At 29.3% G+C, this 69850-nt stretch overlaps 9 protein-coding genes across 9 annotated transcripts in view; 4 read left to right on the top strand and 5 right to left on the bottom strand.

The window, feature by feature from the left end:
- Positions 1-1749, bottom strand: part of LOC101205098 (probable bifunctional methylthioribulose-1-phosphate dehydratase/enolase-phosphatase E1 1) — a 7254-nt gene extending 5505 nt beyond the window's left edge. The window contains exons 1-2 of the mRNA XM_004141172.3: positions 1144-1749; positions 534-670 (exon numbers count right to left, since the gene is read on the bottom strand). Coding sequence (XP_004141220.1) covers positions 534-670; positions 1144-1369 — 363 coding nt within the window. The 5' untranslated portion in view covers positions 1370-1749. The remainder of the gene's footprint in view (positions 1-533; positions 671-1143) is intronic.
- Positions 1750-3691: 1942 nt separating this feature from the next.
- Positions 3692-11838, top strand: LOC101204848. The gene is made up of 12 exons (XM_004141171.3): positions 3692-4020; positions 4496-4560; positions 5051-5149; positions 5303-5435; positions 5833-5892; positions 6417-6476; positions 7933-8055; positions 8759-8830; positions 9317-9454; positions 9660-9815; positions 10152-10256; positions 11388-11838. Exons 1-12 carry the CDS (start codon positions 3796-3798, stop codon positions 11418-11420), a joined length of 1269 nt encoding a protein of 422 aa, XP_004141219.1. The 5' UTR covers positions 3692-3795; the 3' UTR covers positions 11421-11838.
- Positions 11839-15520: 3682 nt separating this feature from the next.
- LOC101218690 (early nodulin-like protein 2) lies at positions 15521-17410 on the bottom strand. Its single transcript, XM_004141310.3, has 2 exons — positions 17119-17410; positions 15521-17026 (listed from the first exon to the last, which is right to left on the bottom strand). Exons 1-2 carry the CDS (start codon positions 17291-17293, stop codon positions 15639-15641), a joined length of 1563 nt encoding a protein of 520 aa, XP_004141358.3. The 5' UTR covers positions 17294-17410; the 3' UTR covers positions 15521-15638.
- Positions 17411-29682: 12272 nt separating this feature from the next.
- Positions 29683-32471, bottom strand: LOC101203764 (protein DETOXIFICATION 19). Its single transcript, XM_004151401.3, has 7 exons — positions 31679-32471; positions 31049-31593; positions 30844-30930; positions 30630-30686; positions 30296-30534; positions 30076-30194; positions 29683-29983 (listed from the first exon to the last, which is right to left on the bottom strand). Exons 1-7 carry the CDS (start codon positions 31943-31945, stop codon positions 29852-29854), a joined length of 1446 nt encoding a protein of 481 aa, XP_004151449.1. The 5' UTR covers positions 31946-32471; the 3' UTR covers positions 29683-29851.
- Positions 32472-37871: 5400 nt separating this feature from the next.
- Positions 37872-38468, bottom strand: LOC105435295. The gene has a single exon (XM_011655765.2). It carries the CDS (start codon positions 38299-38301, stop codon positions 38140-38142), a length of 162 nt encoding a protein of 53 aa, XP_011654067.1. The 5' UTR covers positions 38302-38468; the 3' UTR covers positions 37872-38139.
- A 2920-nt stretch (positions 38469-41388) lies between these two features.
- On the top strand, positions 41389-43547 carry LOC101215612. The gene is made up of 3 exons (XM_004146011.3): positions 41389-41602; positions 42289-42496; positions 43284-43547. Exons 1-3 carry the CDS (start codon positions 41468-41470, stop codon positions 43298-43300), a joined length of 360 nt encoding a protein of 119 aa, XP_004146059.1. The 5' UTR covers positions 41389-41467; the 3' UTR covers positions 43301-43547.
- A 5542-nt stretch (positions 43548-49089) lies between these two features.
- On the top strand, positions 49090-50246 carry LOC101215375 (squamosa promoter-binding protein 1). Its single transcript, XM_004146010.3, has 2 exons — positions 49090-49723; positions 49833-50246. The coding sequence occupies exons 1-2, from the start codon at positions 49359-49361 to the stop codon at positions 50074-50076; spliced, it is 609 nt and encodes a 202-aa protein (XP_004146058.1). The 5' UTR covers positions 49090-49358; the 3' UTR covers positions 50077-50246.
- Positions 50247-50396: 150 nt separating this feature from the next.
- Positions 50397-53071, bottom strand: LOC101215129 (probable protein phosphatase 2C 39). Its single transcript, XM_004146009.3, has 5 exons — positions 52748-53071; positions 51576-51824; positions 51185-51461; positions 50929-51083; positions 50397-50775 (listed from the first exon to the last, which is right to left on the bottom strand). The coding sequence occupies exons 1-5, from the start codon at positions 52778-52780 to the stop codon at positions 50638-50640; spliced, it is 852 nt and encodes a 283-aa protein (XP_004146057.1). The 5' UTR covers positions 52781-53071; the 3' UTR covers positions 50397-50637.
- A 13540-nt stretch (positions 53072-66611) lies between these two features.
- Positions 66612-69850, top strand: part of AGA1 (probable galactinol--sucrose galactosyltransferase 1) — a 5142-nt gene continuing 1903 nt past the window's right edge. Inside the window, exons 1-8 of the mRNA XM_031884280.1 lie at positions 66612-67081; positions 67191-67441; positions 67712-67802; positions 68984-69032; positions 69201-69292; positions 69382-69489; positions 69572-69706; positions 69793-69850. The exon at positions 69793-69850 is cut by the window's right edge and continues 353 nt beyond it. Coding sequence (XP_031740140.1) covers positions 66657-67081; positions 67191-67441; positions 67712-67802; positions 68984-69032; positions 69201-69292; positions 69382-69489; positions 69572-69706; positions 69793-69850 — 1209 coding nt within the window. The 5' untranslated portion in view covers positions 66612-66656. The remainder of the gene's footprint in view (positions 67082-67190; positions 67442-67711; positions 67803-68983; positions 69033-69200; positions 69293-69381; positions 69490-69571; positions 69707-69792) is intronic.

The raw sequence follows: 69850 nt of genomic DNA, 5'->3' as shown, positions 1-69850 counted from the left end.
ACCAAGGTATTTAGCTTCATGCAATAATATTTTTTAGGAAAATTTTGGTGATGAAAGTAAGAAAAGGAAAAAAGGCCATAGCCAGGTTGCATTCTTTTTGGAAGAGGAAAAAAAGAGAAAGAAACAGACACCGAATTGTAAACTGTAAACGTAATCCAGCTTATGAAGATAAGACATTTTATCATCTTCATTATAGTGGAAATTCTAGCCCAAAAGGTTCAGTTCTCTGCCAGCCTAGTATGCTATCAATGCAAAAATTGCAATCGTTTTGCAATTACCGACTGATGCTATGCCAGATTATCTTTCCGTCCTTTAACTAGAGACCCAAAAAAACATTTCTTTGCACCCACTGATTAAGAATCTTTGACATTGTCTCCTACATATTATTATATTGTAAATACATGAAAAATAGATATACACACAAGACTTCGCAGCTCTCAGAAGTTTAATCGAATTGACAGAAAATGTTAGTAATATGTCGTCTGATTACATGAATGAAATGAACAAGAATTCAAAGATTGTGAAATCAAAACCTTCATAAAAAGAGGACCACAGTCCGAACATTTTGGAGGCTTGTGTGGGTATGGCTTCACAGTAGGAGAAGATATGACAGAACCATCCGGAGATAACACATACATGTCCTCCGGTACCATTCGCTCCTTCTGAACGCCTATTAATGAGTGATAAATTGTTATGAGAAGAGAACCATCCCAGATAACCAATATATGCAAAAAAAAAAAAAAAACATATAATTTCAGAGTCTAGAAGAGACATTATCACGAAGAATTCGACACAAAATCATGGTTTATCAAGGAAAAGAGCTAGATTATGATGGGGTATATGACAGAAAATACACAATAAGCATCTTTGAAACTGAGACTAACAGAACCATCCACCAGAAAGTCAGATACCCTAGTGCATAAAACATGGGCAAATAAGGAAGCCATGCTAGAACACAAAATACCTCTACACAAATAGTCTAAGCTCGAGCAATTTAGCTTAAAGAGCAACTAATGAATGCAGCTTAGAGCACATAAATTGCAAACCAGGGATTAAACCAAACAAACAAATGGGGTAACCAAAAAAACACTACGAATCAGAAAATCAGAAGGAAAAAGAGGAAGAGGGATGCATGTAACAAACCAGAAGGAGACATGACGACGAGCTGATTCTGCTTGGGAATAGCATCATCATGGACCTTGATGGTGATACTACCGCCAGTTCCAGAGACCCATCCAAGCCCATAAAAATGGCGGCACAGCTCTGCAAGTAAAGTCTTAGTTTCATGGACCCCCTTACTTTCTAAGAAATCAGGGGATATCTTAGCCCTCTTGTCTCCGTTCACACCCACATCTGATGCCGTTGCCATGGGGAGCTATTTCTATGTTGAAACGGAGAAGCTCACCGAAAAATGGGTGGTTTAGCTTGAAATGAAAAAGTGTTTTAACTTTAACAGATGAAAAATTAGAAGCGAATCGTGAGTGGAATTGTTTATTCCTCTTTGTTAACTCAGTGTATAGAGAAGGCAATCAGAGCACTGCGCTTAAAGGTGAAGCAGCCATAGTTTTGACCCTTTTGCTGACAGAAAGAAAGATTACATTTTTTGAATTGGGATTATTTGCATGTTTTGTTCTACTTTTTCTTCGGTTTCATTCGTTGCACTGCAGTCAATTCTTTGATTCTTGGCGATTTGTGGGTTCACCGAATTCTATTTGGACGGCTCAATGGTCCAAACACTTAAACTGGGTAACACCATGGAAATTATAGAATTCTTTGGTCCAAAGTTTTCTCATTTCTTCTCATCCCTTTATATAAAGCACAAGATTTCAAAAATGTTAAGAAATACCCTCACATCTTTCATATAACACCTTTCTTTCTTTCAGATGGGATTAAAGTTATCACATCGATCGAGTTCCAAAATTCTTTGAAAATTTTGAAAGGTTTTTCAATCACCAACATTTTGTATAAATAACGAAACTCAGCTCCCCTCGACTATATGCTATATTGCTATATATATATATATATGTAAAACTGAAATGATATCAATGTCATAAAGTAAAATTGCATCTAACCTTGTTTCTTACCTTTTTCTATCAAATTATTCTTACAATGTGGCATTTTCCTTGCCATATTATTTGATGGTTTTTTAAAAAGAGCTTATGGCATCTTTTACATATCCTTAATCCTTGAAAAATAATAAGATATGTAAGCATAACATATGAAGTCAATCACATGTCACCAATATAGGAATTCAAATAAATTTATCTCATGTGTTCTTTTGTTGAATTGGAAGAGGGAGGGAAAAAATAATGATCAAGTCCTTTGTGAATCTGTATTGATTTTCTATCATATGCTTTTATTTTCATTTAAATTGAACCTTAAATCTAAAAATATATTGCAAACTTTAACTTCTTTTTACCTTTTTTGCTTTTCAATTTCTAATTCACCACTTGTGATAAACGAAAAACACACTATATAATAATTTTGATAATCTTAATAGTTTCAACAAAGTAACTTTTGCACAAATTAAGTTGGATCAATACTTAAATTAAACTGTGGAATAACTTTTCTAAAATCTATAAATTTCAACAATAGTTCACATTAATAGCCATCGTCCTCCAATTTCTTTAATTATTTATACATGTATGTTATTTGAATTGAATTTGGGAGATTTTTTAGAGCAACCTCATTGATTAAATTGGCAATCCAAATGACTTAAATAGAATTTTCGAGATAAATTTTGATATGAATTGAATTGAGTTGTTAGATCAATTATTAATTTATTTTAAGTATATTTTTATTGACTATAAATATTTAAATTTGTCTTTTAACACAAATTAACAACTAAAATTTCATAAAACTCATATGTTTAATATCAAATCCAACTTCATATTACTAACTTAATAACGTGTATGAATTATAATATTTATAAGTTACGATAAATATATGAGACTTTTACAAAAAAAAAAAAAAGTAACAAAAAAAATTGTGATAATAGAACTTATGTCATCATATTTTCTAAATTTGCAAAAGTAGTAATGTTAGAAGTAATGGCTTTCTGATAATTTAATGATTACCGTTTGATAGCTCTATAATTATTATTTGATAGCCATATAATATCATTCATTTTTTAAAATTAATTTTTGTCGTTTGATGTAATTTTTCTATTATAACTTAACAATATTATAAATTCGAGTTGGATTAGGTGAATGTGAAATTTAAATATGTACCCTCAATTTAACCAAATTAAAAAAATAAAAGAATGAAAAAATCAACGAAATCCAACTCCTACAATTTGGGTTAGATAGTTGGGATGATTTGAAAAAATAATTGAGTATAACTAAATGGTTATCATTATTTTTTTAATGGTATCTTGAACTAAAACTAATTAAACGATTAAAGAATAAAAATTACCCTCTAAATTTCTCTTTTATTTTAAAAGTACCTATACGCATTTAAATTTAAAACTATACTAATGAACTTTCCACTTAAAATGATAGAATGATTCAAATTTTTGTTTTAGACTATCACTTGGGGTATTCTATTTTAGGTCTGGAATTTAGTTAGAATTCTAAATAATTGAATTCCCAAACATGATTAAAAGTTGAATAATTAATTTTGAAAATATATATACAAAACAAAAAAGTTGACATTTTGATGAAATGAACTACTGTTGGTGGTGATGAAAGAGAAGAAAGGGGTCTCATAAAACCCAATTCTTGGATAACCCCATCATCCTTTTTTTTCTTTTTTCTTTTCACATCAATCCCACCTCTATCCCTTCTCTCTGCTTCCATGTCTAGCGGAACAGTCCGTCTGGTGAAGAAATTGAAGAAATTCGCTGACTTTCACTACAAGGTTTTCACTAGACGATATGGGCAGCAAGTCATTGACATCCTCGACCTTCCTCTTAAGGTGGTTTTATCCCCTTTCACCCTTGTTTTCGACATTGCCGGCTCAGCCCCTCGTGGCTTTGGTGTCCCCGAGCTAATTTCCAAGCTCTCATATGCTTCAATCTTTGTAAGTTTTTTTCTCTTTTTTTTTTCTTTCTTTTAATTCCAAACTTTGTTTTCTTCCAATATCACTAATTAGCTCAGAACTAGACGAAATTCCAAGGCTTCAGTGTGTTTGAGAGAGTGCGAATTCTGGGAGTGGGAGGTTTTGCTTATCTTATAACAAGATTGTGTAAGTTAGTTGTATCTTTTTAGATGATTTGTAACTGACTTCTTTGATGCACTGTGTTGTTGGTTAGATTGGTCATCTGGATTTGCATTGTACTGTTAACGTGTCAAATGGATACTGAGATAAATTGTGACTGGCCCAATTGTCTTGTTAATTTTTTTTTTTTTTTTTTTTTTATCTTGTTGAAGGGTCTGCTGTTCTTTACTGCCATTCTTTTTGTTTTTAAAATTTTTGGAAGTTCACTCGGGGTCTATAAACTTTGAGGTGCTATTAACTTTTTAAATGTTGTTGTCTCTAACTCTGGTTATTGCAGGCTATTGCTACATTTGGGACTTATGATATTGCGCTAGACCTAGGAAGGAAAGTTATATGTCAAAGGTGCCTCCTGTTACCATCTTGAATCTCGTTTATGGTGAATCTTAGGGATAACTATTTTGTTTCACTTCAAAAATCAAATGAACAGACTATTTAGTGTAAACTGTAGAGTATCTACGTAACATGATGTGCACAAGATCCAATTTTCTTTTTGGTAATTATTCAATCTAACATTTTTTTGGTTGCAATTATTCCAAAAGCTTGAAATCTTAGAATTTTGTTTTTCTGTTCTCTGCTTTCGTTCAGTTCAGACCTCTGTAGGGCCTCCTCTTGTACTTCCGTTTGTTAGTTTTTCATAAAATACTAAATAAATAAATTAGAAAGCTTGCTTCGTAGATTCGTAGCTTGTTTTTATAAACATGTTGGTTAGACAATGATTAGTTTCCAAAGTAGATGTACTACTGGGGTTATATTTCTACATTTTGTGTTTGTTTGCACTCGTACTTTTTTGTTCCATGTCTTATCATTCTTAGATAGTTTGGTCTTTTTGCAGGCAGTGTCAAACCTGCAATGGATGGCAAGCCATGCGGTGTACTAAGTGCAGAGGGTCAGGGATGGTGAACTACCAAGTGAAGAACTATGTGTTGAGAAGGTAACCCACTTCCTATTCATTTTGGTGTTGATTGGAATCACTTCAATTATTTTTCACAAAAGGAGTTATTGCCAACTCAAGTACCTCAAATGTATAGCTTAATCTTTCTATTCCAATATGTCAATTCAATTCATAACTTGAATCTTCCTGCAGTGGAGAGAAGCCAACACCAGAAAGTATTGCAGATGCCATTGTAGAGAATCGGGCTGAGTTGATTCACCTTCCTTCCAGTTTGGATCTTCATACACCATTGCCATCCAAAGATTGCCCAACATGTGATGGAACAGTGAGGACAATATCTCCATATTCCAATCATCACACGCTAGACATTCAAAATAGTATATAAACTAAAAAATCCAGTTGTAGTCCTATAACCTAATTAGCATCTTGTTATCGGTTTTTGGATCCTTCAGAATCTTGCTGCTTGCAGATGAGTCAATGACTATAAGATGCATACCCTTTTTGCTTTATATGTGGGTAGTTATTCAAATAATTTATTGCAATGTAACTAAGGGGGTGGGGGGCTCAACCATATCACAACCTATTGGTTCTTACACAAACAATACCTCATTTGCTATTATTACTGTTTTTTTTGTCTATGATACTAAAGATATTAAAGAAAAGGAAGTGACTGTTGGACTTACACTTGCAAACTCAGAATTCAATCTGTGTATATGTTGCAGGGAGTGATGTGCTGCCCTGAATGCAAGAATAAATTGCCACTGAGAATCTCAGCAGACGATGTAAGTTTCACGAAATTTTTAATTCATGAATGTACATCATACTTTATTATTTTGAAACTTCAGCTACCTTCAATGTCTTAATGAGGCTGCATGAATCTTTGAACCTTTAACTTGTAGACTGCCTAGTCTCTTGTAGCCAGAGCTGAAAGGACATAGAAGGGCATGTTTGATGAATGTAGGATTGCGTTGAAAACATTCTATTTGTTGAGCTAATCTATCTTTTGCTAGTTCTGAGGGGACATGACATTTGGATTCAAAAGCTATTGACATTTGTACTCCAAAAAGAATTATAAAATAAATGAAAAATGGGGTATTTACCTTTTTTTTGTTAAAATAAGATTCTGTTTACTAAAAACTTAGAACTGAGGATATAGTTGTACAACCTATAGAACAAAATACAAATTCGTCAGCCTAAGGCTGGTTGTTCTTTAATGCTAAGAACTGCTATGGTGTAAAAGCATATGTTTATCCTTTTGTCTATTTAAATTAGACGGAGTACTTAGTCTGTTATTACTTTTATGCAGATCATGGAACCACCTTGGAAAGCGTATAATGTTATGAAAAAGATGGAATATCCATATGAGGTTATTCTGCCCTTCTTCACCCCTCTATGGTTATGATTTCTATGCCAGAGTAGTTACTAACAAGAGAGCCAGTCATTTTCTACGTTAAACTAGATTTTCATGAGCACACCACATTTGTATAATTGAATCACTAGAAAGTAAATTACATTAGAGTAATTGCAGTAGGAAACACTTTTAGGCTTAATAATTAAATTTACAACAACATTTTTAAAGAATTGCAAATATAGCAAAATTTATCAGCGATAGACTCAATCGAAACCATATTAGCATTATGGCTTTTCATTTATAAACTTTTATTAGTGATATGATCTATAGTTGGTAGATTTTGAGAGTTGGTTTTAAATTTTGCTATATTTGTAATTTCTTTTTCATTGTGCTATATTTGCTAATACTTTTAGCCAATTTGCTATACTTACAACTGCCCCACTAGGCTCTTTTGTAATTATGAGCTTGCTTTATTTTTTTGGATTGGAGTCCCTTTCTGTAGGTACTAGGTAAGGTTGGACCCTTTTTGTGGAGACTTGTTCTTTTGTATGCTCTTGTATATTCAATGAAAGAGGGGGAACCCACATCTAGGCCCATAGGTGTTAATATAATTTACACAAGAACATTTATTTTCAGTAGGAGTAGTTAAACTACCATGAAATTCATATTTAACTTCAGTCCATTTGTGAGCTCGAAGTCTCGTTAAGTAAATCATAACCAACTATTAAATCACTAATCAATCCAAAAGTTTAAGCTAGCTGAAGTATGACAAATTTAAAACACTCCAACACTCCCTCTCATTTGTGGCTTGAAAATTTGCCAAAGGGCCAACAAGTTAAATTCAATATTAATTGGGTAAGAATAACTTTACAGAAAATTGAACATAGGTCTTTCTGCTTTGATACCATGTTAAATCACTAATCAACCCAAAAGCTAAAGCCGATGGGCTATGACACTCTTAACACCAAACTCAACAATCACTGCAGAATAAAAAATTAAATTTATAAAAAATATGTCAATTCATAAACTTTCCATTGCACACTTGGGAAGCGGTTCATGACATTGGATGTTAATAATTTATCATTCTCAAGTGCAAACTTCCATCTCATGTAGTTTATTACTACTACTACTTGTTAATTTTTTATAAGAAACAAAAGGATTGTAACAAGGAACTTTTCCAGAACTGATATGATACTTAATTTATATGAAATCCAATTTCTATCGTTCATTGTTCCTTAGGATTGGAGTTTTTTTTGATGTTAGTACTGGGCTCCTGTTTTTTGTTGGCCCTTGTACTCTTTCATTTTTAATGCAAGTTCAATTTCCTACCGAAAAAGAAAAAGGAAAAAATAACCTCTTGTTCGGAACAATTTGTTCTTGAGGTGTGTAAATATCTTCGTCATATAAAGAAGATTTAGATGTGTGAATCTTTGTCATATTTTATGTTTTGATTGAGCCTTTTGTATCTCAGCATTTAGCTCATAGTATGAAGGACCCCAGCATTGCCGCATTTTGGTTACTTACTTTCCCTCAAATTGTTGGTGGATTCAACTTTGATGAAGATGTCAAGCAAAAGATTTGGTGGCAGTACAAGGTCGGAACCAAATGCTTCCTGTTCTGTCAATTACTTTGAATAATTTTTTTTGTTGGTATTGTCTTTTATTTTTCATAAAAATTATTAACCTGTGCATATTGACATTATGTAGTAACAGAAGCATTTTTGCATTATTAATTATTAGAAATGCTCAAAGGAAACTTCCTACCAATATTTAATTTTCAGTGTTTTACTTCTATGAAGTGTTTATGTCTCTCTCTATTTGTTTTAGCAAATTGTTTTATTTGACTTGATTATATGGGTTACACGGTAACTACTTTTATTAAATTCGTGTGAGTCACATGGGCTTAGTTCTGTTACCTTGTTATAGTTTAAGAGAGAACAGACATTTTCTTCCTCTTGAGCAAGAGCAAGACCAGATTAGTTCTGAAGAAAAAATAAATTTGACATTTTATCCTCTGAACATTGTTGTTAACTCAATGTAGTTTTTCGTTAATTTTTAACTCACATTCACAATCAGACTTTTTGTAACCCATGTAAGGTTTACTTGGAACGTGGTAGAAGATTTACAATTCAGTTATATGCAACATTTTCATGTTGGAACCGTTTTCTGTTTATTTTTACTTGTGTCATTTTTTTGTTGAACACGTTTTATTCAAGGTTGACTTTTTCAATTTGGTAGCATGTTTTAAAATTACTAATATCACCTGGATAGTTGTTAATGTTTGTGGGTTGCATTTAGGAATCCATGCGATATGATCAACTCAGAGATGCTGTTGCTGAGCGGAAACCTGGATGGGAGTACTTACAAAAAGTATGAAAAATTTACTTTTAGCAAATGTGATTTCTTCAATTAATTATATGTGCCGGAAGTTGGATCAATATTTTTGCTTCTAAATTTCAGGGGATCGGCTGCTACCCTTTTGACCTTTATTATCCTGTCTTACGAGCATCAGATTATTATTGTTGTTCTAAGAAATCTCAAATCTTGAGCATAAATATTTTTTGCTAAAATAATCTTAAATCTTCTCTTCCTTGCCAAAAGGGACGAATGTATGCTACCTGTTTTTTGTCTTCATTTATCATTACATATTGTAGGGTAAGCAGGGATCCATAGAGCTAGTTGAGTGCATGTAACTGGCTGACAAAAACAAATACTGTCTCCTCCTTTTCCTGTCTTACATGTTATGAACTTATGATTGTACTTTTCCTCGCCGAAAAGATGATTCATATTTAATTTATTGTTTTTAATAAAACAATAATAACGATAATTTTTTTTGTTGATATATGCAATTCATAGGCCTTAATTTCCCTAGACCCTGTTCGAGCCAGGGATGATCCTGTGGTCGTGAAAAACATTCCTTACTTTAAGGCCAAGAAAGCACTTGAGGCAGAAGTGATAAAGCTTGATCCTCCACCACGGCCGCAAAATTGGGGTGTATGTCTGAACTTCCTCCATTTTTAGCATAGTTTAAGATCATTGAATCATTAGCAGTTGCAATTTAGTTGGTTGGATGAATAAGTAATGTATTTTAAAAATAGAACACAGAGCCTACCTAGGCAACGTAAATTTTTAGGATAAGAAGATGCTCTGTCTATTGGCTATGGCTTTTGCTAATATTCTGACTCTGGTTCATTGGCAGGAGTTGGACCTTCCACTCAATTCATCTTCTTGGAGTCAGGATGATCTTAAAGACCCAGGAAAATTTAATGAAATGACTGTACTTCTAAATGCCCAAAGAGAAATTGCTGATAAAATCTTGGATGCACAGTGGGAAACAAAATGGCGGCAGGAAAAGGTTATTCACTTCTAAACCTCTGTGTTTTCCCTTTATGAAATGAGTAACTGGTACTCTAAGCACCAATTTCTTGGGCTGACTCTTCTTCTGAACTTAATCATCAAGTAATGCTTCATTTATATATCTATATGAGCATTTGGGAAGGAACATAAGAAAGACATAATGGATAAACTTTCTTGTAAGTGATAACTAATTCATATGCACATGTTTTATAACGTAGCTTATTTCTCTAATTATTACCCTTTCTTTGCATTGTTAGACTGACAACCTTCTGTACTTCTTGCTTTAAACCGTCAATATACTTTGGATTTACTATCGTTATAAATTTATTGTCAGTTGAATGAGTTGTTGGAGGAAAAGCTGCGGCCTTACGTTACAAGTGCAAACAGTCATGTCCTTACAGCGCCAATTGTGTTGAAGTCAAAGGACCCGGAACAGAAGGTTTTACCCTTTCTTTTTCAACCATTACATTTTACCTCTATTTGATTTTATTGGATTAGCAAATGACACAAAGTCCCTCTACCGCTCCCTTTAGTACTTCAAATATTCTATTCACTTGAAGTACTGGAGAACATAAGTTGCCCTTATTAGCATTTGTATATTCTTTCAATGCTAGTTAGTTCCCACCACATTTTTCATTCAACTTGGCAATTAATCATTGGTTCCCACTACAATGATAACACCTAGGCCAGTTTCGTTGGAGAGTTATTCCAAATAGGCACTTACTTTTGCTGAGATGAGCTGTTCAAATAGTGTTTATCTTGTTCTTTATTAAACTTTAGTAATACCTGTGACTTGCATGAACTTCCCAACTTTGTCGCAACCGTTTAGGCTCCACTTTGTTGGGTATGGTAACTGTTTGGTTTTTGATTTTTGAAACTTAACTCATGCTACTTCCATCTATTTTTTAATATTTTTTATGCTTTGTTTTTTAAATTCGGCTAAGAACTCAAGTGTTTTAGATAGAAATGATAAAAACCTTGGTAAAGAAGTTGTAAGAAAACAAACGTTATTTTCAAAAACCAAATGGTTATCAAACGGGAGCTTATTGGGCTCTTTCATTTTGGTTGCTTCCATCTGGACCTCCCATTGCTAAAGTGTATTAGAGAAAGAGAGTGCAGGAGAACTCGGCTTAGTGTGGGCTATAAGTTGTAAATGTGCTTCCATGATGCAGATTTGTAGTGGAGCATGTTATAGTGCGAGTGTGTGCTGAATTGTTTTTGGTCTTGTACTGAATAGATAGTTGGGAGGGTTAGGGGAGCTCTTGAATCTCCCTCAGCTTGTACCTTCCATGTTAATGAAAAGTTTAGTTCCTTTTAAGAACTCATAGTTCCAATAACTAAATCCGAGACAATCTCTCAAATATTTGAATTGATTGCTAATCTCTCAAATATGTGAATTGATTGCTTTAATTTGAGTTGGTTTGCAATTACACCATTCTTTTTACTTCTAACTGTATGGAGCTGCTGCTGTTGTTCTCTTTGATGCACTGTGCACACAGACACTATAAAATAACAGATTTATCTCCTCACAGCAGGAGGATTTCATTTGACATGTTGAAAATTGTTTCAGAGAAACCGACGGCGATGGTTTTGGTTCTTTTGACACCATCAAAGAGCATCTTGGGCATTCTAAGCTAGTTCTGAAACACAAGATCCTTGGTGACATTCCTTCATATGGTACCTTGCCTCTTTTCTTCGAGTTATACTTTGTTATTTAAAGCTGCTGCAAACTGCACTTGGCACTTGCCGTACTGTGTCAATGTCCCTGCCACAGCCCCCACCCGGAAAATAAGAAATGAAGATGCAAGAAAGTTAGAAGAGAAGAAACTGGTGCTTAGGATTGCCCATTAGAACCTCTCCTTTTTGATCACTTTAAGTACTGTATTTGTCAAATTCTTGCTGTTCTATGAGTACTTTCAATATGCTATATGGCTAAATCATATTTCATTGTCAAAATGGATTAATCCCTTTCTACTTGGCATCACCCAAATTTTAAAAATATAGCAAAATATTATAATCTATTTGTGATAGACCAAGATAAACACAAATAGTAGTATATCACAATCCATTATAGATAGTTTGTTAAATTTTGCTATATTTTGTAAATGATTTAATTCATTGTGTTATATTAAAAAGCAATCCATTTTTTCCTTCTTCCAATAGAAATGACAATATCAGAGCATATCATGATCTAAATTTAAATTTAAAATAGGGCTGTTTTTAAAGTAGTAATCATTTTTGCTAGTGAAATGGTTCTTTTCTCTTCCTCACCAATAGCTGATATTTTTATAGTATAAATTAGCCCTTGAATGTCATCTTTTGTTCAAAAATACTTTTATTTTGTGTAACCGAGCAGAGGGTGATGAATCTAATTATGTTATCGTTTGAGTTTGGATTTGAATTATGATTACCATTGTTATTACACTCTTAAAGCTTCATTTTGACCACATTAACCATAACAAAAATGATAAATTTGATAAAATTCACTGTTTTAATTAAACTCAATCAAACACAATTTCCAATTGTATCTGTAATTGCAGTTGATCTATCAATAAAACTTCATTTTATTACACTATTTTCTATTACAAATTGATAAAAATGATCTTAACGTAATGTAGGATCTCATTTTTCCTTTTTAGTTCAAGGAGTATACATTTACACTTAAAATATTTAGGATATACACATTATGTATGCATGTTAGTCTCAATTAATTGATATATGATTAGATTGGGTCACACCATAAAGTTCGTACTTACAATCACTTGCAATATGTAGAATATAATAATTCATTCCCTTATATTCAAATATGACAAAGCATAACGCAAACAAAAGTTTAGTTCAACTGACATTCGTATGTATTCGAGAATTAAGAAAAAAAATCTCGAATTTAAATTCTCCACTCCTAATATGTTCTTAAAAAAAAAAAAATAAGTCTTATGCTTCAACTATCGTGTTATCAATGCATTTTTACCAAATCCTTTATTATTGTAATATTCTGAAAGAAATAAAGATTACAATACAACTTTCATCTTTATGATTGTATTAATACCATATCCACAAATTTTACTTAATTTGGCAAATGTGGTGATGTTTTCTATTTGGATATATATATATATATATATATATATATATATATATATATATATATATATATATATATATATATATATATATATATATATATATATATATATAATAGTTAGCTATTATATATGGTCATTGTGCATTTTAATTAAAAAGCAAAATATAAAAGATCTCTCAAACTTAAAAAGGGAAAGTTAAGTTCCTACACTTAAATGAATTTAATTCTTAACAAAATTTTCACGATAGATATTAAATTGTTACAAAATCTAGAGTTTAATAACTACATGCCTACATATTAAATTTAGATACAGAACAAAATTAAAATACCAATACTAAAAGTTTACACACTAATAATATTTTCCTAGAGCGTCTTAATTAAGGGTTAAATTGTAAATTTATCAAAAAAAATATTTATAAATATAATAAAATTTTACTTTTTATATAGATGGATCGAGATAGACTCAACTAGACATCTATCAATCTAGTGGTTAAATACCTATATATATATCTATTTGTAAACATTTCTATAGTTTTGTTATTTAAAATAATTTATAAAATTTTATCCAACTATAAAATCCATTTAATTTTTAAAACTATAGAGATTGAATTTTAATTTTCATATGATAATAATTTTTACATGCATGCAAACATATTTTTTTACAATTGAATAACGTTCATAAATATTCACTTAACAAAGTCAACAAAAGTTTAATGTAATAAAATTTTAGGAAATTTGTATTTGTTGACAAATTAGTTTAGCTATTTTGAAAAATGTCTTTTAAGGCATGTGATTTTGTAAATATAACAAAAATAATCAAATCTATACTTTTATATATATGTTTGTCATGTGTGATGAATAACATTGAGTAGCTAACATAATAGATGTTATTTTTCTATTTTATTATTTTCACGAGCCTTGTACAAATTCTTAAATGGTAGACTGGAGAAGTTAGAGTTAGCGGAGGTGAAGTCATCACTACGACGTTTGTTTGAATGAGATTCATGGAGTCCGTGATTAATAAGAGTGTTATTTTAAAAAATAGTAACAAAATCTGTCAAACTTTTTATTATATATTAATTTTTTTTGGTTATGAATTGTAAATAGTTTTTTTATATCGGTAATAATAATTATTTTTAAAGAATATTAATATTAAAGACAATACCAACTCAAATGCTTGAAGAATTTGATTTTGGTTTTGATTTATTTTTGATTTTATGATATTTTATGCTTCATTCTCAATTCTAAAGAATCTTTACAAAGTTTAGATTTTTCTATTACACAAAATTAAAGAGAAGTATTCAGTCTATTTTTTCATTCTTGAAAATTCTCCACAAATTCTTCTAAATAGCAAAAAAAATCTATCAAACTATACGATATTGAATATTGTATAGTTAGTGTTATATCTATCAAACTATGTTTAAATTGTTTTTTTTTTTTTTCCTTCTATTTTGCTTCAATAAAAATTACTAACTATATGCATTACTTAATTACGTATCCAATAGTTACTTAATTAAAATATTTGTTCAAATATATCCAATTGGAACAGGTAGCATATATAATGTCAATTAACCTTCGATAATCATAATTTAGTAAGTTAAATTTTCAAACTCAATGTAAAGTTATTTGGATTATAGTTTATATTTTCTTTATTAGCCTAATAATATAGATTAGGTATCCTGTTAGACCAATGTTTGGCTAAATATAATCTAGGAGGACTTTTTTTAGGGTTCTTAATGGATTCAATTCATGCGAGATATATATATATATATATATATATAAATAAAAAATATTACAAAAGTTTTAGATTCTATTAATGATTAGACGACCTCGATACACTTCTATCAATGTTTATCGACTACGAAACATAGACATAAATACAAATACAAGATAAGAATACAATAGAATACGGTGATACAATGATATGATAATTTTTAATAATCTAAAATATGGATACAAATTACTTTTACATTAAAGATATTTAATGTTAGTCACTAAATCCACGAAAAAACATAAAATGTTAAATTAATTAACAATGGTATGAAATACAAGACAAACATTTAAACTAAAATTATCGATATCTAATACATATAGAAAAGTATCGATATTTAATACATATATGATACAAATTATTTACCTCTACGTGTGTTTCATAGTTTTCTTTTACAAAACTAAAATTTTCATATATTTTTGTAAAGTATTTGGATGGATTATGTTATATTTAAAAATGTTCTTAAAACTATAATTAAAAGTGCAGGTTAATTTTATGTTATAAATGCCATTAATTTCTTAGAGTTGGTATTATGGGAAAAGTAAAAATTAGCACTAAAGTATCACATTTTTTTATTGGTGTTTTTTAAAAATAGAAAAATTGGCAAATGAAAACAGAAAAATTGACAAATTATTTAAGATTTTTTTATAAGGAATTATCATGCCCTAAAAAAATAACAATAACAATAAATGTATCAATTATCTAACAAATTCCTAATTTATGTTGAAGAGGTTGAAAAATTATTTAACAAAATATATATATATAGATATTAATCCACTTAACATTTATATTACAAACATTAATATCTTAAATTATAAATTATGAAGGCGATGAAATATACAAATACAAATTAAAAATAAAAAAGCCATATTATTGGAGAAATCTTTTCACAAACCCTAAGTAGTAGCAGCAGCAACAACAATCATAATAATAATGAGACTTATCTTCTTCCGTCTTCTTCTTGTGGTTTAAATGAAGTTCATAATCATTCTGCCATTGATGACCATGCTTAATAAACCTGTAATGAAACCCAACAAATTTATTGACGGAGATAAAGCTATGGCCAACGAGTCCTCTCCTCCCTCGTCCGCTGGTGGCTCTTCTGATCCCTCCTCTGCTGGTGGCTCTTCTGATCCCTCCTCTGCTGGTGGCTCTTCTGATCCCTCCTCCGCTGGTGGCTCTTCTGATCCCTCCTCTGCTGGTGGCTCTTCTGATCCCTCCTCTGCTGGTGGCTCTTCTGATCCCTCCTCTGCTGGTGGCTCTTCTGATCCCTCCTCTGCTGGTGGCTCTCCTCCCTCCTCTGCTGGTGGCTCTCCTTCCTCTTCCGCTGGTGGCTCTCCTCCCTCCTCCGCTGGTGGCTCTCCTCCCTCCTCCGCTGGTGGCTCTCCTCCCTCCTCCGCTGGTGGCTCTCCTCCCTCCGCTGGTGGCTCTCCTCCCTCCGCTGGTGGCTCTCCTCCCTCCGCTGGTGCCGAAGAGGGTGATGCCGATGGAGAGATTGGTGTCAAAGTAGAGGGTTCTGCCCCCGACGACATATCATAAGGAGACGAAGAACTGTATGAGCCTGACGAAGAGCTTTCTCCATAATAAGAATCAGTTGTCTCGGACGATTGTGCCTCTGAACCCTGTGTGTCAGACATCGGCGACTCTGAACCGGACGCCTCGAACGATAGAGACGTCGTCGGCTCCCCAGTCTGATCGGAGGGGGTCGGATCCGTCGACTCCCCCGTTGGATCGGACGGGGTCGAATCCGTCATTTCTCCTGTCTGATCGGACGGGGTAGGATTCGTCGCCTGTCCCGTGGCATCGGATGGGGTCGGGTCCTGATCGAGCGTCTCTGACAATGGCAATGGAGAACTGAGTGTCTCTGATGATGGTAATGACGAACTGAGTGTCTCTGACGAGGGCATTGGCGAACCGAGTGTCTCTGACGAGGGCATTGGCGAGCCGAGTGTCTCTGACGAGGGCATTGGGGAACCGAGCATCTCTGACGAGGGCATTGGGGAACCGAGCATCTCTGACGAGGGCATTGGCGAACCGAGCATCTCTGACGAGGGCATAGGCGAACCGAGTGTCTCTGACAACGACAGTGGCGAAGTAGGTGAAATCTCTGGCGGCGTGGAGGCCAGTTTGGAGGACAGAGAAAAAGAGTGCTGAGAGATAACAACCACCGCCAATTTCTGGCCATTTTCACACATCCCCTGTTTCCCGCTAGCAAAATAAAAAGCTCCCGAACGATCAAATTTGAACTTCGAATTCCCATCTTCCAATTTCACTATTGGATTATTCAAATCACATTTATCATAATCCTCTTTACCAACCACCGCCACAGAATCCGACCCTCTTGCATAATTGAACACTGAAAAAGAAAAAGAAGCCACCACTAAACTCAGCTAAAAACATAGCAAAATACTTGTTTCGATTTGATTGATGAGAAGAAATAGAACTTACCTAGAACGTCATTGACTCTAAACCTGTTTCGATTAGCCCAATTGTCGTAGCTCTCAGAGGGATTGAGAACCCAACCATCTTTTCCACCGACGTAGAAAGTATAAGCTTGAGAGAGAGAGAGAAAACATGGGAAGAAAATGTAGAGAGAAAGTGAGAGAGTTTTAGAGAAGGCCATTGAAGAGAGAAATGGATTTAGAGAGATATGGAGAAGGTTGATGGTAGAGAAATGGTGGGATGAGAAATGAAATAAATAGAAGAGGGAAAATGGTGACCGTTGGAGTGTGGAGAATCCTTGTAACTGAAAACGGTGATGATGAAAATTGATATCAAATGTTCATAAATATCAACAAATCTATAATTGGTAAAATAATTTTAATATGAATTTTGAATAAACTTTCATTTTCATTCATCTAGTTCCAATCATAAAATGTAAACAAACTGTGTTATGAACAAAATTCAGTTTAGGAGTACAAACAACTAATCATTAATTTAATTTTTGATATAAACTTTGCGACTTACATAATTTTTTGTTGATATCGAATTAATACCTTAATATATTTTAGTTGTAAATTACAATACAATAAAACTTTTATTGTAATGTTAATTATATATCTTTGTTGTGAGAAGTCACAACATAGTTTTGATTGAAACAATATTAATTACCATTTTCATCCAACTAAATTGTTCTCTAATTCTTTGTTAGTTTGTATTTTCTCTAAACTTTGGATCTCCACGAAATCATTTTTCAAAGATATAAATGTTAGTATTTGTTTTGTTTTTCTTATACACTTGGAAGAGTCAATGCACTAATTCAACATGGTATAACTACTTTCACCCAAACATATACATCCAATTGCATATCCTATCTTGAAGAGTGAGTTAGGTTTCGTTAATATCCATGGTACTTATTAGACCTAAAGACTATGCTTTTTTACATATATATATATAAATGCCTTTTCTTTTGGAACTAAAAATTGGAATGTCACCTCCACATATACTGTATTTCAAACAAACACCTGCATTTAAAAAGTAACAACCATTCCACAAGCATAAAATATGATAAATTCCGAATAATGTAACAACAAAGAGATGTGTAAATATTATCTTTTAATACACAAGGGATTATAAAAGTTTAACTTGCGAGAGTATTTAAGATCAATGGGATAATACCTCAATCTATGTTAATTAGTTTTAGGTTATTTCATATGTAAAAGTCCTATTAGGTTTTATTAACATTTGACATATTTTATCAACATTCCTATCATCAAAATTATTATATATTATTAGAGAAAATATGGTTTGAGATACCAAAAGAGAAATTAAGTTTATCAACAAAATCTTAAATCAACTGACACCTAAGACAAATAGATTTTCAAATATATCGGTCTTTCAAATGGTTCTTACGGAAAAAAAATTAGGGAAATTGAGTTTAATAATTTATCGAGAAAGGTTTAGACTTGAAAAATAATGTATATAAGACAAGTATGGTCCAATATCTCTATCATAACTTAATAACTAATTAAATCCAAACACATTAAACTCATATATAGTGAGAGTTTATCAATTATTTCCTTCTCACAGATCACAACTTTAACTTTTAATTTATTTTCAGTTAAATTCTAAACTTAATACCTTACTTCAAAACTATTAATTTTATTTAGAGTTTCTCACCATACAACAAAGGTTAAAACTAAAAGAACGTTAAATATATAGATATAAATGTATGAGGTCTATTCAACTTTTACATATAAAGAAAATTAACATACGTTTAAATAACTTAATGTATCAAACTATATTACAGTTCAATTAATTGTAGTATATTCATATTAATTTTAAGTTAACGTTGTGTGATTTGTTCTCATGGTTCCATATATGATTGAATAATTGAACCAAATTTTAGATAATCAATAATGTTGTTGAGAGTTTGGGTTTAAAATAGTTGATACAAGATTTTTAATTTTACATTTTATCATTATTTTACACTAATAGAGTAAGAAACATCATAACAATTGATTATACTAATAGACTTGTAAAAATATTAGAACCGAACGTGTCATTAGAAATAATGTAATATAATATATATAAAAAAATCATTAAAAATAGTAAAATGAATGAAATATTTATCAAATAAGTGTAATAAATTTTTTTATTTTAATGGTTTTTTCTATAGAAGGTAAATAGTTTGTATATTATTATTATTATTATTTAAAAATCTATGTAATATGACTACGTGAATAACTAAAAATTCTCTTGATTTATTGATAGCGTTTTAATTAATAATATTAACAATATTTATGTTAGAGTAACAATATTATAACGTCTAGTGATTTTAGGGTTAAAAACATGTAGTGTTTATAGACTTAATTTTAAAAAGTATCTTATGACTCGTTTTATAATATTGTTGTTTTCTGTTTTTGTTTTTCACATTTTTTAACGAATGAATGTGTTTGATAATAATATATGTTTTTCGTTTTTCAAAATTTAAAGAATGTTTGTAAAAATAAAAATAGAGAGTTTGTGGAAAATACCAATTTTATTTTTCATTCTATTTTCTTTATTATTTTTCATGCCTATATTCATTTTTGACATAAATATGGATTCAATTTCCAACTTTGATTACATTTTTATTTATTTCTTATATATATATATATTCGTAACTTTTTTATATTTTTCTTCCTTTATTAAATTTTTATATTTATATGCTTAATATTTCTTAATTTTTTTCCCCTTTCGTTATTAACCTTTCAGGTATATGTTTAATAGTTTAAATTTGTTTTTGTTTTTTTCTTCTCTTAATTTTCCATGATTATACGTTCATTTACTTTTGAATTTTCAATTTTCAGTAGTTAGACTGATGTATTATTTGATTTTCAAATTAGATCTAATTTTAAATTTCTTTTACATATTTTTTATTATTTTTATATTTATATGTTTTAATTTAATTCTGAATTTTTAACTCTTCAATATTTAAATTTATATACTATTTTGTTCTTTTAAATTAAAATTTTTGCAATATGTATGCTTATATATTGTTTTAAATTTAAATTTAATATTTTTATTATCATCTAGAATTTTGCCTTATATAATTCTTTTAATTTTACTATGATAATCCACTGACATAATAATATATTTGATTTTGAATCCAACGTTATTTAAGAGAAATAAACCGAATAAAAAATAATATTTTAAATTAATCTTTAATAGCATGTGATTAATAAAAAAAAATATTGTATTATAGTTATTAATTTTACAACATATTTGATAATTACTTTTTATATTTTAATAAATTCTATATATATTTTTAACTTTTTACCTGATTAAATTATATTTAAGCTAAAAAAAATAAGAGAAAATATCATAAAAAATAACACAAGAAACGAGAAACAATAACAAATGATTATCAAATAAATTTCTGTTTTTTTTTTCAAGAAACAAGAAATGAAAATAGTTATTAAATATAGTTTTGTTTTTTGTTATAAAAAAAGAAGAAACGAGAAACAGAGAACATGAAACAAAAAATAGAAATGTTATCAAACGGGTCATTAACTTTCACAACTTAAATTAAGTTTTTTTTAGTTATCCGTAAAGTATCAATAACAAAAGATTAATTTTGTAATTGTTTATGAGCATTATTTTCAAACCAAGAAACAAATGTTATGTGTCTAATCATTAATAAAAATTCAAATTTCATTTCTCATTCTTCTAAATATTAATTTTTTGATCGAAATGAACTCAAACTCGTTAACATATAGCTTGAGAGGGAGGTTCAATCAACCATCAACCATCAACCGTCAACCGTCAACCATCAACCATCGTTGTAATAAATTTAATGCTGCCAAACTTAAAATATAACCTAATTGTATTACTAAGACATAGTTTGTTGTGATTAAAGGAAAAAAACCAAATCATAATTCCATGATGTTCACTTTAATTATAGTCAAAGTATTTAATGCCAAATATTATTATTGGTTAAAACATAGTTTTGTTTCTCTTGAACTTTGCTTCTCGCTTTTCTATTTCTTTCATATAGCAATTATTGGAAATGATCATTTCCAAATGATTGAATAACAATAATAGTATTACTTCCTACTTTGAATTTTATTACTTATATAACTATTTAAACTTTTGTCTTCTTTAATTTAATTGTATATCTAGACCTAACCAAGTTTAAAAGAAATTAAATTTTTTAATTTTAAAATATTTTTTATATATATAACTTACTCTCCCCATTTATTTTTTTCTTAGCTTGTTTCTAATCCTTATTAAACTTCTTTAATTTATTAGCTCTTCATAGATTATACAATCCATCTCTTGTCACCTTTTTTCTTAATTATGTAATCTTTTTTTAGAACATACCTTCATTTATATCCTAGAGACAAAATTATGTATACTCGTCAACTACCCAAACATAACAATCTAATTACAAATATTTATCACGATTTCTATATATTTTCAAATATTTTTCTAATGGTATTAAAAATTCTTTCATCCAACCTGTACTATTATTCATATTCTATTTACTGACATATATACATGATCAAATAATTAAAGTTTGGAAGGGTTAAATTAAAATTATAATCTATACTTTATATATATATAAAAGGTGTTACAAGGATAAAAACTTTAAACTACAACTAATCCCCGTAAGCATATGTTAATAAACTTCCATTTTATCTTTCATAACTATTTTGATCAAGGTGGTTATATCATATATGATATAATAGTGTGTAGTTTTTCATCATTTATCGTTTCTCTTCTTTTCATTTGGAGCAATATGAGAAAGTTAGACGTAACTTAGCTTATAACATTTAAGTAATTACAATTGACTAACAAAGTTTTTTTTTTTTTTTCTCTTTTAAAATTATTTATATGAATTGTTGCGTTTGTAAATTTGCTAAAGAACAAAAATAGTTAAGAAAAGAAAGGCTTTTAAATATGTGGGTGATTAATAGTTTTAGAAGAAGATTAAATAGATTAGAGGCGAGCATAAATGAGTTAGGTTGAGTTGGAAAGATTTTTTGAACCGACTTGAATTTTTGGATTAGTCAAATTGACAACCCAAATAATCCAAATTTTGGATTGGGTTTAGAGTCTTTTATTTATTATTTTTTTTCTTTATATATTATTTTTTAACTTAAAATACTTACATTTTTCTAAACACGTTTTAATAACTAAAATTCTAATTCAAACGAAACTCAAATGTTAAATATCAAAATTCAATATACTTAATTACAAACTAAAAAAAAAAACTTCATAATAATATGTATGAATTATAATATTTATTTATAAATTGTATTGTATATTTTAATAATATTAGAAATTTAGGTTAGGTTGGGTCAACTCTGATTTTTAAAAATGTAACCCGAAACCTAATCCAATCCGAATAAACATAAAATATTCAACTTAACCTAACTCAAAATAAAATTAACCCAACGATTACAATTTAGGTTGGGTAGTCCTAATTGTTTAGGTTATTACACCGATAGAATGGATAATTTCATTTTTTTCAAAAAAATATTTTAAATATGGATTTTTGGAAAAATAATTGTAAGTAGCGAAATTATTGAAAATATTTATAAATATATAAAATTTTCAAAATCTATCATGGTAAAAGTTTCTGAATTTTGTTATATTTTATAAATACTACGTAATTAAAAAAACGTGTGTTGAACCAAAATAATAAATAGTATGTAATGTTAAATCTAAAAAATAATGATATTAGAAAAGCAAAATAAAGCTTAAATGAGAGAAAAATCTATATTGTTGTTGATGGATGAAAAATAAATGTACGATTAATTTTTTATTACAAAAATGTATATTCTCGATCTCTTCAATTTCAGTAGTAGTTGGAAAAGCAATTTCAATTTCATTATGAACATTTAGATTAATTTGAATTTCAATTTCATTACATTGTATAGATTAATTTGAATTTTTGTTGGCTAAAAAAGAAAACATATTACATTTTGTATACGAAGTAAATTGTTGTATAAATATATATAGTTTTAAGTATTAATTGCAAGGAGGTTGAAAATAAATATATTTAAATCTTAATAAATAATACTATTAACAATTAGATTATAAAAATTAAGAAGAAAGTGATAAACAATTAAATTTAAATTACCTTTTCATCTATGGTAATAAGTTTCAATACCTCTAATAATTCTTCTTTTTAATTAATTATATATTTTTTTAACAATGGTTTTATAAATAACACTTTATGTGAGACTCAAATTCAATTAAAGAAGCATGCCAAATGAGTGCAAATATTCAACAATTTAAAAATCAATAAATTTGAAGCTATTATAATTAAATTGGCCTAAATCTAAATAAAACTTACGTACCAAAACAAATTTTCTCAAATCTTCTCAAATCCTTTCCGATGACAAGAAGATGGAAATATTTTTTTTACAGTAAAATGTGTATCTTTCTTTCAAAGAAATCTCAACCTCCCTTTTAAACAAATCTCCCTCATCTTTTTATAGGGTAAGGTTCATCCTTTCATTTTTAGATTAGTAAAGTGAAATGAAGTGAAGACATACTAGTGAAATGAGAGCGTGGGAGAATAGGAGCACGCAAAGGGAAAAAAATAGGGGGCGTTGAGAAAGGTAGGGAGAGAAAAAAAGCTTATGTATTTAAATTTATTTTTTATTTTTCTAAGAGTTAAATTTAAAATTTAAATTCAAATCTTTTATAAAAATAAAATAAACATAAATAAATGAATATAAAAAATAAATATAAAAAAATAATACGGTATCTATAGCTTGACCCCTTCATCCATCCTCAAAATATGTAAAGGTGGACAAAGGAAATAAATGAGGTATTTGGGTCGATTTTTCTTAATTTTTTAGAAAGAAAGAAAAAAAACTATCAAATGAGTAAGGATATCAACCTTACCTCTAGAGCTAGGTTTGATAAATAATAGACCTGATAGATAAGTTTCAGCCTCAACTTCATATGTGGGCTCGATTTAACTAAATGTGAAAAACATCAACCTTTGCTCTAGGGCTACGTTTGATAAATGAAGGACCTGTTAGAAAGGCTTCGGTCTCAGCTTCAAATCTAAGCTCGATTTAACCAAATTTGAAAAAATATCAACCTTAGCTCTAGGGCTAGGTTTGATAAATGAAGGACTTGTTAGATAGGTTTTGGCCTCAGCTTCAGATCTGAGCTCGATTTAATCAAATTAAAAAAAATATATCATCTTTAGCTCTAGGACTAGGTTTGATAAATGAAGAATGTGATGGATAGGCTTCAACCTCAACTTCATATCTGGACTCGATTTAACCAAATTGAAAAGACATCAACTTTAGCTCTAGAATTATGTTTGATAAATGAAGGACCTGATGGACATGCTTCAACCTCAGTTTCATATCTGGGCTCGATTTAACCAAATTTAAAAAGACATCAACTTTAGTTCTAGGACTAGGTTTGATAAATAAAGGAAATGAGCTGATAGACATGCTTTGACCTCAACTTCAAATCTAGGCTCAATTTAACCAAATTTGATAAAACATCAACCTTAGCTCCAGGGCTAGGTTTGATAAAGTGGATTGGTCTTTTTTTTTTTTAAACTGAGTTGAAATTTAATTTGAAAATATTGTGTTTTTCAAGAAATAAATAGCTCACTACCAATTTCGTTAATAATTGATCAACATGGTCATAGAATATTATAAGACATGTATCACGAGAGCTTTTTAAGTTGCCAAACTCGCCACTCTTCGTATCAAACAAATGAATCCAAACTGCAAAAGACTGCACTATGTTGTAAAGATCTAATGTTGTTTTAGTCTTGGGCTTCACAAAACATGAATCCTTTAGGATTTAGACTTCCAATTGCAGCAACTCACAATCACAAAGAAATCTATATGAACTTGGTATACCTATATTTCCTTAAGTCTTAACAAGAGAAAATAATAGCTTTTACTTTGGTTTGCAAAATAATAAGTTGTACTGAATCTTTGTTAATTAACAATAGATAGAATAATAGACAGATGGATAATGGATGTTTACTATAATTTGATGACATTTTACAAAGGATGAAAGAAGGGATTAACAAATAAACAAATGTTTGATTATAATAAAAAATGAAAGGATAACAATGATTCTTGGAATAGGAGTACAAAGAGAGGAGGTAGGAGAAAGTTTACACATATAGAAATAACATTCTAAAAACTAAATGTAGGTGTCCTAAAAATACCCCTAACTTCTTTCAACACTACAAAATTTTCTAAGAAAAGGTCTCACGCATAATATCTTCAACCATAATTTGAATTCACCGGATTTTTTAACTCAACGCCATCCATATTGGCTAAAAGCACAACTCCTCCTAAAAAAAAAAAAAATCACTACGAACGGACCTTCATAATTAGGAGTCTAATTTTTTCAATGATCCTTCTCAAAAACTTCGAGGGTGCACTTTCTTATTGTATGCTCCCATTAATCTTCTTTGATTCAGTTGTCCATGACTTAACGTTGCCAATCATTTTTCTTCAACGAAATTCAACTGCTAATAACGACCTCGTATTCATTCAGCTTCATCTAACTTAGCTTCCATGAGAACTCTCAATGAAGGTATCTCAACTTCTAAAGGTAGGACAACTTCTAATGGTATCTCAACTCTGAATGAATGTTTAGAAAAAAGCCCAATAGAAAAAAATCCTAGTGAAGGAAAAAGAGTATACATTTTATATATACTTATAAAAATAAAATTCACTCCCCCTTGTGGTAACATCACTTGAAATCTCGAAGTCGCTGCATTCCAATGTTGTGCACCAATTTTTCAAAGGTTACAGTAGGTAGTGATTTTGTAAATGAGTCTGCCAAATTATCCTTTGAACAAATTTGTTGTACTATGATGTCGTCATTTTCTTTAAGATCGTGAGTATAGAAAAGTTTTGGTGATATATGCTTTGTTCTATCACCTTTAATATAACGTCCTTTTATCTGAGCTATACATGTCATGTTGTCTTCGTATAATGTTGTTGGAGAGAGTTTACTAGAAGACAAATCACATGTTTTCCGAATATGTTGAGTCATTGAAGATCTTAATCATATACATTCTTGGCTAGCCTCATGAATTGCAAGAATTTCGGCATGATTTGAGAAGGTGGTTGTTATGATCTACTTTACTAATTGCGAAGATATAATAGTTTTTACACATGTGAATAGAGAATCTGTCTGAGGTCTAGCTTTGTGTGGATCAGATAAATATCCCGAATCTGCAAAAGAACTAGGTTAAAATTTAATTTATTTGAATAAAATAATCTCATATTAATTATTCCTCGTCGATAACGAAATATATGTTTAATTCCATTCCAATACCTTTTTGTTGGAGAGGAACTATATCTAGCTAATAAAAATTGACTGAAAATACAATATCTGGTCTTGTATTATTAGCAAAATACATAAGTGCACCAATTGCACTAAGATATGATACTTTTGGACCAAGAAGTTCTTCATTATCATCTCGAGGTCGAAATATATCTTTCTTCACATCTAGTGAAAGAACTTGCATTGAAATGTTCAATGGATGTGCTTTATCCATATAAAATCTTTTAAAAACTTTTATGTATAAGTTTATTGATGAATAAATATTCCATGTTAGATGTTCAATTTGTAAACCAAGACAAAACTTTGTTTTTATGAGATCTTCCATCTCAAATTCTTTCATTCTATTGTCTTTGAAAATTCTTCAGGAGTTCCAATTATATTTAAATCATAAACATATACAGTTATAATAGCAAATCCTAACTGTGATTTCTTTATAAAAATGCATGGACATATTGAATTATTTTGATATCCACTTGTAACAAATATTCACTCAGGCGATTATACCACATTCGTGTTCTGATTGTTTCAATCTATATAATTATCTCTGTAACTTTATTGAACATAGTTTCAGAAGCTTGATTTATATGTTTCCAGTATCTTAAATACTCTTCTGGGACTTTCATATAAATATAATTATCAAGAGATCCATATAAATACGTTGTGACTACATCCATAAGATGCATGTCCAAATTTTCATACATAGTCAGACTGATTAAAAATCTTAATGTGATTACATCTACCATCGGAGAATATGTCTCCTTATAATCAATATCAGGTCTTTGTGAAAAACCTTGTGTAACTAATCTTGCTTTATATATTGTGATCCCATTATTTTTATTTCTTTTTCTCATAAATACTCATTTATATCTTACAGTTTTGACACCTTCTAGTGTTTGGACCACTCATCCAAAAATCTGACATTTGGAAAGTAAATTTAATTTTACCACAATTGCTTCTTTCAACAATAACCAATCTTTCTTTGTTGACATTCTTGAATTTTAAGTTTAGTCTTATTTGTGTAGTTTTAAGTTTATTTAAAATAAGACCGAGTTAAAAATAATAATCATAAATTACTATATAAATGATCTAATAAATTGAATCTCAGTCATGAAAATTTACCGTTTTAGGTTTATGTAATTAATAATTTAAAAGCTTTTGAGTAATACAACTTTTAAACAAATAATTTTTCTTTAAAATTTTCATTTAATAATAATCCTACCTCCGAATTAATATATTATTTATATTTGACCTCATCTGGAAAAAAATATCATGTAGCCTTGATATTCAAAATACATTTTCAAATTTGCTCCTGATACCCTAGAAGTTCAAATTCTCACCCCACATTTGACGATGGTAAATAAAAGTAAAAGGTTCGAGAAACTGTATAATAATAATAGGTAAAATTTGAGATGAACACATTACAAGAAAAGAAAAAGAGGCAATTAAAATAGTTGCAACCATTCCATTATTATTAATGATAATAATAATAATAATAATGAAAAATAATCATGTGAGCTTAGATGAATAATTGGCACAACCTTTCTCTCTAGAAGTTGAAGAGTTCAATCCACCTCCTTGCAATTATCGTAAAAGGAATAACGATGAGAAATAAGAAGAAAAAAAAGACACACCACACACACTCTAAATTGATATATTAATTAACACCATGAATATGGTGTTGACCATGATGATGTTCGACTTGAACATGATGCTCATGATGATGTTCGACTTGTACATGATGCTCATGATGATGCTCGACTTGAACATGATGCTCATGATGATGTTCGACTTGAACATGATGCTCTTGATGAATATTTTGTACAGTGTTTGCTAGAGCGGTATTTTTTACAGTGTTTGCTAAAGGGCTATACTCAGCTCCACAAAGATTCATGCAATAACCAGGAGTTAAAGTTGACAATGATTTTGTGCACCCTTGGATGCATTGAGCAATTGGACCGACAAGCGGGATAGCGTCCGCCCCCATCGGAAACAAGACAATGACAATGCTAACAGTAGCAATAATCATCGTCATGATGGGAACGATCGTGACCATTCTAGATGTTCTTGACATTTTACCTAAATTGATCATGATCGTTTGTCGTCGTCGTCGTCTCTTTCTTCTTTGTTTTGCTCCGTCTTTTGTGTGTGTGTGTGTGGTGTTAGTTTTCTTGTGGAAATTCAAATTTACCCAAGGGGTGGTGTTTGAAAGGGGAGAAAAGTTTTTGTTATGTTTTAAAGGTTTAGGAGGGGGGAGTTGGCTATTTCAAGCCTTTTTGGTTGTGTGGTGTTAGACAAAAGGCCTTAATTTAGGATCTAGAAGTTACATTGTTATTATTAGTATTTGAATAGTAAGAAACACAATCAATTTTTTCTTTCTTGTTTTCTTATAATTTTTGGTTGGCCTTCAAACTACTTTTCTTAATGGTGGAGTTTGTAAAAATAGCATAAAAAAATTATGATAATTGAGTTGACGTTGCTTACATTTTTAAATTGTAAAAATAGCAAATTTTAAAAAAAAGACTACCATTTGATTATCATCCTATTTACCAAATTTGCAATATTAAAAAAAATGTTATTAACTATTTTTTTCTAAATTTATTTGTCATCTAATATAATTTTCCTTTCTTAGAAAGTAAAACAACGAAACATTAAGAAAACTTGAGGTTTTGATTCTAATTCTAGGAACTTAATTTTGTTTAAAAATCTATCTTTCTCGCTACGTTGGGAGTGACATAAACAACTATCATAATAAATAATAAATAAGAAGGAATAAACAAGACTATAATATGAAGTCAAACTTGAGCATAACTCATTTGAGAGTTGAAGTTAAAAAAACAAAAAAAAAAAATCTGTGTTTGTGTATTTCTCTACTGGCTAATGCAGATTTGTTTTATTCCATTTCTTTGTTAAATTTAGACTTCCAAATTCTTTTTCCTTGAATTCAAATTTGAAAAAATTACTACAGGTAAAAACTGAAAAATAGAATGAATAATTATGTAAAAAATTACCCATGTGGTGAGTAAAAAAACTATGAATAGTGGGAAAGTTTTCAATTGTTTTAGAAAAAAAAAAAAGAGGAAAAAATATAATTTAACTAGTTTAATTTACGAACTTGAGCATACTTTTTCCCTCCATTTAATTAAAATAGTTATTTCTCGTTAGAAGCAAAAAGAATTTGAAATGAATATAATTAAAATTTCAAGTTTGAATGGTAATTAAAAAAAGAAAAGAAACTTAAGAATTTATACAACAAAACGAAATTCATTTAAAATCCTTAATGACTTGAAATTCTTCAAATCGTGAAGTTCCAACTGAACATATAGGTCGGATCAAGAATTCAAATCATACATATTAGTACCCAAGACCAAGAGGGTTTATTGTATTATCAAAAGTTCCTTAAGAATTAAGGCGACGTTGGAATTGGTTTGTGTTGATGATCAGAGAGCTCAATTCTTGTCCATTTTGATCGAACTATTAATATCAATAGGGTCAAAGTTTGGCATACCAAACCACAGATCAACCCAATCCACAGCCCCTGCACCAAAAACACATCATATTCGTCACATTTACTCTCTCATAATTATATGAGATATTATTTAATTTCAAACAAGTCAAGATTTTCATTACCTTAGCGTAAAGTTTCATTCTGAATTCCAGAAAAACTGCTATTGAAATACCAACAAGATAGAACGTAGCCAAGTTTACAAACACAACCATGTGTTGCCACCCACATCCTCTAGCCACCCCTGAAGTTTTTACAATACATTTCAGTCACAGACATGTCAAATGAACAAAAAGAAAAAACGATAATGATAGCGATAGCCAGAGCGAGAGCATTAATGGAAACCTGATAATACGCCTTGCACAGAGTCGGCAAGCACGGAAATAGTTAGAAGGGGTGTCATGGAGGCAAATGCTTGTATAATAACAGGACTATCACTAAAGAATCCAGCCCAAGTGTTGTGGCCAGATGCCAAAAGAAGGACAACTGTAAGGCCAAGAAGAATTGAAAGTAGAAGAGTAACAAACATGGCTTGTCTTCCTTTCTCGGGATTGCCTGCCCCCAACTCATTTGACACCCTTGTGCTGTCCAAGAAAGTTAATTGTCTTGTTTGTTATGAAACTTATGGGGGCCATGCAGTAAAAGGAAGTAAAAAAAGAAGAATGAAAATTTGGTATACCTTGCAGCTGCACTCAGTCCATATGTGATCATGTAGGCAATGGCTTCTGTGTTTACACTTCTCAACACATCATTCCAAAGGAAGATCGTAGTTAATTATTGGAAACAGATTTGTAGTGCATTTTGACTACTTCAAAAGCACTTTTCAAATTGTTATAGTAGATCTGTCACCTAAAAGTGCGACATACAAAAAAAACATAGAGGATTATTCTTACCAAATTGCAATTAAAGATGTATTTGTTTCTGAGTTTGGAGCTAATCCAGCCAAGAACACAAGAATCTCAAATGCCCAATACTCCAAACTGTTCACATGAATAAAAACAAAATCCATCAACACTACCAACCCAATTAACAAAAAAACAAAAGAATTGTTCACATAGATAAAAACAAAAAGGTAATTCAAAAGTCAAAAGCACTCACCAAACCATTGCAGCAGAGGGCAAAGCAAGTTTCAAATTAACAAATATGTAATCAAAAGCTTCCACAGAAAATCCTCCCCATGTAAGTTCATATTTCTGAGACTTAAACACATGAATAGCCACAACCAGAAAAGCCACCCACAATGAAATGGAAGCAGCCAAAGCAGCTCCTTCAAGTCCTAAACTTGTCCAGTTCATAAAAGCATAAGCAACACCCAGATGAAGAATCAAAGGAAGTGCAGAGAGCACAGCCAGAAACATAACATCCGACTGAGCCTGAATGAACCTCACGCTGTTCTGTAAAAACCCATAAGCAAAAATCCCAGGAACCAGAAATTTCACATACCGAGCAGCCGTTTTTGATACATCAGGATCTTGCTGAAGCAATTTCAAGACGGGTTCTGTGTAGAACCATAAAATGGAAATGAAAATTGAGAAGGAAAAGGAGATTATACAAGAAGACTGCAGATGAATCCCTAAGAATCTGTATAATTTTGCCCCAAAACCTTGGCCGCAGAGCGTCTCCAATGCACCGCTCAGCCCCGTCTAGGTTTTAGGAAGTAGTTGGAACAAGCAATTAAACAAAGCAACTGAAAGAAATTCAAACAAAAATAAGGGAGAAGCGACCAACCATGAAAGCGAATCCGGTGACAGTAGCCCAGGAATTGGCGAGAGTCGCTCCGGCGAGTTCGAGCTCGCCAAGATGACCGGCAAACATGACGGAAACCAAAGGGATTAGGTAATAGAAGACATTAGTGAGAATCATTGGAAAGGAAATGGCGAGCTGTTTCTTGACCTCCTCTTTGTCCAACAGTTTCTTCCACCATATGGGCTGGTGAGTTCCATCGTCGCCGGCATGGCTTAGTTGGAGAAGAGGGTCACGTGGGTTTTCCAGCATTATGGTGTGCTGTTGCTTGTTGCTTGCTATGGTTGTTGACTTGTTGTACGTATGGGTTTGATGGTTATGGAAAAGCTGTGAATTGGATTTTACAGACAGAAATAAGGAGTAGGAAGAAGAAAAAGAAGATGAAGCATGTTAAACATGGTGGAAACAACATGGAACTCATTCATGATTATTCACCAAACGGATATCGTTCAATCTTCTTCTTCTTCTTCAGTAAATACAAATATTAAGCAACCAAGAAGAAATTGACACAAGTGTCAATGCATGCCTCTGAACTATATATCGAACCTAACGTATCTCTTTTTCTGGACCAAAATTTCATCATAACAGTCCTATCTGTCTTGTAAGATCTGACTTGAAACCATTTACTATAGGTGGATCTTGCTTTTATCGTTGCACTAAATAATATTACGTGAAAATCCATTTGTTCATTTTCACTCTTCAACTACTGGCTCAATAAAATAAAATAAATGAGAATGGTAGGTGAGATACTGATTCTCAAATTCAAGGGTTAGGAAAATGAAACCCAATTCATATTCTCCACACATCCTCTCCTCATTATCATTCAAATACTTACTAAAATATTTTTGTATTCTCACAATTTTCATGTTTTAGTTTTTGATAATGAGGCTATAAATTGATTTGTGTAAATTATTAAAACAAATCACATCCCTCCTTGACTTTTCTGCCTCCTTTATTCAATGGCTCATTCAAGATTATATATGTTATGTTTCTACTCTATATATGCCTAATTAAGTAATATTATGGAAGACTTTTCTCTCACGCCACCAACGTCTACCATGTGTAAATAATTCACTAAAATTTATTATTATTTCGACCATAGAGACAACATTATTATAAGTTGTAGGCTATAAATACGCTACATTATTAATATTATTTTGGATCCATCAAATTAGCAACTCCTCCAAATTTGGATTGAATTGTGAGTTTAGCTTTGACACATGTATGTCCCGTCGACAAGAGGTCTATTTATTACAATACATTTATAAGAAAAATGGATTTTAAGAAATGAACTAGAGGTGTACAATAGAAAAAACTAAATGGGTAGTTATTAAAGTTTAGGAGCTAAAACTGTCATACAAAATAAAAGTTGAGGAACTAAATTGATACTTCCATAAATCTTTCGAGAGTTAAAAATGCTTTTAACATAATTGTTTGGCAGTTAAATTATAAAAAAAATTATTGTAAATGATAAAATGGTTAAAAATATCTACAAAATATAGCAAATTTTTAAAATTTTATCAATAATAATACTCATTAATAGATGTGTATCAATATACATAGACATAGATAGTTATTAGTAGAATATGAAAATTTGCTATATTTTTTAAATATGTTAATTTATTATGTTATATTCCGTAAATCTTTAAAATATGTCTGAACCGATAAAAATTTAAAATTTTATTACTTTAGAATTACATTTTTAGTGTTTGTTTTAGAAATACACCAAAACTTCTAAATACTTATAAACTTTTAATAGTTAGTGTTAATACTCTTAACTTTCAAAAAAAATCATAAAAACCTTTCAACCAATTACTATAGAAAAAATCTAATTATCTTTTCTTATTTATAATTTTCTCTCTTTTTTTTTTTTTGTCAATTAACATCTTGTTTACTTTTCTAATCTCATAATCAATCTAGATAAAATTTTGTTATATTTATAATTTTAATTTTTTTTTGTTATATGAGTCTTATATTTGCAAAAGTACTTTTTTTAAAAAAAAAACCTCGTTTTTATTTAAAATCTTTAATAAATGATGTTATAGAAGCTTTTGATATGGTAATATCATTATCCACTGTTCATACATGTTTTAAAGCTATTTAATATATTTTTAAAGTTTTTTTATGAATTATTTAATTTTTAAAATACTTTTGATTTTTAAATTTTTCTCTTGTAAAAATTTAATCTCGATTTTTAAAATGGTTACAATTTAACTATTTACTTCACCCTTCACAAATAACAAATACCATTGTAGAATAAATTTTGGTTATTAATTTGGATGAAATTTTCATTTTTAGCACTCAATTATACAAATATGAGGATATACATCTAAAATTGGGACCATTATTAAAGACTAAATTATTACAAAATTATTAAAAATAATTGAGAGTTTTTTAGAAGTTTTTTTTTCCTAATAATCACTCGACTCATTTATTCTTTAAAAATAAAAACTATGCTAGTTTTTATTTTCTTTATTCTATTTGAAAATAATTTTAAATAGCTATTTTTTAATTTGGAAAAGAAAATATAGACTTCGTAACCACTCCTATTTTGAATGAATGCTTTTTTCAACATCTTAATGTCTACGTAGTTGTATTAAAAGATGGAAAATAATCAAAATTACCGATAATAATAAGAGTAATTGATTGAAATGGGTGAGTAATTGAATGCAAATTAAAATTGAGATCATAAAGCTCAAAAAAAGTGAAAAAAAGAGAGATAAAAAATGGTGTGCAAACGGAATAAGTTTTATATGTTATTTAAAAGTAAGTTTAATATGTATTGATCCATATCGATAAAAGTGATATCTTAATATGTTAGGAGTTATGTGTTGTGGTATAACAATAATTGAAAAGAAAAGGTTACACAAAATTTTGGTTTAATGCACAATTTTGAGAGGTACCAAGCTAAGCTTGTTTGAATAGGGAAGACCATAGGTAATAATAATATGTGACATTATAATTTGTTCCATTTTTTTCTTTTTGTCATGAATGATTTGATTTTGGACATAGAATATATTAAATGATAGTTTTAAATTTATGATTTTCAAGTTTTTGTTAGTTTTATGTTTGTACTTTATAGTTAATGAAAACTTAGGTTTTAATTCACACATTTATTAGTTTAAGATTTTAATCAATATACTATTCAACTTTTTTTATTTAGAATAATACAATTTACAACAAATATTCTAAGTATATAATTTGATTTTCTTTTCTACTTATAACTTATTTAAAAGTTGGATGAACTAAATCAAAGTTTAATAATAGAGGAGAGTTTTTTTTAAAAAAAAAATTAAAAGTAATGTAAAAATAATTATAAAAGCGGTTAACTTTCCTATATAAAACAAACACGAAAAATATATATCGTTAGCTCACAAATTGAAAAAGTCTATGAAATTTACTGTTTTTAAAATTTTAGGTTTATCCTTTTCTATCATCGTTTTTTCTCTTCTCTTATGCGATATTTTTTCTTTTTCTCTTCTACCATATTTTTCTTTCTATCATTTTTTTCTCAATTTTTAAAAATATTTTCATTTACTCTATTTTTTCATATTCTTTCTTCTTTAATTTTATTTTCTTTTTTATCGTCTTTTTTTCTCATTCGATAATTTTTTTATTTTTTTTCAAACTATTATTTGTTTCAAAATCGTTGAGATATTGGATTGCAAATGTAAACAATTGTATTCTAAATATAAACGATCTTGTACTAAATTTAAACAAGTGTATTAGAAAAATGATAGTCTAATTTAAACGATTGTATAGAAAAAAATAGACAAATCTAAATAATCGTTTTCCAAATATATTTTTTGAATTTTCTATTGTGAATCTGTGTGTTTTTTCAATTTTAAAAATTATTATTTACAGTTTAAATATTAATCATGGATAGAATATAGTTTGCCACTTTGTTCTATTTGTAAAAGACCTCTAAAAAAAATCATAAAAATCAAGATTTTAATATCAAATATGAATTTGGATTTTTATACTTAGAATGAGAGGTAAAAAGAGATAAAATCTTTTCAATTTATTGATATTGGGGTTGATAAAATAATTTATACAAATTGACTGGAAAATTAAAAAATAAATTTAAAATGATTAAGAAACAACTACAATTAATATTTTTAAATATCAAACATAAATTAAATGTATTGTCCAACAAATTTCAGTCAATTAAATTTTGTCATGTCATCACAACAAAGGTGGTGATTATAATTTGATTGGATTTTGGATAATAAGTTTTCTCACATTCAACCCAATCCAAGTCCCTCATGAAAAATCGAATCAAATAAGGGGGCCCAGCCCGCTAAGAAAATGGACGCAAGCCCAAACTCAAACCCAACAAGCAAATAAGCTCAAGTCCAATAGACAAATTAAAATATATTTTTTACCTATGGTATCAACTACAATACTCTATATAATTTATTTAGTTATTTATATATATATATTTTATAATTCATAGTGAATTAAAAGAGGCTTAGCATGTGTTAATAAAAAAAAATGATTAAAATATATATTTACAATCAATCTAGAAAAATAAAAATCCACATCCAAAATTTCCCCCTTTAGAAATGATATCATTTTATGGTCTTTATTCTCGAAAAATATGAAAATAAAATCTAAACAAATCCAAAGGCTTAGTCTTAGTCTTGAAATGTGTGCCCAAATTATTTTCCAACCACATATTGTTTTGTTTAGAAAAGGGTAAGAAAAAAGTTATTATATTTATAGATTATTAGAATATGTAAATGGTTTTAATTTAGATTATAATAACATGATTTTGACTGTAGCCATTTGATAAATAATAGAGTCATCAAATCAATACATGTACCCTTCAAACTTTTTTTAAAGCCACTTGTGACCACATAATTGTCAAACATTATGTAAAACATGAATTCATAATAAAGGTGATCCAACCATATCAACTACCCACTTACCTTGTTTTCACAGATGAAAAGGGTTTCTCCTACCAAATTTAGATGAAGATCAACTTTTTACTAAGGTAATTCACCTGCCTAATATCTTTTTAAAACATATACATCGTAAAAAAATTATTCTAAACGTCTAAACAACACCTACTTAAACAGTAATTAGATTTAGCACTTTTATGGTTTTATGGTTAATAACCTTTTCCTTTTCTAACAACTTGATTAGGAATTCTTATTTTCATAACAAAACGTAAAGTTAAAAGAAATGAGAGGAACAAATATAAATTTCAGAAATGGAAAACTAAAAACAAAATTGTTTTGAAAAAAAAAATCTTAAATTTAGGAATCTTATACTTTTATCGAGACTTCCATTTGGACCATTTTTTCTTTTGTTCTATTATTATTATTTTTCAAAGTGATATTCACTATATATATATATATATATACACACAATATTAGGTATTTAAAAAATGTTAAATAAAATTTTAGAGAGACAAATTAAGTGCAATGCATATGCATTCTTTCAATTTTACAAATATGCTAATTGAGTTGTAGTTCCATAAAGAACAAAAAGAATAAGGAATTTAAGAAATTGTGGAACATATATATATATGTATTTCAACATTTTCAGATAAACAACAGATGGAATAGTAATAAACAAGTAAAATAGAAACATTAATTTTCTTTTTTTCCTTTTGGGTAAAAGGAACAATTTCTTTTGCTCCTTATTCAAAATTTAATTTTAAATAATTGGAATAAAATTTTAAATTATTCCATAGATTGTGTATTTTGGAATAAGAATATTAGCAAATGCTAACTATATAAATCAACGACTTAAAATATAACTCCCTCATCTAAAAAGAAAAAATCAAAATATTGATTTTTCTTGAAACAGTGGATGTTCAAAACTATGAAAAATATTATCAATTAAATCCAAAAATTCAAATCCAACCTCTAAATTCATGGGAAAAATAAACTAATAAATAAAACCCAACATCAATATAAATAGCTACCAAAAGAAGAAGAAGAAGAAGAATTATCACATAAAAAATTAAATAGAAAAAGAAACCCACACTTCAATTTATGGATAGGAAGACAAGATCAAAACTAGTTATTAATTAACAGAATATTTTGAGGTTATAATTAAATTATGTTTCATTACAAAACAAAATGTAGATCCCACTAATTAAGGAGATGAAACCCAAGTAATTAATAGAAAAACGTATAATTGATGTTAATTAAAAGGAGCAAAAAGGTAGGAAAGGAAAATGATATATAAATGGATGGTGATTGAGCACATAATTTATTACAAATATTATAATGTTGAGACAGAAAAATGAAATCCAAAGACAAATCTTAGCTAAGACAATGTCTGCAATTTTCAGAAAGGGAAATCTAATGCAGATCAGTAGATTGTTCCATAAAGTTTGGAGAGTACATACATTGATTATATAATTTGGAGTTGGAAAAGAAAAAAGAAAATTGATAATAATAATAAAATTAAAAGAAATTTCATTATTATTATTATTCTTTCTTCTCCTCTTTGGGTGGTGGAGCTGGTTTGTCTTCTTTTTTGGCTTCTTTTTTGGGTTGATTCTGATGATCTTGAGCTGCTTTTGGCTTGCCTTGTTTAGGCTTCATGAAGCAAAAACAAGAACAACAAGGACATTGAAACAAGAACTTCATTCCTAATTCTCTTCTCTCTCTTTACTTATTTTCTTCACTTCTGATCTTTCTACTCTCTCTCTCTCTCTCTCTCTCTCTATTTTATTTCAAGCACCCTCTCCTATATTCAAAAGTGAAGATATGAGAGATAAAAGAGATAAAAGAGAGAGAAAGAGCTGTTTTATTCTTCTTTTCCCTTATCATGTAATAATGGACTTTATCTCTTTGTTTTATTCAAATCTACACTCAATTATTTCACTTTTACCTTCTTGTATATATCACTTTTTGAATATTATATCACCTCAAGTATAAGGAGTGAGCATCCGTAAAGTCGGAGTAGATTTTCGATCAAACCAACATAGCTATATCATCAACATATAAAATGTAGAGGTAGAGGTAAGGGTCATATAATAATAATAATATTGTTTTGTTAGAATGTTTATTGATGAATAAGTAATGTGAAAAAGTGATAAATGTATTAAAGGGGAAAAGAATGTAAAAAGGTTAATGAAAAAGGTATTATTGGATTCCAATTCAATCTTTATCAAGAGAGGGAAATGAGAGATGCCCTATTAAATAAATGCCAATCAAGGTGTGGGACAATGAGACATGCATGTATGAGTGTGTGTGTGTGTGTTTGTCAAAAATCTATTATTATTATTATTTCTTTAAAATCAAATTTTGCTACCCCTTTCATTAACTTTACCCCAAGCTGGCAACCATTACATGAATATTCAAACATGTTGAGTGTGATGAATTTATTTGGATTAAATTACAGGTTTAGTTTTTAAATATAGGTGTTGTTAGAACTTTTAAAAATATCTACTAATAAGTATATATCAAATATTATGTCTAACGGAACCCTAAATTTTTAATGTCGTGTTTAGTAAAGTCATAAATCTTGAAAATTTTGAACCTATAACAGTAAAGCTTTTAAATCCTTACTCCTACTAAAACGATGATGATTAAAGGATTAGAAAAAGAGTCCAAATCAAAAACGTAATTAAAACTAAAGAAAGACTTTTGTGTTGCGCATTTGGTATTATTCACATTAGATGTCAAATTGGCATCTTATTTTGTACCCACTTTTTTTTGACAAAGTTGAAGCTGCCCATGTGATAGCCAATAAAACACAACTTTGTACATTTCTTGGCCCCATCTTCCATCTTTGGTTTGGTGCCATCAAATTTATTGTGATAATGCTTGGTCATTGTGGCTATAAACTTTTCTCAAAATTATTTTATCAAAGGGTAACTTTTACTAATGATTAAATATGTCTTATTAATTAAATACATGCTATTTATTTAATAAAGTATATATTTTAAAAAAAATAATTGGGCCAACATTTCCTAATCATCACTTTGATTTAAAAGAAAATCTCTATAAAGAAATGGCATGATTTCTAGCCTTCGGAGAAAAAAATAATAATTTGAAAGAACCATTATTCTCTTCTCTATCTTGGTATGGTACATAATTAAATTTACTTTGGTGGATCATTTCTGTTTTTACAATAAAATTTGAATTGTAAATAAGTGAGAATTATATTGTTTGTCTTACTCGAGTTTTACCATTAACCATTAACTTCACTACATATTACAAGCTCCTTAGAAGGTTGTGGATTTGCAAATAAATATTTTAATTACCTTTGTATAGGATTTAAAAAAATCATATTGAATACTTACAGAGATAAATAACAATATCTACATTTTTATTTGATTAAAAAAAATCAATGGGGCCTTCAACGTACTAAAGCTTTACATTGTAAATTAAATCATTCTAAATTAATATAAGTTTCAGCAGTTGCAATTACATTTTAAAATTAAATATTTTAGTTAAAATTGAATCAGATCATGCTTATATTAATGGTAGAATTTTAACATATAAATAATAATATTGAATCCATAAAGGTATACAAATATTACAATTTATACAATTATGTAAATTTAAAAGTCTAATTTAACTCAATTTTAATACATTTTTAAAGTTTAAATGTCGAGTTTTAACAATTAAAAGTTTGAGAGTATAATTGCAACGTTATCATATTTTAGGGATGAATTCAAACAATCGTGACAATTTTGTAACTTTTAATGTACTATTTAAACAAAGTTAAACTTTTAATAATGTAATAAGTCATACACATTTCAAATATCACTAAAAAGAAATCACTTAATCCATCTTTTGTGGGTAATCTCAGGCCGGAAAAAAATGTCAAAAGAGAGAATAAATCCAAAATAATAATGAAAAAGAAAGTTGTCTGATCTAAAATGAACTCAAGACATATAAATGTACGACTCATGAAAAGTGCCAACAAAGAGGGGAGAAGCAATAGAAGTCACTCGACCAACTCAACTAATTTAAAACATATAGTTTAATTAGCCTTCTCCAACCAATTTGCTCGACTCTTTAGGTCCATTTCTAGTAAAGTGTTGTGTGGCACTTTCACACGTCCAGAATTTTGTTTCTAAAAGTAAGAATGATATCTGAATTATTTTTCTAAAAGGATAAAAGAAATATAAGGTTTAACCGACTATATATATCCTGATGTTTATTAAATTTCTACCCAAGAAGGTATATGATGTCTTAACTAACAACATCTAGGTGTCTACCAAAATGTATTAGAAAGTCTGCTCTTTTGTTCAACTATTTATATCTCACGTTCTACCCTTTTGCAATCATGGGCTTCCATATGAAGCCCAATATATTAATGATGGGCTATTAGTCGAGTGGGTACAAACAACAATGATCTTACTTTTATGGCCCAATCTCATTCTAGGAGGTTATTGAAATGAGTAGCAATTTTAAAAATAATAGTTTTAATGAATAACAACTTTCTAAAAAAACATTTTAAAATATAGCAAAATCACTTTTATAATTTATAATATTTACCAACCATAGACTTTTTTTTTTGACAGATTTTACTATACTAATTATTTTTTTTCTAAATGTTAATGTAATGGTTATATTCGAAACTATTTCTAATTAAATTTTTAGATTAAAATGTCAGCAATAAAGTCAAATGACTCATCATTTTCCTGACATTCACCCACTTGTTGATCGTACAACTCTCCACGTTTCATCATTAACATAATAATTGTTAATAAAAACGCACTCTTAAGAGGTAAAAATGGAAAAAATAAAAAGGAGAAGAAGAAGATCCACCGATTGAAGTTTACCGTAAATTGGAAAAATGGCTTACTCCAATCGATCTGTTGTTGCTTTCCGTTTTTCAAAAGCTTTGTTTGAACAATGCCATGGCGCTGCCGCTGCCGCTGCTGCTGTTCCTCCCTTCTCCCCCGCTCCCGCCGTTTCTATTTCTTATAAGGTAACTTTTGTAGGAATTGAAAACCAAAATTTTACTTTTTAATGTCCCCTTGCGTATGTTCTGCTTTTCATTTTATGATAGAAAAACCCAACATCCCATTTTGAATTTGATAGTATGATTATTTAAATATTTGTTTTTTGTTCATTTAATTACTATCTATTGATTGATTTTGTTTTCTTTTAATTTTGTTCGTTTGCTTATATACTATTAGGGGGAAGATCTCGATCCTAATAACATTGCTTTGAGAATCAAATTTCGATAATTAGTATGTTAAAGCAAACATTATTAAATAAAAATAGAAATATATAAGGTTAGTGATTGATTCTTTTCTCATTGATTACTTTTAGGGGTGAAAACAAAATCCCACATTGGTTAAGGAATGAAGTGATAAATCTAGGATTGGTTGGAAAAAGAAAGTGATCAAGAAATCACACATATCTCATCAGGTTTAAGATTTTTTTTGCAAAATCACGAGGGTTTATACCCGAAATGGACACACGTTGTCTACAAATAAACGCTTTCGTGGTATTAATTATGAAAGAAAAAGTAGTTTTTAACCCATCGAGCTAGATTCAAAATAAGCTGTTTTTGTAGACAACGTGTGTCCAGCTCGTCCAACTAGGGGGGCGCCATTGTGGCAATAATGTGAGAAGAGATTTGATGATTATAATTTGTCTTCAATTCAGGTTGATACAAGCGAGGAAAGGGACGTGACAGGAGCAAAAGCGGAAGAGCTGATAGCAGAGATGGTCAAAGATGGAAAGGTGAGAAGTACAGTGGAGGTGGCTTATGATGCAACGAAAGGGACGGCGGAGAAGGTGAAGGACACCGTAATTGCAGAGGCAAACGAAAATGTAGTGGACACTACTGAGTACAGAAGCATGGAGAATATGGGTAACTATCAAAAACATCTTACTTTTTTATATATATCTTTGATCCATCACAATTGGGTGATACGCACAAATATGATCAGTTAGCCTCGAATTTGCACAAGAAGCGATTCACATGCAGACTCTTTTCTATCATATTAATACTAGAATTAAATAATTTCTTTATCATGATTAATTTCAAATTAAAAATATTCTTCATTTTAACTATAATTCAATTCAATTCAAACTAACTATTTATTTTTCTTAACTTGAATATGAGCTGCTGTTGAATTTTTATTTTTCTATTTAACTTGACTTAAAACTCAAATTTATATTTTTTTAAAAAAAATTAATATGAGAAATAGTTAATTAAATATGCACGAAGATTTCAAGTGTATACATATCATTTGGAAAAACAAAAATTTGTAGCCAAAATAAACTTCACTTACTGATATCGGTACATGTAAGGCTCAATCGCCATCCCGTTGTACTAATAATAATGTATAATTTTGTATTTAGGTAAAGATATAATCGTGCAAGTCTATATTGTTGACTACTGCTACACAGCTATAGAAGCACAATTGTTAGTGTGGAATGAATCTGATACCTAATGCAAATAGATCAAGAAAATTTGAAAGAGACAAACCCATCATCTGAAATTTTAAGTAAATACTCAAATACATGTTTCTTCCAATTGGAAGTGCTTTTGATAATTTCATTTTCCCTTTTGGAAAGAAAAAATAGATGTTATTATTTATAGCTTTTGATGATCTGATTGATGAAGAAGCTTAAGGTCGTATATTTTCTTGCAGATGATCAGAAGCAATAGTTCTATGGCTTTTTAGCTTCCAACTGTTTGGCAAATATGAAAAAAGGGGATGAAGTTTCTCCATCGTCTTCTTAAATTAAAACCTCTCAATGTTAAGGGGTAATATGAATTTGGTTTGCCTATAATTTTATTGATTATATATAATAATAATTTTTTTTGGTTGTGGATGGGATACAATTTTGAGGATGATCCTATTGCTTCTTATAATATATACATATATATATGGGTTATTGTGTTTGTGAGTCTACCAACGTGATAAAAAAAAACTTGTACAAGTGATCAAATTGATGTGTGTCTGATAGACCTTAGTAGGGATAGAACTCTATCATTACCGTGATAGATATCATGTATAGGAACAAGATAAAATTTAGTCCTGAATTTGAATTAGTGATAGATATCATGTATAGGAACAAGATAAAATTTAGTCCTGAATTTGAATTAAATCTTGAGGATTAAAAAGCAGGATTCCTATTTATTTATTAATGATGATTTAATATTTTCTGTTATTTCTCTAGGAGTGAAATTAATTGAGTATATACAAAGCAAAAAAAAAGAAAAGGCGATATATAAAATAGAATTATTTGTAATACAAAATATGTTCACAAATAGACTTATGATTTTAATTTCCAACCAATATCCTTAATTGGTTACCTAATTAAGCACTATTTTGTATGCAGGTTTCATTTTTCTTAAAAAAATAGTTTTGATAAATATAGTTCTTTTTCCTTTTTTTTTTTTTTTTTTTTTTTGTTGTTGTTGGAGAAAAGATAAATATATAGTATTTTTACCTTATTTTCACATTGCAATTTAGGGTACAATAGCTGGATGTGTTCTAACAGTCTTTTTTTTTTCCTAAATCTTTGTCATTTTGGATATGTTATAAGATGAAATCATTTCTGAAATTTTGTGATTTGAAAGGATTTTATCTTGTAATTTAGAATTTTGGTTTTAATTCGAAAGGATTTTATGAGTTTATTACTTAATTTTTCTGTTTTTATATTGGTTGCTTAAAAATAATGGGTAAGGATTGGAAAGATTAGAGAAAATGAGGTGTTTATGTTAAAAATAAAATGGGAACATAGTTTGTTCTTAAATTGAAACTATGACTATACTAATGATCGACAAATTAATTTTTAATTTGGGTTATTTTTGCAAACAGATATTAATGGTTTTAGTTTATATTATTGGCTGTGATTGTGTGTTTTTTTTCTAAATAATAATAAGTTTGTGGTTAATTTTGAAACAAAACATATCCATTCTATTCAACATTAACCTTTTCTCTTTTCGAAAAAAACTCTATTTTATTACCATTTGTTGCGATTGAAAATAATATATATATTGCGATTGAAAATAATATATATATTTATTTAGTTAATAGATATTTTAGATATAGCAAAATTTTAAATTCAATCGATGATGGACGTTGATAGATTTCGATTAGTATCTATCCTCAATAAAATTTAAAATTTTGTTATATTTAGTAAATATTGTCCGAATTTACAATTTTTTATACTAAAACACAATTCCAAAAAAATATTAAAACATGCTGGACAATTTCTTTTAATTGCCAAACACTTACATAAAAGTTTGTCTTCTTTAGATCGTCAACCACACACATGCACTTTATATTCATCACATTTATCAATTTTGTATAGTCATATACTATGCTATAGAGAAAAAAAAACACCCTTGAGAAATCATGAAAATTTTGGAAAATGAAAAGCTTTTCGCAAGTTTGTTAAATATCGATTAAATTTTGGGTGGAAATGGACTTGTTCTGATCAATATTTTCTAATCGTTTAACAACTATAAATTTAATGACTCAACAATTCTTTTCTTTTCTTCTCTTGATTATTTTTATCCTCTCTTTAATTTTTTGTGAGCAAAAAGTATTCTATTGATTTTAATTTTTGTTTTCAACTGAATGTACATTTGTCAAGAATGTTGTGTTAACCTTGGAAAGCAACTAGCATGACAAGATTAGCATCAAGGTTGTGCAACAATTGCTTTCAAGGCAGTAGTCATTCCACAACTTAAAATTTTAGTAGAATAGTAATAGAAAATAAAAATAAAAGCGGATGCGATAGTGTGACATTATTCGCGGTCTTCATTTTGTAAACAATTTTCTCATATAGTCTTTTTTTTTTCTTTGGTTTATTGAAAATTTATGTGGACAATATGAAAACCTTGCAAAGGATGTTTTATTTAGGGGCATAATTCAAAAAGAAAAATTGGAAGGAATAAGTTCCTTTAAAATGTTCGTAAAAGTTAGAAAAAAATTATTCTTTTTGTTTTTCTTTTATAAATATTCTCAAGAGTATGTGAAGACACAATTCTAAATGATTGTCTCCAATTTTCTATATACACTTATTTTTTTCATACCCAGTCAACATATAATATAATTTGAAAAAGTCCCATTTTTAATTAGTCAATGTTGGGTGAAAATATGAATACTTATTTTTACTTTAATTAATTGGCTAGCTATACATTTATTTGATTAGATATCGAGACCACGTAGAATCTACTATCATGTATCATGCATAAGTTTATTTGGCTAAGTATATATGGAAATCAGTTCATAGGATCGGCTACTTGAGAGGAAGTCGAGATTGACCTTTTGAAGGAAAAGATTATGTCTAAGTATTGTACTTTACACATACTTGGGTGATGAGTAAAAAAAATTCCAGAAGTTCACAACGGTCAGTAACGCGACTTGATTAATATTTTGGAGAAGTTAGTTAACGAATAATTGTTGTGAAATTAAGACTATTGCTATATAATCAAAAGGACTCATGAGGTTCGTTGAAACACATCTTGATTAATTCTATACTCTTTAGGTCTCTCTAAACAATTATTATTTTGATCGTCGAAAAGTTTGGCGGGCAACATGTGTTTTTTTATTTTGTAGGGCGTTTGTTTGATTTTTTTTTTCTCAAAAATTACAAAATCATCATTGGTATTAATTTTCGGTATCGCAACAATATCAATTAATGGTTAACTAGTCTTTTTATTAAAAAAAAAAAATTAATTGTTGTCAACTCTACTTGAGTACTCGTTAGAAACCATTATCAATCGTTATAGACTAATTCAAAATTAAAATAACTTGGAAGATGAAACCTATTATTTTAGAAATCGACGAATTACAAATAACTAAAATCAAGTAGAAGGCACCTGTTTGGAATTATGCTTTTAAGTTTAGAGATTTAAGCTATGTGTTGTATTTTTGCACGTATATTTGAGTGATATGTATAGTAAATTGGATGTCCACAATAGTTAGTAACAACTTGATTTAATGATTAAAAAAGAAGTTAATTCACAAGTAACCGTTACAAAACTTATTTCTACCTAGTCAAGAGAGCTCGTGACATTTAAGGTATGCAAAAATACATCCTAAACTCTCTACTCTCCAACTTTCTTAATCGCTACGACTTGAATCGTTAAAGCATTTGTGGCAAAACACCACATACTAGTGTAGAGCCTTTGTTTGTTCAATTTTTTTTAGGAAAAGTATAAATTCATTGTTGATACCAAAACTTGAATATCAATAATTTGTGTCAAACAGACAATCAAGATTGAGTTGGAATCTAAACAAACAAATTTTTGCAATAAGAACAAAGAAAAAGTCTTTCTCAAACTCAACTTTCAAAAGGGAGGAAGAGATTCTTTGTGTCACTTAACAAAGAGGATAGAGTTGACAAAAAAAAAAAAAAAAGGAAAAAAGAAAGAGGATGAAGAGAAAAGAAAAACTTTATTCTGATTCATTCAAGTGTGTGTTTTATGAGGTTGGCAAGAGAGTGATGGGTTTGGGGATGCCATCTTAAAGCCTTTCGGGAAGCGGCGAACACACACCTTGATGTCATCGTTAGGTACCACGGAATCCCACTTTCAATCTCTTTTAACCAAACCCACTCTCCATATTTTATTCTCTAATTAACTTTAATTTCTCAACACGAGCATAACTCTTCATGTGTATCTCTTGTTTTCTTCTTTAGTTAATAGAGTTCTAATTTTGCACTTCTCAAAGTGAACTATACGTGATCTTATATTTCAATTTAATTAATCTATCGATACGTGACATTTGACAAAGATCGGAGTTTTTTCATGATTTTCAAATCGGTGTAATATGTACTATGGAGTACTTTTGTTTTAACACTTATACAGTAACCCAATAGTAAGGTTAGTTTAAAGAAATTCATGGCTGGTTGATGACAAGAAACTAAAGGAAGTTTGTAGAGGAAAAAGAAATTAAAATCAAAGGCATGTGAACTGATGGTGGTGTGTCAAATCAGTAATTTAATGACATAATATTATATAATGTGTAATTTATAGTGTCATTGTTGGTACAATAACTCATAAATATCTTCTAGACACCAATTTAAGAAAATAAAATTAATAAATGTCTTATTTTCTTTTTCTTTATATTTCTATTCCCATGATAATAAAATTTGATTTTTTTTATAAAAAATTAAAGAATAACTTTTTTTTTCCAAAGTATGGAAAGAGATAAAAGCAAAACCCTAAGAATGGAAAGCCACTCATGCTAGCTCAGAAGATGCACAGTAAGGTAAAAACAAAACAAGTAATTTTGTTTTTTTTTTTTTAAATAATTAACCAAAGAAATTATAAGGATCGGGTTTTGAAGAATATGTGTATTTGGTCTTTTAATTTTAAAAATATTTCTTTTAGTCTATAGGTTTACGAGAATAGACCCACTTGGTCTTTTATTTTTTAAAACGTATATTTTTACTTATTTTTTAAAACGTATATTTTTACTTATTGAGTTTTAAAAATAGGTTTAAAATGTTTCTCAAATGATTTTAAATTTTATTTTTAAAAAATTAATGAAAAAAATTAATCTACTTTTAAAAATTTAGAGACTAAAAATGTACGTTTTAAAAATGAAAAAAATCGAAAGAGTCTATTTTTATAAAAGTGAGGAAAAATGATATTTAAGAAAAACTTTAAAAAATCAAACACATATCGATCAAAACTCGAAAACTAAAAAAAAGAATAGTTTTCTCGAAATTGTATTTGAGTTAAAATTCCAAACCCAAAAAACATAAAAGAAAATGTTGCTGTTGGACTGTCCTTTGGGAAAATGATATGTCCCTCATCCTCTTGGTTGATTGCATAACAAAAACTTTACTCTATCTTTATCACTTCTTTAACAAATTTTCAAAATAAGTGTAACTCAACTAACATAAAATATATCCATTTCAAAGTAAGTATACCTCAACTAACATAAAATATATACTTGATGCGGGTGGAATCTTCGATACCTCCGCTTTAAACTTTTGAAAAGAAAACTTTACTGTGAAATCTCATTACTCTGTTATATAATGTTTGTGTAAACTATAAATCAAGAGAAGAGATATATTCAAATACAAACATGCTTTGAATTATTTTTAGTTAAAAATAAATTGTTTTTTAGTTTATTGTTATTTTATCTTTTGAAATAGTGGTGTCATTAAATTATCATGAAGCAGGGAAGCTGTACAACCCACCAGCCCTCCTGAATGAAGTATGCAGATTTAATTCAAGGTACTGAAAAGTTTAAATACTCATATCAACCCCAATAATAATTTTAATTTTCACCCATATATATATATATATATATAAGGAAATCTTATAAATTAAATGGTTGTAGCAAATTTGGTAAATGGTTGGTTATATTAATGACTTTGAATGTTTTAAACTATTATTGTCACACAAGAGTATGATCTCATGAAAATTTTAAAACTATCGATTAAAAGGTTAGAGGTTTTAATGCGGAGAATACTAGTTCGAAGAATAATGTAAATAATAATTTGAGTTTGTTAGAAACATAAAATTGATTAATAAATCCTACTTTGGACATTCTGTCCTTCACTATTTCATCACTCACAAGAAAAAACTGTGGTCCTCACCACTTTTTTTGCTTTCCTACCTTTTTCTTCCAGTCTCATACTCTTGATGTAACTTCTTTAAGTTCCTATATTTTTGCTCCAACCATTTCCACAGCAAGCATCAACAGAACACCACCACCATTGGTACAGCTACTGAGCTGCCGGAGTTGGCAATGGATGCAAAGAGCTTTGAAGGCAAGCATAATTTCAAAGATAAGACAGTGGTCGATGACGATTTCGAATACGAGACGGAAGAGGAGGAGGTTGGTGGTGGAGGAGGAGGAGGTAGCAACAGCAATGCTTGCAATGCATTGGGTTATTTTGACAATGAGAAAAAGAAAAGAGGGGCAGCAGTTTCTGGCCGTGGAAAGTCTGGTGGAAGCGTCTCTTTGCCGAGTTGCCAAGCGCATAACTGTGCAGCAGATTTGAGTGAAGCAAAGAGGTATCACCGCCGCCATAAGGTCTGCGAGTTTCACTCGAAGGCGGCCATCGTCATGGTTGCTGGAATTCGCCAACGGTTCTGTCAGCAATGCAGCAGGTATTAGATCTTCCTCAACAATATAAGCAACAACATTTTAAGTTAACATTCTTTCCTCTTTCTGTTTGGCCATTGGTAATATGTTTGTTTGTTGGTGAGTGATGATCAGGTTCCATGAGTTAACAGAATTTGACGAAGCAAAAAGGAGCTGTCGTCGTAGGCTAGCAGGGCACAACGAACGGCGACGTAAGAGCTCAGCAGAGAGCCAAGGGGAAAGCACAAGCCGCAAAGGATCAGCTCCACAGGCGCAGTCAAAGGAAAGCCATTGCAGGCAGTTGGTGGAAGATCAAAGAAGCAGAATTCAGATGGCTCCTCCAGGAAGTTCTGGTTATAAGCACTTGCATATCAGATAAAAGGAGACTATCTATGTATCTTTGCTCTCTCTCTTCTGTCACTGGGAAATGAAAGACATTCATAGAATCCCATGTTTTTCTTGAATTTGGCTTAACCAACATCTCAGTTGGGTGCTTTGTTTTTCCCTGTCTTAATTTTCAAATATTGTAGACTGGTTTGTTTCTTGTTTTGTGGTCCCTTGTCTACTAAAACATTGCATCCTCTGGCTATAAATTTTAATATGCAAAGCTTTATTTTTAAAGGATTTCAAAACCCACAAAGGAGAAGGGTTGTAAAATGGACAGATTTGTGATAGGTCCTAAAACAGAAGTTCAGAAGATTTAACATCAACCGCAGAGAAGCATTTGATACAGCCATACAGGGATAAATATAAGTTCATGTTTGACTAAAATCCACAACTTAGTTTATTTGGGATTCCCAACACAAGAGAGAGAGAGAGAGAGAGAGAGAGAGAGAGAGAGAGAGAGAGAGAGAGAGAGAGAGAGAGAGCTTTGGAACTAGTTCTTTATGTTCTTTCATTTTTCAGCCGTTGGGACAGAACCAGAAATCCATGATGAAACTCAGTGAAATCTCACAACTATACAAGAGATATCATCTTTGCTCTTCCTCTTGAGGGCTTCCTCTGTCAGGTGTTTGGCAGCTGCATGGGCGTCTTTTATATGCTTGATTGACTCCACGGCTTCTTCGTTTGACATGACCTGAAATCACAGATTAAAATTTTCAATGGATAAAGCTAGCCAAAGAAGAAAAAAATTATATTTCCCAGTATCGGTATAGTTAAAGATATCAGAAGAACTAGTAAGTCTGCTATGCTAGTGTTCCATAAAAACTTTCATAAGATCCACACCAACCTTCCACAATCCATCGCTTGCTAAGATAACAAATTCGGTATTGTCATCTATTGTCTCCTCTACCACATAAGGCTCTGAACTCAAATGTTGCTTTAAGCTCCTATCACCAAACGCCCTTGCGACCGCCAACTGCCCATCAACGCGTGGAACATCTCCTGGATGTTCAGAATATGGATGTTGTAATTGAAATGGATGAACGGATTTCAGATTAAACCAATACAATTTTCAGAAACCACATCCTTCACTTCAAACTTACCAGGGAAGTTTGATACAAAACCACCTCTCTCCTCGATGCTTTTTCTTTCAACGCTCGGCTCATGATCAATCGATAATTGTTTGGCCTCCCCTTTACTACAGATAACGGCACGGGAGTCCCCCACATTGCCCACTATTAGTGTCTTACAGTCAATCAATATGGCTGTGACAGCGGTTGAACCTCCATGACTAAAATCAACAGCTTTCTCTAAAATGTAAGCATCAGTTTGCTCGTATGCTTTCTTGACAGCATTCTTTGGGTCGGTCCAGAAATCGGGCTATTTGAGCATACAATATGAGAAATAAGTTAACAAAACTATATCAACTATACCCATAATTGATAAGAGCAGGAAAACACTGTCAAAAGGAGAAGAAAGAAGGGGCCAGTGCACCTCATTTATTATATTAGAAAATAAGTGTGACCGTAAATAATCAGGAATCGAATTGCTCAAATGGCCATCGAAGATTGCAAATAAACCAAGCTCATGATGATCAACTTGCTTGAACTCTGCAACGAAATAATCTTCCATGGCATGATTTGATTTCCCTTCCACCAGGTGAAAGCCATGTGTGACATGCTTGGACATCTTGCTCTTTCCTTTTCCCGAGTCTGGATCGGACGAACACAGCCCAACTTTTTCCTGAAACAAACAAAATTACATTCTGACCATTATACAAAGCTCAAACACTAACAATTGTCTAATACTCAATGAGACCGTGATTTTTTTTTAATAAAAGCAACAACTTTCATTGAGAAAATATGAAAGAATACAAAGGGCGTGAAAAAACAAACCCACCAAAACACTCCGTTAAAAGAAGGGTTCCAACTAAGTAAAGTGTTACCAAGAAAATAGTTATAAAAGGTATTCCAAATCGAAGTCCAGAGGGACACATGAAATCTAGCTAGGAACAAACCTCAGTAGGGCCCCTTTTCCTACCTCTAAACATCAATCATTCCTCTCCCCAAATATTGAGTTGGAGAAAGTGATTTAAAAATGGTCAATGTCCATTGTTACCATCGTCAAAATTTCAAATGAAAATAAGTTTTCAATGCCAAAGATTTCAATCCTACAGAAACAATGAGCCATGGCCCAGTAAAAAAAGAAAGGAAATCCCATCACTACAAACTGAATTTTTATATCCCAATAAAATCTCATTTCAAAAGCAAGCAAAACTATATAATCAATGGTAAACCTACAAGGAAGAAACAAACTTGGATGTTCAGAAACCTGAAGCCATGGAGGAGGGGAAATCTACATATACTAATCAAGGTGGAAGCATTTAAACTAAATTAACTTTGTAAAAATACAGGGGAAAGGTGAAAAATCCAACCCAAGAATAGTAAAGTCAGAGATAGTCCAATAATTCATTCTAGTTAATGCACAAAACAATGTAAAGACCAGGATCTCAAATTCTAAGGAGGTTTCAAGAGTAAAAACAACAAGAATTGGAAGGAACCATCGTTAAACCAAAAAAGAAAATGAAACCCAATTCTCAAAATGGTCATACAGCAAAGAATCGAGCGAAAAGTAAGAGACCCATTTGAGAAAAAAACATAATATACCTTCATCTTGTGAAGAATCTCTTTTCCAGTCATGGGTTTGTTGGAATTTGAATGAAGGAGTGGAAAATTGGAGAAATGAGAGAGAGGATGAAAGGAAAAATGAGGTGGGGTGAATAATTATTGTAGAAGAAGGAGAAGGAGAAGGAGAAGGAGAGAAGAATGGGACGAGGAGAATGAAGGAATGAAGGAATGAAGGAATGAATGAATCGTCAACGCCACAGGATGAAGGCCGCGTTTTGTGCAAACCCAAAGAGGAGGACGTGTTGGATGGAAGGAACAGATTTCTCTTTTGCTTTTTCATCTTCAACTTTAATCAAAAAATACAATGAATGAATTTCTCAATATTTCATTTTTCCTTTTTCGTCGTATTCTTTTCTCGATCTCAACATCCATTCTATTTTGACGGTGAGAAGATCTTGACGATTGGAATGGCAATACGAACTTTTGGACCAATTTTTACTCCTTTCTATCCTCGCATGACCCAAACCCAAGGCCATTAGTAATACATATATATATATTCCTTGTTAATTCGCTTAACACAATCTTCGTCGAAGCTATATGTTCCTTTTAGCAGAGCTTCTGTTTGCCAAGGATGAAAATTTCGACAACGTGGATTATTGCAGATCGCACTAATAATTACATTTGTTAACATGGGTATAAATCAGCTAGCATAGAACATATAACCTCACCTCAACTATGAACACGGATTCTTCACATCACATATTACTTATACATACACTATCTGTTTAGTATTAAACAAATTATTATCAAAGTTAGCATAGTTTAGTGGCACCTAACCTATATTAACTATTTTGCTTTTAGACTAAATTATAAAAATAAAATTAATTATTTTCAAGTATTATAAAATATAGCAAAATATCACAACTTATTAAAAGATAATATTTTATTCTATTCATAAATCAATATTTATGTAGGTTTTTTCCATTTAAACTAATATTGATATTAAAAAATAAGAGATTTTCTGAAAAGAACAAACTACTTCCAATCTACCAAAAAAAAATGTTATTACACCTCACTTTTCTACATAATGTAAATGCTTTGTGTTTTTGTAGGGTTTGACAATTTTCTTAGAAATAAAATTATAACTAATATGACAAAAACACAAATTAAAGTATTATAAACTAATTTTCAAGACCAAAATGTAAAAATATATAATAAGACCAAGACGTATAGAAAACCCTTAATTAGGTTAAATTATACGAAAAAAAATATCCCTAAAATGTATTTATAAAGTCAAAAATCTAGTCTCCCATTTCATATAATGAAAGCACTTTAATTTGGAAGATAGAGAAGGTGAAGAGGTTGTGAGTGAATTATTGAAAGCACTTTAATTTGGCTTTGCTTTTGTTACTTTAAAAGAAAATTAAAAAGAGAAAGGAGAGGAAAGGAAAAGCAACAAAATAGCAACAAGGCAAAGTGTAATGACATAAAGAAAGTTATATTATATATCCAATTCATGGTGGAGGCTATGCTCTATATTTGCTATCATTTAAGGGACAAAAACAGTTTCCTCTTTGGATTTCCATTATAGAATGGCTACCTTTTATATAAACTTTATCTAACACAGAGTTAATAATTTGTTCTTTCAAAACACTATCTCTTTTAGAAATGAACATCAATCAATCCAAATCGGTTTTTCGATCAAATCGAAATTGAACAAGCTAGGATCAATTTAGTAAATGTTCAAATTGATCCTAATCATGAAGGAGTGCACACCTACAACTGATCGATCCATTGATCGATTTAGGTTTGATTTGACCTTTGAAATTTTTTACAAATACTGTCATTTTGGATTGTTTTTCAAACCAACATTGACCGAACCTCTTCTTACCTCCCACCGATTACTTTTGGTTCGATCAATTTTGATTGATCGGCTCGATTTTTCAATTTATTGTGTTCACTTCTAGTCTCTTATCAGAAGAAAAAAATTGTAAATCATTCGAATTTCGTTCAATTTTGATTTTTGTCTAGTTAATGAAAAAACATAAATCTAAAAGTAATTTCCAAACAAATGTTATTTAAACAAAAAAAAAAAGAAAAAACAATAACCACACATATATGCTTATTTATTTTAAAAGTTATAAACTAAAAATATATATAATATAAACATAAATGATTATGAAACGTGACTTAATTATTTGTTATATATATACAAATTGATTGTATATCATCGAAGAATCTACCAACTTTATAGGATATTATAAAATTCATGGTCTAACTACACCGACTATGATCCATTGGAATAATTCATAGTTGGTTTTTTTTTCAGTCGAATCGGTTTAACACTTGAAAATACTTTTTAAAAATTTTTGAAATCGACTATGATCAACCCCTCTTGTTTTCTGATCAATCGACATCGATTTGGTGGGTTCAACTTGATTTTTCAGTCTATCATGCTCATTCTTATTATGAATTCTCAAAAGTTATGTCACCCAATATATATGATTATTTCAAACAAAGCATGTTCAATCTTGAAGTTCCTATGATTGAATCATCAAAAAAGAAAAATGAAACCTATTAGTTTAAATTGTAACTTTCAATTCTTTTAAGCCTTTTGACAAATTATGTTTTATTTTTACCAATTGTAATTTTGAATAAATTTTAAAAAATGTTTTATAAATGACCGACCAACTTTTTATTGGGTAAATTGACCGAACATTAATATTAAATATTAATTTAGATCTGATAAATGATTAAAATAGCTTCTACCATGGTAATTATAATATGTAACAATTTTTAAAATAATAATCTACTGTATAGCAACATTTTTTTTTTAAATTGTAAATATGACAATGTTTAGCATTTATAGATTTATATGATCTATCAGTGATAGACACCGATAGTATGATCTACCACTATAGAGTATAGATCATGAAAGTATATCAGTAATAAACTTTGCTATATTTGCAAATTTTGAAAGATGTTGCTATATGTTAATATTCTAATTTCACTTGCTATATTTATAATTTTCCAAAACTAATAACCTAGAATCGAGAGTTACAAGTTAGTTAATTAAAATCTAAAAGTCAAATCGAAATAAACCCAAATTTCATAAGTAATAGTTGTAAATATAGTAATTAAATTCAAAATATAGCATGTATAGTAACATTTTACAAAACTTTTAATAAAATTGTCAATGTCGATCTATCATTATTAGATAGTGACAGATTTTGTTATATTTAATATTTTTTTGTACAATGTTACTATTAATTGTTAAGGATTTCTATGCATCAAATTTACTTAATTAATTTTTGTGTTGATAAAACATATTGAAACATTAAAATATACATCTCATAAATTATTTAAATATATAAGATGATATATTGTAAAATTGTTATATCGGTGCACTTATCTAGTTGCACATTTATATTTAACAATTATAGATTTTCAACAATTACATAATAGTAAAATATAGATTTCATGTACATACTCAAATATGCACATGCATATTTAATTATTTTACACATATATACCTCGTAGTATTATATAATAAACATTTTAATAATAATGTTCTATATAAAACATAGTATATTATGAAGACCAAATTAATCTGATCTAATAATATATATGATAATATATTTGTTGTCTCACATATTGCACCTATCGAATTTTTCGCATGCTAACGTATGTTGAATGTGTAGTTTCAAATTTACTTCAAAGAATAACATAAAAAAATTTAATGTGTTAAGTTAGAAACAAAACATTAAATATAAGAATAATATTGTCCCATAACGTAGTTGTTCACACGAGATGTCGTGAGAAATATAATTCGTGGAATTGAACTTTATATATCGATTTGTATAGTGTTGTAGATACAATCTCTAATATTTACTCGTTTGATGTTTTCTCTCTAATATAAGTTAAAACTTAAAACTTTTTAGACCTTCAATTTTCAAGATTCGTAGTTGCAAGTCAATTTGAGCTTCGATCTTCTAGAATTCAAGAAAGGTTTAATCTTCCAAGTCTTCAATTTTTTGGAAAATGTTGATCTCGAGCTTGATAAGAACTTGAGAGCTTTTTAAAAATTTGAATCTTCAATTCTATAGAGTCTCAGTACTTCGAAACTTCAATTCTTCCTTCAACCAAAGATCTTCAAAATGAATGGAAAAGTCTCTGTTTAGAGATGTTTTGATGTATTTTAAAAAATCATGAGTAAATAAATATAATTTCATACTGTTTGTGTAATTAATTACTCTAGTTTTATTTAATCATATAAAATGAGTGTGTTACCAATTAGTATAATTAAATTAGTATAAATGTTTTTCTTTAATCATTGATTTAATCAAATTAACTATGAAATAATGAATTTAAATTAGGTTATTCTCTACAAAAAAAAAAAATAATCATTTTAGGCCATAGTTAGTTAAAACCCGTGATTATTATTATTATTCCTAAAATTCCTAAAATGGTTAACCATCACCCTTACTAATTTATGGGCTTATCTAATTGGGTTCGTAATGGGCCAACCATTTTGGATGATGTAGTTGATTACTCAATTCATTGGGCCAATCGGACAATTGAGCCTATTTGAAAAGCAGCCGAACCACTTACTAAATTTAAACCATTATTCGAAATTCACATTGCACTAAAATACCATCGATTTCAAATATTCAATCTATGAAACACTAACATAACCTCAAATTAAAATTTTCAGTCTATGGAAAGAAAAAAAAGTTAAATTTTTTTGTTCGAAATAATACCTTAATATTTTCTTCCAACCTATGTTTGCTAAACTTTTGGCTCCTCAAGTTTGAATTCACTCGATCATTGTTAGAATTTTATTAATATTTTTCAAGCTTGATCATTGATCTTTTTTTTGTTAATGAAAATTTTAGTACGTTGTAAATATTTTCAATAGTTTTGTTACTTACCATAATTTTTCTTATATTATTTCTTCTCCTAAGAATTCTAACCATTATTCTAGTTTATTATTAGTAAATAACATTAATTGGCTAGTTTACTACTTGAGATTAGTCTTGAATAAAAATATTAGTCTAAAAATGACAACCTCGGTTTTTTGATATACTTATAGATTATAGACATAACTAATCATCTCTATTATTTTTTAAAAAATACTTTTTAAAAGAAAAGATATATATTTCACTACTTAAAAGATTATATACATGTAACGACTCAACTTTTTATACTAAGAGAGAAAAACTAAATTTTCATTAAAAACACCATAAAAACATACTGCAGCGAGTTTTACAAATTTTAAAGATAATAAAAACAATTAGATAAAAATATTTAAGCTCAAAGCATTGAAAACAAACAACAAAAAGCGAAGCAAAATTGTGTCCTTATATGGCATGTCACAAATCCTCTTGTCTCACTCGTCAGATTTCTTATATCTTTATCTTTGCTTAAAATATTAAACTTAGAAAATGATAAGTATAAAAACATACTCAGTAAGGGACTCGCTAGATGTATGTGAACTTTCTGTTAGAGTCCTATAAGAAAGTACCCCATAACTATTGTGCTCTCGAACGCATGCTATCTAGTGACATCTGGGCTATCGTTGAACTTGAAGGAATCACCCTAAAGGAGAGTCGAGTTGTAAGTGATTCCGTCGAATTACACATAAAAGCTATCCACACAAGCATGTTATGACTCTAACAGACAAAGCTAACAAAACACTCATCCATAGTATGTCACATATCATAAAGATCATAACATGGCATGAATATCCATCATAGCGTTCTTATCATATGGTTAATATTTTATGCATCATAAACATATAAGTTATAACACATCACTCATAACACTCAGTCATCTATATCAGTCACATTATGCATCTTAAATAATGAAAAATACATGTAAGTTCTTAAAATTTAATTTGAATGTGTAGTAGTAAAATCTCTTACGTGAGAATAGCTAAGAAAAATATTCAATAAAAATTCTCCAATTAATCTAATTCTAATCATAAAAGAAAATTTAAGCATCTTAATTAATAAAATTAACAACGGGCTCTCATCCAAAAATTCTCCCAAATTAACTTACCCAAAAATTGAGGTTGAAACCAATTTAATCTTGATGAAAAAATTTGCCGGATTTTCCAAAGCATGCAACCAAAATCAATTCTTATACGAATAACTTTTTATTTTTTTGTTTATCTTTCCGATTTGAGCATTTCAACGATAGACCAAAATAATAATATATCATTATTATTATTTTTTCCGTTTCCTTATAGGATATTATAATACCAATATAAACATATATTTTTATTCTCGTTATCTTTTTTCGATAAAATCTTCTATCAAATCAACTCTTATCTTTTTTAAAATAGTTATATTTTCCAAAAATCAAATCTTCTCTATTTCTTAAATCAAATCAAATCAACTTTATTCTTTTACCAAAATAATTATACTTTTACAAATAATTACATTTTTCAAAATATAATTATTATTTTTCTTTCTAAATAAATATCCAATTATCTTTCATATAATTAATTTTTCACAAATTTATATATATATGAATTATCAAATCTCCAACAAAAAATTCCACCTACGATCTAATTAAATAACATCCAATTATTTAAATAAATTTTAATTTCCATAAAACCAAATAACTTTCAAAACTTTACTTAAACCTCGTTACATAAAATTAAATCAAATTCTCAACCAACACCACAATTTCAAATCCTCTAATTAATTAAATATTCAACCAAAAAATATCTAATTAATTCCAAGGTCCACAAAATCAAATAATCTTCAAAATAATCGTTCAATAAATTAGCTATAATTAAACAAAACTAAGATAATTATCTTAATTTTTTCCGACGTTGCAATAACAGCCAAAACGAGCATAACTTAACTAATGCTTGTACTATTAGCTCCAAAATCATTAGTTGAATTCTCCATTTTCACATTATTTTTTTTCTATAAAAAAAACCTATAACATAACACACGTACAAGTGAAGCAACACAATTAACCTTCACTTGAAACGCTAGAAAAAAAAACATAACATACAAATTGATATCGTGGTTGTCACACTAACATCTCATGATAGATTACACACACGAAAGCTAAAATAAGACAACGATTATAAGATTATAAGATGTAAGTGTAGTATTCAAAGATAGGATAAAAAGATTGGTTGAATTATGAAAATAATAATAATAATAAAAAGAATGTAAGATATAAAATTGTTGAAATAAGTATTGATTATAGAAATGCAAAGCAAAGTAGAAATTGAGGATATGAATTTGCATAAAATCCTTTCATTGAAATATAAAAATGAAAAAAGAACAAATTCAAATACAGCACGCAAATTACCACAAATTCAACTAAACCACGCAATTGCATTTCCCTTTCTTTTTCTTCTAACAAATACATTTTCTATTCTTTCCTAAATATGTATATATATTTAATGCATTTTTCTAATTTTAACTCATTCTATTTGATTAAATGTATTTTCATCATCATATTTACATTTTTATCGATATTTTTACATTTTTATATGTTCTACATCATCATGAGAAATGAACCGATAATTTTGTTAAATTGTAAATAAAACGTGAAACATAAAGAAATAAAAAATAAAACGTTACTACATGATTATAAACATAATATAATGGATAGACATGTTAAATGGTTTATAAAATTTGTAATATATTTATTTACTAATTTAGATTTTTCTTTTTTATAACTTTTTAAAAAATATTTATCAAATTCATCCAACTTTCAACTTTGTGTAACCCTTTTCGAAAATAAATTTATTTTCCCTATTCATAACAATTCCTATTTTTGGGTGCTAAAAAGCAATTTAAACACTTTAATCAAATGGCATGAATTTTGATGAATACTTCAATTAACTAAACATTCTTTATACCTTTCCAAAAAATTATACCCAACTCACTTTTATATGTCTTTCTAATATATCATTTTTCTTTTTCCTTTTCATTTTCAAAAGAAAATAAACTTTCTTACAAAATATTTTCAAAAATAGTAAAATGTTGAAATTATTTATAAAATATAGCAAAAGTTCGTCAAACTCTTTAGAATATATTTAAGTTTTTTTTAGAAAAATAATTTTAATATTATTATTTATGACAATTATCCATTTCGAAATTTATATAAGTCTCAATTTTTGCTTTTATTATTTGATTGATGAAAAATCTCATTGATAACGTAAATCATAGCCTAAATTTAAAATATAATTAAGTTAAGCCCAAATGATCTTAAAGCGACCTCAAATCTAATCAAAATGTTTAAAAGTAGGTACAATATGCAACCATTTTGCTACACAATTAATACAACTTAGTGCTAACAAACTGACTTTTAGGTCAATTATATGCAACTATCAATTAATTCCCATAAATTATCTAATAGCTTAACCCATATCAGCAAATTTAATTTATAAATTTCATAGCATTGTTTTGTTTCAAAAAGTAAGCATCACAATTTAAAATATTGATTATGCTACTAAATGTCTAAAAGTCTAATAATAATAAGTTTCCTATCTTTAATTTTCTCAAACTTGATTTGATGAATATTTTGTAGGTTAAAATCCTAAGTATAGGATTAAAAAAAGAACAATTTATATATAAATATTACTCGCACACGTGCAGAAATTGTTTTATATCGTGTAAATATTTATATTTAAAAAGAACCCTTAATTTTTAAAATTAATATAAATTAGTTAGTTGATTTATTATTTATTTAAGAATAAAACTATTTAAAAGAAAAAAGAAAAAGAGAAGTAAAACTCAGAATCTTGTGAGGGTGAAGAGAAAACCATTGTTAGAGAAAAAAAGATGATGGTGGAGAATAAATTAGTCCCACAAAAAGCTTTGAAAACTATCTACCAAATATGGGTTTAGCTTGTTGGTATCTATTCTCATTTACACAAACTTCCAACCAAACCATCCATAACATCTATATAATCTTACACATGCTATGTTTTCTTCTTCCTAATCATATTTATCTTTCAACCTAACATTTATATTTTTAAAAAAAATCATTTTTCTCTTTGTTTCTTTTTTATAAATCGATCAATAACACGTAATATATAAGTATTTTTAGTAGTTAGGTGAGGATTGGGTCTATGATACAAAAAACAACATTTCAAATGTGTAAGTGCAACATACTTTAGATGATTAACAAAGACTGTAGTATATATACGTGGTCTAAAACTCAAAACAGAAATTTATAGATAAAAGTAAATAAATAAAAGTTTCTAATTATCTTTCCCTTCTTCTTCTTCTTTTTTTTTTTTTGTCCCTACACAATTGTACTTGTTAATTTTATTAAATTACAATCCAAGATGAGTCCTATTGAGTTTTTGGTTTTTTATTTGTAGTTTTTTAAAAAGAAAATATTTATTTTTCGTAATTTTATTTTTTTTGTAGTTTTCAAATTTTTTAATTAAAAACATCATTAATAATTTTCTATAAACACAAACAAGTTAAATTGTATCCCTTCAAAATTTTAACTTTCAATTTTATCAAATAGGATGCAGTATATAATTTAAATGAGTGTTGCAATGTTTAAATTCAATTAATAGTAAGAGATATGTTCAAGAAGTAAAGATAAATGAGAAAAAAATTGTGGCAAAGAGAATATTTAAAGAGATTTTAAAAAGTTAGAAGTATATTTATTAGAGAGAAACAAAAGTGAATTTTTCATAGTGTACAAAGGAATTTTCCCAAAAACAGTATTTGATTATATTCTTCAAATAAACAGTAGAAGTAAAATACATTTGGTAGAATATATTATCTTTGTTTAAAAGGTTCATAAATTTGTTCTTTAATTTATGAACGAACAAATTTATGAACTCTTTGTTAGGATGTCGAGTTGTCTAAGCTCTAGGGAGTTTTTAAAGTTTGGTGTGACTGTTAACTTTCAATAGTGATGATGGGATCAAAGTCTGTATGTCACTTCTTTACGTAATGCAAGGTTGACTTTTTGCACCTCAGGTTGTATAGTTCTCTTTCACAGGTGGGACACCCTAAAATTAAATATGGATAAAATATGTCATCCAAGCAGGTTCCAAATGAGAATGGTGCATGACCATAGTACTTGCTTAAGTTGCGATTTCAGAAGAGGTGTGTGGAGGTGAAACAAAGTGATCAAAGCTATAGATTTATTGTTGAGCCTAAGATTTGTCAAGATAGTGAATGACTCTTTGTGGGTTGAATTTGACGTTGAAATTGCTTTGAAGAGACTACTTTATTCACCATCCTTGTGCCCCCTCTCTTGATGTAATTCTTTATACTAAAATCTACAACTTGGTATTATTAAGAATTAGAATTATGAACGTCAAATAATTTACCCATAAAATTTGTAATTGAGTTGCTCATAGTTTGATACCCTATGCTCTTAGTAATGATTTTACTTGCTATTGCGTCATAATACATTTCTTGATTGGTTAGTCCAACTTTGTTAGAGTTGACATAATAATTGTTATATTTTTGTTCTATTTAAATTATTTTAATAACCATCATCCAAAAAATGTAAGCTAGATATAAAATTTAATATTAGCAAGTATAAAAAAATTTCACTAACTATTTAACAAAACCTATAAAAAAACAAAATTATTATACTTAAATTTTCTACGTCAAATGTGCTATTCTTTTTACTATTTTTCTTTATTATAAGTATATATAAGGAGAGTTATTCTTCCATGAAAAGTACAATTCTCTCCCTACAAATTTTTAGAGGTAAAAAGTAATTATGATTACAAGTGGTTAATTACATTTTTAGTTGGAAATTTTTTAAAAATTAACAAATTATTTATACTTGGTTAACAAAATTTATTACATTTAATTTTTAAAGTATAGATATTTTATTAAATATTCTATTTTTATCCATTTTCCTTTCATAGTTGATGAGATACAAACTGAAAATATATATTAAAATTAGAAAAATTGTAAATAAAATAGGAAAATGTACAAAATATTTACGAATTCTCTAAAATCAAATGCAATGAATAGTTTGTTTTCTTTACTATTATTATTTTTTAAAATCCCTTAAAATTATCAACATAAAAATGTTATGACGAAGCAAACGAGAATTAAATAAATTAAGCAAATTAAGAAAAAAAGAATGACATGGCATGACATGAGACTCATGAGCACCGTCCTTCCCTTCCTCCCACGCTCACCGTCTATTTCTTGTTTCTTGAAAACCAAATTGTTTTCCAATTTTATTTCCTTAAGTTTAAAAACGTGCCTTTTCTTTTTTCTTTTTTTTCCTTCTCAATTAAAAAGAAAATCGTCTTAGAAAACACAATTTTCAAAAACGAAAAAGAAGGTCTAAACAAAACCTTTACAAGTCTCAACTCGAGTCTTATCTAATCTACCTATAATTGAGATAATTGTTCCATACTCTCCTTAACAATATTATAATAATCTCTAACTATTTAAGAGGATATGATTGACTCACTTCAATATGCTATTTTAATTTTTTTTTATACAACAATTGTAAGATGGATGATTGAATCTTTTACTTGTAAATGGAAAATCATGTTAATCACTTTTGCAACATATTATTTCAAATGATGCCAAGCATATGCCACATCAAACAAAACTTATTTAGACCAGTGTTATGTTGATTATAGAATCTCTAATTCACATCTTTAACAAAATAATGTTCCACAAGAAAAACGATGTTTTTTAGAATACGTATACTAACTAACTTTTCTAAGATTCCAACTATTAAAGTATCTAAGTGTACCATCACAATCTTTTAAACAAGCTTAATACACATTATGAATCACTCGATCCCAACTTTTTTTAAGTTTTCGATACTTCCAAAAGTTGACAACAACACTTTAGATAACATTCACACAATATCAAAGTTGATATTGATCTAAAGAAATGTTGAATAACGTGTGACCACAAAATCCTATAGAAAACCAAGAAGTAATAATTAGGGAATGTTTGAAAATAGCAATAAAAAAAAATGCTAAAAAAAGTCTTTGATAATTTTTTTAAAAAAATTATTGTTTTTTTTTTTTTTCATCTTGAACTACATCTAGATCTTGTAAGCCTAGCTGCTTAATAAAAAGAAATTCCAATAATATTCTTCAGAAAAAATAATAGCGTGTTGGACAATTTAACGAAATTGCACTCAAATATTTTTTTTAACAAAAAATATCAATTTATAGCTTTAAATTTTTTAGTATAAAATCAACTAAAGCGCTAAACTAAACTGTACTTATCAATTTAAGCTCTATCTATCACTCTTACATTTTGTTTGAACAACTTCATCATTATTTCAATTAAAATTCTAAAATTATGATCGATGAAGTCCAATTTAAAACTTTTATTAAGATATTGCTTTTAAAAGTGGTTAGGGATGTTATGAATTTTTAATTAAATATTTTTGTATTATTATTTTGACGTTTTACGATCTCTTTTTTTTTTTTAAATATTTTTTTATTATTATTTTGACGTTTTACGATCTCTTTTTTTTTTTTTCTCTCTCTCTCTTAGTTTAACATATATTTCAACACTCCTATAATTGTGAGTAGTCATAATTACCGTTCCGCTTCTAAAACACGGAATTTTAAGTTAATTATATTGATGAAAGTAATGAATAAATACATAAAGAAAAAAAAAAAGGAGATATAGTGAGTGGAATGATGAGTCGGTGAAAGTGGGACAAAAGAGAAATGCATTACAACCAATAATTAGAAATAAAAAGAGTTATTGCTTCATCCGCCACCCATTCATTCCCATTCTGTTTTAAACTTGGACACAATTCATTTGCCAACTCGGATCTGAGCTGCCTCTTCTTCTACTCTGACGTGGCTCCCTCTCATCTCCAACTAACTTTCTCTTTCGTAATTATCATCATTTTATTAAACAAATAATACTCCTTTCCCATCTCTTTCAAAACACACCGTTTTCCTTCCCCCTCGGTCAGTCAAAATCTACTACCTACCAACTCTTTTCTTTTTACCTTTTCGTCCTTACACTTCTCTTATTTTACATTTACTCCTTCAATTTTTAACTCAAACTATACACTTTTCATTTTAATTCTTACTTGGACTTCCATTTCAATTTAGGAACAGAATAATCATTACTTAATCAAAAACCTAAATATTTTCAATAGATTTTTATTTGCAATGATTTTTCAGTTGTGAGGTTAATCTTCTAATCAAATACATAAAAAATAAAATAAAATAACTTGATTAAAAAGCATATTCAAAATATGCAAATAAATGGCATAAGTTCAAACATACAATAATGAACTATTTTAACAAAAGACAAAAAAAAAAGAAAAAAGATATATAAGTAAGGAAAAAATGATGTTAAAGGAAGAAAGCTCTAAACCATTTATAAATATAGGAAAAGGACAAAAGGAAAGGGATATTTTTAACGTTTTCGGTATAGTTGTAAAAAAGTGTATAAGTTTGCTATATTGAAAAATAATTGAATATAAGAAAGTTGCATTTTTTTTTTTTTAATTTAATATTTTTAACCGAGTAGTAAAAATACAAAAGTGCTCATGTGGTATTGAGTACAGTGAATCAATTGAACCCATCTAGGAATAGCCAGTAGTCAGTAGCCAGCCAGGTCAGGTTCTTTAAGATATTTGTTTAGTAACTTTCCACGTGAACACTAATTAAAATAATATTAACAATACTATAAATAAATTTATATCTCTTTGATTAAAAAAACCAACGGCTGTGATTCACTCGATCTCATCAGTGAAGCAACTCACATGGCTGAAATCCCCACCCCGTGAACTCAACCCCTCTGCAGTCTGCACTATTTTGTTCGGTTTCTTCATCTTCTTCCACAAAAGCCCCCATTAGGGTTTTTGTTTTTTATTTTATTTTATTTCTTGTTCCTTTTCCCAACTACCATTGCACGCCTTTTTGCCTCCCCTTTCTTCTTCAACAGATTTCCCTCATTTCTCCTATAAATACTCCATTCCCATGTCGTCTTTACTTCACCACCTCCGTTTTTCATCACCCCTTTTCCCTTTTTTCCATTCCTCTCTCTTACTCCGTTCCTCTTTTTTTTCCCCTCTTCGTGCTTCTTCTTCTTCTTCTTCTTCTTCTTCTTCGTTTTCCTCTTCTTGTTCTTCAACTGCTGATTTCTCGAGGGAGTTGCTTCCAGTTGCGTCGCCGGTGCTTAGGAAGAGATTACAAGACAACAACAACAACAACATGACGGTTGGTGCTGGAATTACTATATCCGACGCCAATTTGACGGTGTTGGGAAATCGTGTTTTATCTGATGTTCATAATAACATTACTCTCACGGCAGCGCCGGGAGGTGGTGTGATGAACGGCGCCTTCATAGGAGTTCAATCTGATCAGATCGGTAGTCGCCGAGTTTTTCCTATTGGGAAATTGATGTATGTTTGTTTTTTTTTTTTTTTCCCTTTTTTGTTTTGTTTTTGGAATTGATTTTAGGTTAATTTTTCTGTGGAAATTGAAATTTGGTGTGTTTGATTGATTTTACAGAGGGTTGAGGTTCTTATGTGCTTTTCGATTCAAATTATGGTGGATGACTCAAAGAATGGGGTGTTCTGGTCAAGAAATTCCATTCGAGACACAATTTCTTGTGGTGGAAACACGTGATGGTTCTAACATTGCCGGAAATGGAGAGGAAGGCGATGCCGTTTATACTGTTTTTCTTCCTATTCTTGAAGGCGATTTCAGAGCTGTTCTTCAAGGGAATGATAACAATGAACTTGAAATCTGTTTAGAAAGCGGTAAGAATTAAATAAGAAATATCATTCAAAATCAGATTAAACAGAAAGAATTTAAATGAAATGGATCCAATAATATAATAATAGCCATGAACATTGAACTGAATTATGGATCTTCTTCTTCAACGTGGACTGCACGATCAGATCAACAATAAAGTTAATGACTACTTCAAAATTAAAGGAAGAACAAAAACAAAAACAAAAACAAGAAATGGTTGATGAAGATTGTTGTTGAAATTCATTTAATGGGATTTTAATTTTGATTGGTTGCAGGAGATCCAAGTGTAGATGGGTTTGAGGGTAGCCATTTGGTGTTTGTGGGTGCTGGATCAGATCCTTTTGAAACCATTACTTATGCAGTCAAGTAAGTTTTAATTCTTTCCATTCCTTTCTAGCTAGAAAATAGATACACACTATAGCTTAAATTATAAATATATTTTTTGTCATTATTAAAATCTTAATTGAAAATTAAAAGTAAAAATGAGCATAGTTACCTAGGTTAAACAACCAGATTAGCTATTCTTAATATTGTCGTTATTTGCTAATCTTGTTTATAATTTGTCTTTATATGTACTTTGTTTCCTTTATTATTTGCTTCACATGTGTTCGTTTAGGGTTATTCATTGATGAGATGTTAAGAAAATATTTTTATTTTTATCTTCTAGAATTTCTAACTCTTTCTATTAAACGCTTCTATATTTATTTGTTATAATTTTTTTTAGAAAATCATAATGACAAAACTCTTAATATATAGTAAAATTTAGTCCTAAAATTTGTAATTTATTTCATGAGGAGAACTTAAATTTTATATATAGCAAAATTATGGAATAAATTGAAATAGTAGATAAATATGGATATTGCAAAAGTAATATGTAAAAGGTAAAAAGGTAAAAAGAAAAAAGAAAAATGCTTGAAATTGGATTCGATCTCAGCACCCATCTTTCTGGGCCGGCTAGCACGCCCCTGGGGAAGAAGCCGAAATGAATACGAAACATTAATGGTCCAATATTTAAACACAAAACAAGCCAAAATCAAATAACAATATATCTTTAATTTTTCTTTCATTTTGTCCACACGTTTATTTTTATAAGTTTTTTTCTTAGATTTGTGATTAATTAATGCATTCTAAATATTGAATATATATATATATATATATATATATGTTTTTATCAATATGGCCTTTTTAAAAAACAAAGATAAATATTTGATTTCATGTATTTTTATATGAAAAATTATTGTGAAAATAGTTTGATTTTATTTTTGCATATAAAACGAACTAAAAAAGCCACTAAAATTTTTGTTGGGTTTTTTAAGAAAATAGAAAACAAACAACACAATTATAAAAACATCTTTTTAGTTTTTCGTTTTTAGAAAATAGAAAACGAAAAGTAATTACAAAAATATATTTTTGTTTTGTTTTAAAATAAATGAAAAAGTAAAAACCAAAAAATGGTTACTTGTTGACTTTTGTTTAAAGATCAAACATGGCCTTGGAGTAGATTTCTCTTTTCGGTTGTTAAAGTTTTGTTTTGTTTCATTATATAGGTCCGTTGAGAAGCATTTGCAAACTTTTGCTCATCGTGAAAGAAAAAAGGTACTTCCATCATTTACATTCGTAATTTCATCGATTGACGTAAAAGCGTAACTAATGGGTGAAAGTAAATTGAATATCATATCTTCTAGCACGAATGAAACACATTTCCTTAATTCAACAACTTATGGATCAATATCATTTAACTATTGTATACTTGACGGTTGACAGATGCCTGATATTTTGAACTGGTTCGGCTGGTGCACCTGGGATGCTTTCTACACTGATGTCACTTCAGATGGCGTCAAGAAGGGTCTTGAAAGGTTAATTTTTCAACATGGCTACATATTTCTTAACTCTGTTTAAATTTAACCTTGATAAACAATCATTGACAAACGCTTGAATTTTGCAGCTTTGAGAATGGAGGAATTCCTCCCAAGTTTGTCATTATCGATGATGGATGGCAATCAGTTGCTAAGGATGCTGCTAGTACTGATTGCAAAGCTGATAACACAGCAAAGTAAGTTGTTGATTTTGAATGATGTTTGGTTTTCTTCATTAATCAACAGGTAGTCGAGCTAACTCGAGTGTTCTTTATTCAGCTTTGCAAACAGGTTAACACACATAAAAGAGAATTACAAATTTCAAAAAGATGGCAAAGAGGGTGAAAGAATTGAGAACCCTGCACTTGGTCTTCAACACATTGTGTCCTACATGAAAGAGAAGCATGCGACGAAGTATGTCATCTGAAATCGATTGCTTTTGCAGTTTACAAAGGTTGTAAAATGAGATGCTTATGTGTTTCTTGATTATTTTGTACCAGGTATGTTTATGTTTGGCATGCCATAACAGGCTACTGGGGTGGTGTGAGTTCTGGAGTT

Source organism: Cucumis sativus, chromosome 4 (assembly GCF_000004075.3).
Source record: "Cucumis sativus cultivar 9930 chromosome 4, Cucumber_9930_V3, whole genome shotgun sequence".
Lineage (NCBI taxonomy): Eukaryota > Viridiplantae > Streptophyta > Magnoliopsida > Cucurbitales > Cucurbitaceae > Cucumis > Cucumis sativus.
Note: the sequence above shows the minus strand (reverse complement) of the source record. Positions and strands in the feature narration are given on the sequence as shown.

Coding starts and splice junctions, on each gene's coding strand:
- LOC101204848 (XM_004141171.3), top strand. CDS start 3,796: ATGTCTAGCGGAACAGTCCGTCTGGTGAAGAAATTGAAGAAATTCGCT. Junction 4,561..5,050: donor AGGAAAGTTATATGTCAAAG/GTGCCTCCTGTT, acceptor GTCTTTTTGCAG/GCAGTGTCAAACCTGCAATG. Junction 5,893..6,416: donor TGAGAATCTCAGCAGACGAT/GTAAGTTTCACG, acceptor ACTTTTATGCAG/ATCATGGAACCACCTTGGAA.
- LOC101218690 (XM_004141310.3), bottom strand. CDS start 17,293: ATGGCCTTCTCTAAAACTCTCTCACTTTCTCTCTACATTTTCTTCCCA. Junction 17,027..17,118: donor TAGAGTCAATGACGTTCTAG/GTAAGTTCTATT, acceptor TTTCTTTTTCAG/TGTTCAATTATGCAAGAGGG.
- LOC101203764 (XM_004151401.3), bottom strand. CDS start 31,945: ATGCTGGAAAACCCACGTGACCCTCTTCTCCAACTAAGCCATGCCGGC. Junction 31,594..31,678: donor TCACCGGATTCGCTTTCATG/GTTGGTCGCTTC, acceptor CCTAAAACCTAG/ACGGGGCTGAGCGGTGCATT. Junction 30,931..31,048: donor CCCTCTGCTGCAATGGTTTG/GTGAGTGCTTTT, acceptor TCATGTGAACAG/TTTGGAGTATTGGGCATTTG.
- LOC105435295 (XM_011655765.2), bottom strand. CDS start 38,301: ATGAAGTTCTTGTTTCAATGTCCTTGTTGTTCTTGTTTTTGCTTCATG.
- LOC101215612 (XM_004146011.3), top strand. CDS start 41,468: ATGGCTTACTCCAATCGATCTGTTGTTGCTTTCCGTTTTTCAAAAGCT. Junction 41,603..42,288: donor CCGTTTCTATTTCTTATAAG/GTAACTTTTGTA, acceptor TCTTCAATTCAG/GTTGATACAAGCGAGGAAAG.
- LOC101215375 (XM_004146010.3), top strand. CDS start 49,359: ATGGATGCAAAGAGCTTTGAAGGCAAGCATAATTTCAAAGATAAGACA. Junction 49,724..49,832: donor TTCTGTCAGCAATGCAGCAG/GTATTAGATCTT, acceptor AGTGATGATCAG/GTTCCATGAGTTAACAGAAT.
- LOC101215129 (XM_004146009.3), bottom strand. CDS start 52,780: ATGACTGGAAAAGAGATTCTTCACAAGATGAAG. Junction 51,825..52,747: donor AGATTCTTCACAAGATGAAG/GTATATTATGTT, acceptor TGTTTGTTTCAG/GAAAAAGTTGGGCTGTGTTC. Junction 51,084..51,184: donor TTTTGTATCAAACTTCCCTG/GTAAGTTTGAAG, acceptor CTGAACATCCAG/GAGATGTTCCACGCGTTGAT.